The 72,089-nt window shown below is 39.6% G+C and overlaps 3 protein-coding genes and 1 non-coding gene across 4 annotated transcripts; 2 read left to right on the top strand and 2 right to left on the bottom strand.

The window, feature by feature from the left end:
* Positions 1 to 34,017: 34,017 nt before the first annotated feature.
* Positions 34,018 to 35,165, bottom strand: LOC128127388 (uncharacterized). Its single transcript, XM_052765870.1, has 3 exons — positions 34,901 to 35,165; positions 34,300 to 34,794; positions 34,018 to 34,226 (listed from the first exon to the last, which is right to left on the bottom strand). Exons 1-3 carry the CDS (start codon positions 35,163 to 35,165, stop codon positions 34,018 to 34,020), a joined length of 969 nt encoding a protein of 322 aa, XP_052621830.1.
* Positions 35,166 to 37,338: 2,173 nt separating this feature from the next.
* On the top strand, positions 37,339 to 39,614 carry LOC111890823 (uncharacterized). Its single transcript, XM_023886903.3, has one exon. It carries the CDS (start codon positions 37,568 to 37,570, stop codon positions 39,398 to 39,400), a length of 1,833 nt encoding a protein of 610 aa, XP_023742671.2. The 5' UTR covers positions 37,339 to 37,567; the 3' UTR covers positions 39,401 to 39,614.
* Positions 39,615 to 43,496: 3,882 nt separating this feature from the next.
* TRNAT-UGU (transfer RNA threonine (anticodon UGU)) lies at positions 43,497 to 43,568 on the top strand. Its single transcript has one exon. It is a non-coding gene; the product is annotated as a tRNA-Thr (tRNA).
* An 8,088-nt stretch (positions 43,569 to 51,656) lies between these two features.
* On the bottom strand, positions 51,657 to 53,549 carry LOC111890826 (D-amino-acid transaminase, chloroplastic). Its single transcript, XM_023886906.3, has 5 exons — positions 53,258 to 53,549; positions 53,110 to 53,165; positions 52,728 to 52,903; positions 51,980 to 52,653; positions 51,657 to 51,874 (listed from the first exon to the last, which is right to left on the bottom strand). Exons 1-5 carry the CDS (start codon positions 53,271 to 53,273, stop codon positions 51,777 to 51,779), a joined length of 1,020 nt encoding a protein of 339 aa, XP_023742674.1. The 5' UTR covers positions 53,274 to 53,549; the 3' UTR covers positions 51,657 to 51,776.
* Between the last annotated feature and the right edge of the window lie 18,540 nt (positions 53,550 to 72,089).

Consider the following 72,089-nt stretch of genomic DNA (forward strand, 5'->3'; position numbering starts at 1 on the left):
GAGTGTAATAAGACTGAAAGTAGTAAAGTATTTTTTGTTGATTACATTTATATGTTAAAACTAATACACAATGCCTTTGCTGGAACTGGTTCTACCTTTAACACTCGTTTTAAGAGTAAAGTGACGCAGGCTCTGCGCATTCCACATTCTTGGAATGGCACGCCCGTCCTGAGCTTCTAGGACATAAGCACCATTCTTATGGGCTTCCACAATTTTGTACGGTCCTACCCACGTGGCACTGAGTTTCCCTAATGGTTCAGCATGGCTAGACTCATTCTTTCTTGGCACCCATTGTAACACCCATAAAAATCAAGCCAATTTTAAACTTTAAAAATGATTTCCAAATTCAATAGTTATTACAAAACATGTTTCCAAAACATTTATATCAGACTATCCCAGAAACAAAATCATCAAAACGAGGAGCGGTACGATCACGTCTTTGCCTTGCCACGATCACCTGATGTACCTGAAACAATAACTGAAACTGTAAGCCCGAAAGCTTAGTGAGTTCCCCCAAAATACTGATACCCATACAATCCACATAACCATATTAGCAACATCATAACATAACTAACTGAACAACATGTAATGGGTCCACAACTTAGCAGACTGGATTTCCCTCTGGCCCACAGTGTGAGTCTGAATTGTTTCCGGCCCACAACTCACATCTGGCTTGCCAGCGAGCCTACAGTACGTGTCTCCCTTAGCCCGTAACTGGAATGCTCCCGGGTTTGTTGGATTACCGCATGAAGCAGTCTCACCTCAACCCATCCCACATAACATATCAACATATAATGACATAACTACTGATGCGGATAACATATAATAATACAGATAGTCCTACAGGCCTACCTAACTGGCATAACCACTAGCATGCAACGCTAACTCACATTCAACATCTAACACTACTAGGATCACATATCCAATGGGCCGGCCTTGGTGCCTTAGACCCCTTAGTATAGTGAGGATAACTCACCTCACAAATGTCGACTCGGTAGATAATCTCCAACTCTCGAATCACTGCCACAAACTTCATCACCTATTATCATAATATAACCATACTCGTAAGTTCCCAACCTTACAAGGTACCCCACAAGTCAACTAGTCAACCCATGGTCAAACTCAAAGTCAACAGTCAAGGTCAACAGTCCGTGTTGACCTTGACTCGCCGAGTATCCTCGACTACTCATCGAGTTCCTTGACTACTCGTCCACTCGCAGAGTCACCAGAATGACTCGTCGAGTTCTTAAGGTTCGCGATCGAAGCTCTAAGGCCACTCGTCAGGCTTTTCCTCCTTGAAACTCGACAAGTTCACATGCATCCATCAATTGGGGAAACCTTAAACGACTCGTCGAGTTGTTCATCCAACCCGTCGAGTCTACGACAATCTTCATCAGACTCTCCGAGTTGTTCATCCAACCCGTCGAGTTCGATGCCCATCTTCATATGACTCACCGAGTCAACTATGAGACTCGTCGAGTCCCTTCAGTCCTTTAACCATGCAGACACTCTTTAAGGCATGCCAAGGCCCCAAATTGCAGATCCAACTTCCTTAGGCTTGATGGCTAAAAAGGCTCTAAATGACACATTCAAGCTTACAAAGGGGCTTTACACTCAAAGGAGGCTTCATACGTGACCAAGCTCAAACTTTATGAACCTAAAACCCAAGACGGGTCCAGATCTGAAGTTACAACTTCAGATCTAGCTCATACACCACAATATCATCATACCCAAGCCAAAATAACCCTAAATCTCACCCAAAAGAGGTCTAGAAAGAAATGTGGTAAAGGTGGCAACTTGATACCATTAAATAATGCTAACAGAGGTAGATTTCTGATTCCCCACACTTTCCTTGCTTCTAGCCTCTTTCCCTCCAATCTCTTCTTTCCAAGGTTTCACTTTCCAAAGCTTAAAACACATAAGAATGAATCACCACACGGATTAGGGTTTTCTGGAGTCTAAAGGGGCTGTAAAGAGGCCAAAGGAGGTATATGATTCTTTAAATAGGGTGCAAAACCCCGGGATTTAGGGTTTCATCTGCCATCTCCTAGTCGTCGAGTCCCTTCTTGGACTTGGAGAGTAGGTCACTAAAACATATTGACCAACCCGCTGCTACTCGACGAGTAGGGCAACCAACTCGTCGAGTAGACCCAAAGACCAAAAAGATTCAACATAACTCAATACCTGAGACTCAGGGCGTTACACCCATTCTCCGACTTTGAAGTTCTTGACCCGAACTTGTTGGTTGTAATAGTTTTTAGTTCGTGATTTGTATAGTGCCTGGCGCACTTGTGCCGCCTCACGTATTTCATTGAGCATGTCCAGGTCCTGGCATCGCCCTTCTTTGTTGGCTGCTTCTTTGAAACTCCCTGTTCGCAAGGATCCTGCCACTATTTCCAGGGGGAGGACTACTTATGTCCTATAAGTTAGACTAAATGGGGTTTCTCCTGTGCTCGACCTTGTTGTGGTACAATATGACCATATCACGGTCGGGAGTTCATCCACCCAGGCGGAATTTGATCTGAGTAACCTTTTCTTCAAACCATTAACTATGGTTTTGTTTGATATCTCAGTATGTTCGTTGGCCTGAGAATGCGCCACTGATATGAACCAGTGATGGATTTTCTTGTCTTCGCACCACTCCTTGAAGAGGATTCCTTCAAATTATGTATCTTTGTCACTTATGAGGATCCTAGGAGTTCCAAAGTAGGCCGGTATGTTCTTGGTCATTAATTTTATCATCTGCTTGCCAGTGATGGTGGCCAGTGGTTCCACCTCTATCCATTTGGTAAAATAATCCACAACCACCAGCAAAAACTTCACGCCCCCCGGTGCCGGTGGAAAAGGTCCCACTATATCGATTCCACAGTGATGGAAAGGCCATGGGCTGGTGATGCTGGTTAATGCCATGACTGATTGGTTTTGGAAAGGAGAAAATGCTTGGCACTCTTTGAATTTCTTTGTTAGGGCTGCGATGTCATTGTACACGTTCAACCAATATTCTCCTAGGCAGAGTATTTTGCCTATGAGTGCGCGAGCGCCTTCGTGTGCAGCTACCTCCCCAGAATGGCTTTCTTTGAGGAACGCCCGCCCCTCCATTTTAGAGATGCATTTTGACTTTTCTCGCCTCCTCTGGCTCATCCGGAAGCATGCCATGGCACAAGTAGTTGACAAAGGGTTTGGTCCCTTCTGGGGGGGGGGGGGGGATATTGTATTGACCTTTTGGTTATCGATACTTCCTTCCGGTAGTACTTCAACCAACACTTTCTTAGTGAGATAGTCATACGAAGTAGAGGCCAGCTTGCTGAGAGCGTCTGCCCTTGCGTTTTTTCCCCGAGAGATTTGTTTTATTGAAAAACTTTTGAATGTGCTGGCTAAGCTACATATCACATCTAGGTATTTATGCATCATGGGGTCCTTTGTCGCATACGTTCCATTTATTTGGTTTGTGACAAGTAGTGAATCGTTGAGAGCCGCTAGTTGTTTCGTGCCAACCTCCTTAGCTAGCCTCAGACCTGCTAAGAGCGCATCGTACTCTGCCTCATTGTTTGATACTTGGAAGTCGAATTGCAGTGCGTAAGAGATTTCTTCACCCATGGGGATTTGTAGGATCAGGCCTGCGCCTAAACCTTCCTTGCTTGTTGTGCCATCAGTGTATAGTTTCTAGAGTTCTTTGCCAACTTTAGGCTCGAGTGGGTCGACGGAGATCATCGTTGGCACTCCCTTAATGGTATCTGGAATTTCAACCAGGAAGTTTGCATGGACCTGGGCCTTGATGCTAGTCCGGAGGTGATAATGAATATCATGCTTGCCTAATTCTATGGCCTACTTGGAGCAGGCGCCCAGACTTTTCCGGCCTCAGCATCACTTTCTTTATTAGATAAATAATCAGAACATCCACCTTATGGGCTTGAAAATACCTCCGTAGCCGTCTGACAACATATACAAGGGCGAGGACCAGTTTTTCTATGGCCGGGTAATTAACCCCTAGTCCTTGTAGTGCTGTAACGACCAAAAAATCAAGGGTAAAAATTTCAATTTTAATATAGATAAAACATTGATACCATTTATGCAAAACATTTCAAATCATCATTAAGTAAGACATTTATTAGAGTTCATCCCAAAATCATTCATTGCGGAAATCATAGGTATGTGCACTGCGTTCACTCCGAGCTCTTCGTTTCCAAATCGATGATACCTGAATCCAAAACTGTAAACCGTAAGTATAAAGCTTAGTGAGCCCCCCAGAGAATACCCCACACACAATCCACATAACACATACCATATTAGCTATAAAGGCTACCTATATCACATAATCCATGCATATAATAACCTATAAGAAGGCCATGGGCAACCCCGCATGGTCTTTACCTAGGACTGCCATGGGCTACCCCACATGGTCTTACATCCAATGCCATGGCCTACCCCACATGGTCTTCACCTAGGAATGCCATGGGCTATCCCACATTCTCTTACAACCAATGCCACGGGCTCCCCCCGGAGTCTTCCATGCAAGTATCACAAAGACAACTAGCATCACACATATCATATAATCACTAGCATGCCACATAGCATAAAGCTAACTATCATACCACATATCTCGAATACAGCTAGTGTACCACATAACATAAAATGGGCCGGCCTTGGTGCCTTAGATCCATTGGCATGGTGAGAAGACTCACCTCGAACGTAGAAGCTTCCTGAAGAAATCCTTAGCTGCTGTCCCACCAGCTACCCGAGCTGTCACTACCAATCAATATACCCAATTAGCAATTGGGTCCCATACCATAATCCTTAATCCATGCATGGGGTAAAATAACCATTTACCCCTGCCCAATATGATCCAAAACTAAGGGTCCAAACCCAAAACAAAAGCCCAACATTATAATGTCCATAAAACCATCAATGGGCCAATTTTCCAAATTGGGCCGAGACCTTTCCAATGGACCTTATACTAAAGCCCGATACTTTCCTTAGTCAATAATCCAGACCCAAATGGCCCACGAAGGCCGACAGCAACCTAGTCCAAGAATTGGCCCAAACCGAGGCCCATAATGCGAAGTTCATTTCTATATTGGGCCACAAGGCCCAATAGGCCCAACTATTCCATTATTGGCCCAAAGATGCATTTAGGCCAAACTATCAACAAATCCATGCCCAAAACCATTAGGGCCCAAAGGTCTAAAGTTCACTAAGGCGTACGCTTAGCGTACTGAGCAAATGGGTTGTACGCACAGCGTACTACATAGTACGCCCAACGTACAAACAACTCATGCACAACATCCATTATGTGCTTAATACTTGATCCAATAAGTCCAAATCACAGATCCGAACTATACTTAACGTGTAAACCCATAAAGTCACTGACTTGGTGACTTTGCATGCCCCAAACAAACCCAAACTCCAAAAATGGCATTCTACTTCCATAAAAGTGACCCTAACTCAAGCATGAACCCATTAAGGCCATCAAGATGGCAACTTTCTGCCTTAGGGACTTATTTAACACTGAGAGTGGCAACTCAAAGCCTAAGAATCAGATTTCAACCATAAAGTTCCATCCTTGGGACCAAAAGGATCTAACACCCAAAATGGTAGATCTACATGAAAGAGTTGACAAGGTTGAGACTTTATACCTCCAAAAGCTTGCAAAGTTGATGAAGGTTCTGGATCTAGAAGCTTGACTCCAACCATAGCTTGATCACCAAGTTCCTTCTTCTTCAAGGTCCAACATAAAAAGTGATAACCCAACTAGATCCACATGAGAAATCCACTAAGATCCAAACTTTATACTTTCTGGAGTTAGATCAATATGATTAGGGATTGGATCCACAAGCTTTAAGCCAAGCAATGCTTCCTCAAGGAAATCCTTCCATCATAAGCACAAAAACACACTAAATCACCAAAAAGCTCAAGAATCACTAAAATTGAGGTTAAGGGTCGATTTATAGGGTTTATAGGGATGGAGGTTGAAGATATTAGGGTTAGGTAATGAGATAAGGAGCTTAAATAGGGCCTAAGACCCTAAAATAGGGTTATGATGTGACTGGAGTACGCCCAACGTACTCAAAAGTACACCCAACGTACTGCCTTCTTCACTACTACTCCTAGCGTACTCCTTGTGTACGCTCAGCGTACTCGGCTAAGCCTGAAACTACTAAACTTCCGAAGGCCATAATTTCTTCGTTATAAATCCATTTTCGACAATCCTTATATCCACAGAAAGAGGTAACGAGAAGCCCAACACTTCTATCAACTCATATCTTCCTAAATACCTTCCGAACAAAAGTCCATTTTCCACAAAAATCTGAACTGCCATTTTACCAAAATACCCCTAGGCTCCAAAACGCAAACCGAACACCCGGATCACTTCTAATACATCACCCGTACCAAAAAAGGCTAGATCTTACCTTCCCAAGAGCCATAATACTTATAATGACCGACCTTCGAGCCACCACCTTAGACTAGGAGTCAATTCAGAACAGAGCGTTACAACTCTCCCCCACTTAAATTAGATTTTGTCCTCGAAATCATGCCTCATTGTCCCTGACATACTAGACAACCTGAGCAACACCACCACAAACCCGTGATTACCACAACCCACTCAAGGCAACTAAAACCAATCCTCATAATGCTCTAGAACACTGAGATGAACAAATTCCTTGCATCCCGATCACACCTGCCCCATCTGAAATCTGAAGTCTCGAGATGGTCTGTCTCCCTGACAGACTGCCCACAACGAATCATCATTGAACTAATTTCCCAAGAAACCAGTCTAGATAGAATACTTCCCACTCGCAATTCCTTGATGCTTCCTAAAGAACAATATCACCGACCAACCGCCACTACCGAATAACAAGAAATTCCACATACAGACCCCAACTCACTGAAGTAGCTCCTAGTCCTCCTGCTGCCACATGAATGATTTCCTGGAGAACACCCGGGGACCTCCCTGGTCCCAACCTATCTGCCAACTATCTGGAACACCCCACACATACCCGATTGATGAGCCACAAACACACTCAGCATCCCTTGCGACCTCTGACGGGCTGCCTCGTCCAACCATGATTGCCCTATCTTCTTCAACCAATTGATCCATCTGATCGAGATACGCTGACAAACCGTCGCCACCGAACCCAACACCAAAAAGGTGTGTACTACCAGAATAGATGTAGACTTACATCATACCCGGCCTCTGTCGACCCACTGTTTCCTGATTCCGACATTTTGTGGCTCTATTACGAATAGGGCCACCCGAAACACATCACAATGGCTTAAACTACCATCAAACCAATCAGTTCACCAACATGGAATTTTGCCGTCGATGCCCTTGGCATATAGATTCCCCACATCCCAATTTACTCAAACAAAATCCCACACGAATTCCGATTCGGGTTCCTATCCAGATCCAAATTGTCACTCCGGTCCTATCCAAAGATCCTTGAATCGGCATTTGCATAATGTACCATGACTTTCTGTCATCCTTTACTTGACCGATCAATAAATACCATTAGCCGATTCCCTGAGACTTCCAGTCTCGCACCCGGTCTAACTACCAGGTTCTTATGAGATCTGATAAAAGGGCTGCCCAATCGTAGCCCTACAGAAACATGCATTACTCGACCACAAAATCCTACGTCACAAGGTCCAATCCTTAGCTCAGCAGTCTCTACCGGTTCCATCCTAAATTCCCATAAACATTCGGGCTCGCCCCCGAATAACTGATCAGTCAATCACCTCTGGTCCTGATCCTAACTAAGCTGTGGCTCCCCCACAACCCTACGAACTAGCCTGCCCTAGTCCAAATCACCTGGAAGAATCCATGAACGCTATGGCACCCCGCAGTCTTACAACACTCTTTACTGCTAGTGAATGCTACGGCTCCCCCGCAGTCTTACAACACTTCCCACACTATCTGACCAACAGTGAATGCTACGGCTCCCCCGTAGTCTTATGTCACACCCCTGAACCAGACGGCGGAAACGTCTGAGGGCTCGCGTGACTTAAATTGAAATATCATCATAATGAATATACATGAAAAATAACATAAACATCACCATGCATTAATACATTACAAGTGACATTGTTCACATCAAGTACATTGTCTAAATATTACATATCCATAGCATAAATTGTTTGAGAGTTTCAAAACATAACATCCTAACACACTTGGTATTGTTCTTAAGTTTATCTGTTACCTGAGAATACAAGTTATTTTGAAAACGTCAACATATAGAATGTTAGTGAGTTCATAAGCAGGTTTGATATGAAAATGTTTTGTGTAGTTTATAAAACCTAGAAAATCCGATATTTTCTAAACGGCAATTGTTTATACAAAAAGTGTGAAGATCCATAGGTATATGCATGAATGATTTCAAAATGTGTATATATGAGAAGTTTTGCATTATAGTTATTGAAAGTACAAGTAAATAATGTTGATTTCCCCAAAAAAAAACCCGATGTTTTTCGATAAAATAGTATGATTGTTTCGTATTATTATATCGTCACAACGAATGAATATGATTTCCCTTGATTACTTAGATGGTATTGGATTTTTATGTGAGTCGTTATAACCATGCATGATAATGACTAGTTCGTCTATCTTGGCATTCTAGTGAACGCTAGAATTGATCTTAAGATTTTGTCACCCTAGACTGGCCGAGTCTAACTGTAGTGAACAGCTTAGGTGTGGGGGAGTCACCCCCGTATAGATCTATACACAAACTCTCGCTCTCCCTCTAAGATACTTTGATTATAACTACAGACTACGACCGACACTTATTGGTGTCACCCGTTAGTACTCACTTAATCCAAATGAATTTGATTAACCTTGATTAACGACCTGATTTTTGTTTACTTGAATAGAAGGTAAGCCTAACAGACGAGGAGAAGAGGACCACGAGATCCTACTAATCACGTATGATATTTAAGGCTGTCGAGTATACAAAGGACGCGTTGGCCTATTTCGCATATGATTTATTTGGACCGTACTATCAATGCTAATGGGCCACTGAGGCCCAATAGCACGTTAAAGCCATTGAGGGTCCCTTAAGCATGTATCTGGGCCACGGGAGGCCCAGTAAACATGTATTATTTATGTTAGGCCCAAAAGTCATGTTAATGGATCATGAAGGCCCAATAAGTATGATTAGAATCTCTCAAGCCCAACAACTTGAATGTTTACTTGTTTTTGTATAGTATAAATGTCGGTAATTTTGTTTGAACAGTTATTGAATCGCAAAGGCACAAAGTTTGTCGATTGTTTTATAACGATATTTAAATTTATGAAAATATATGTATATTTTTCATTCTAAATTCATAAGTTATAATTTGGTATTTTTGACCCAATATCTTAATAATAAAATAATTGACTCAAAAATATTTGTTTGACCTTTTCAGCCATTCTTTAATAAAAATGACAATTTTAGTCCCTTTTTATAAAAAAATGACATTTTAGGTCCTTAAACTATCTTTCTTGACATTTTGGCCCAAAGACTTATTTAAATAATGTTTTCAGCCCAATGTTTAGTTTTTGACAGTTTCAGCCCCTTTAGTAAATAGTTTTTCATTTATAATCCAAACTTTTCGCAACTTTTACAAATTTGACCCAAAATCCAAAAATTTCACATTTTTAATCCTTTCTGGCAAATAAGGTCATTTTATTTACTTTTCTACTCTCTGTTTTGAGAAATTTGCCATTTCAGCCCCGTAAAACCATTTTTTTTTGCAATTTTGGGCCTATGGGCCGAAAAGCCCAAAATTTTAGCCTAATAGGATACAATTAACATTTTTAGTCCTTTGAAAAGCATAATATTCATAAAAACTTCTGTTTTAACTATTTTGACACTTTTGATCCTTGTAAAAGCCGTAAATGACAACTTTTCCCCAACTTTTGTTTATTTGACTAAAATAGTCCAAAAATGAGTTTTATGTTGTAACATGCTTATTATAACCTTAGATGATAGTTTTTCTTAACTTGTTAAGTGTAATACATCCTAGATCACATATTTTTCCTCCTTGAACTATAGATCTTGAAATATCTTTCATTTTTGGCACATATTTACCACATAAACACAAGAAATCACACATAACATACAAATACACATAGATCTACACATTTTACTTGTATTCTCCCCCATAAACATGTGAAAACCAAAAATAGAGGGGTATAAACTCACCTTGGGTTTGTGGGTTCGGTTTTGAGGAGAAATGGAAGAAGTTTCGGCTTTAGTAATCCCTCCTTGAATAGATCTCAAACTTATGGAAGTTTTCTAAGAGTATGATCACAAAAATGCTTAGAATGAATGATCTTAGCATAAGAGTGAAGTTATACAACTTAGAGGTGTAAGGACTTACCAAGGAAAGATGAGTTTTTGGTGGAATTTTTCATGATCCACCTTAGATCTTCGAAAATTTGTGAAGGAGATGAAGCTTTTCTAGAGAGAGTGAGATTGAAAGAAGTTGATGAAATGTGTGTGTGTGTGTGTGTTGTGATCTTTGGCCGTGGGTGATAAAAAGAGAAGGAGAAGAGAGAGATGAGTGCATGGGAACATGAGATTTGTTTTAGATGTATGTTGGGTAATCCCATAATTAACCCCTAAACAACAATGAGGTGTTATGGGCATTTATTCATTACTCTCTTTTTTTTAACTTGGACTGAGAGGGGGCAAAGGAAAAGAATGGTTTGGGCCTTTTGTGATTGATTCCATAATATGAGGGCCAATTTGATGATTTTCGGCCCATTGGGCCTTTAGAGTAGTTCACAGACCAAATCTTGCATAAAAGAATGGATTTTATGGCCCATTAGGGCTTATTGGATTTGTTATGGCCCAATAAGGCCCATTTAGGCAAACTAATTCATTTTGGATTCCTTATGGCCCAAAATGTTAAGTTTTATGAAAGTGGGTCCAATTAGGGCCCATTTAAGGGTTCCAAGCCCAAAATAGTCAAGTTGGAAGTTTATTGGCCCAATAAGGCAATCCTAGTCCATATTGGACTTAAATCGGGATTTCTGTAACACCCTGCTTTTATATGTGTCATTGGTATTGGGCTTCTCGTTGCCCTCGCATGAATGTGAAGTAATTTGGGAGCGGGTTTAGATTAGAAGAGTTGAGGTGTTGTGAAGTTGAACGTTGTTCATAGCCCTTTTGTGTAATGAGAAGGAGATGGCCCCATGCATGCATGACATGCATGCATGATTTTGTCTTTGAAAGGTGGCTGGGTATGCCCAGCGTAAGCTGGACGTACGCCCAGTGTAAGAGTAGGAATGATGCGCGTTGGCCGGGTGAGTACGCCCCGCGTACTCACAGAAATCCCAAACCCTATTTTTAGGGTCAGCCACTATATAAGGAATAAGATGGTTCACCCCTCAGCCTCCTTACACTCATCTTCTACCTCAGAGAAACCCTAATCTCGTATTCCTTCCATATTTGAGTGTGCTTTACCTTGAGAAGCTTGTATTGGCAAAAGAAGGGCTTGAAGGAGAAAAGGGAAGTTGTCAAAGAAGAAGAAGAATGTGTGGAACTTGTGGATCTGAAGAAATACCACCCTTTGGAGCTGGTTTAAGGTATAAAGCTTCTTGCTTGACCCTCATATTGCATAGATCTATGTATTTTGAAGCTTTGTTATCATTCTTGTCCCAAAAGTCTTCATCTTGTTGCATAGTCCGATTTGGTCAAGTGTATCTGTCCTTTCAGACCTATGGAGAGGTCTTGAGTGATAAAAATGAGGTCCCAAGGGCTGTAGTTATTCCATGTATGAGTTATGTGGGTCTTAATGGGTTAAGACCTTGGATTAAGAGCTTAAGGACGTTCCCAGTGATAAAGCCTGAGACTTTATGATTTCTAATCATATTTGGCACATGGATCTGTAGTTTGGGCTTAAGAGCTTAAGCCATTAAGTTGTAAGAAGGACTTAATAATTTGGCAGTTACGCCCCGCGTAACTGTGTAGTACGCCCCGCGTAGCGGGCCGATGCCCTGCTTCCTTTGCGAGTCATTGTTGTACGCGCCGCATACCAAGGAGAGTACGCCCCGCGTACGCCTCCTGTGGACTTCCTTTTGGGCCTTTGTGTTGGGTCATTTGTGGGTTGTTGGTGTTTGGGCCAAGTCTGGAAATTATGAATAGAGTATTTTGGGTCCAATTAATATTATGAATATTGGATCTAGGCTCATTTGGTGAGGTGGGCCCAATTTGGTAAATTGGGCCAATGTTGGACTTTGTGTGATATTGGGACTTTTGGTCTTGGCCCGATAAGTGGAAGTATGTTGACCTAATGCTTATGCTCGTTATGTTGGTTAGTTTGGGATTTGCGGTGAGTTGGTGGTTCGAGAGTCTGCTTCTTCGGTTCAGAGTGTCGGCAATTGCGAGGTGAGTTATCCTCACTATATCGACAGGGTCTACGGCACCAAGGCCAGCCCTTTATCGGATTGAGATCCGGGTATTTGTTGTTATGTTGTTATTGCTATGTTTGCATCCTGGTAGTTAGGATGGTATGTGTTAGAGACCTAGGTGAGGTCGGTATCCTGTTCTATAGGGAGGTGCTATGCTAGTGACCGGTTAGGTCGGTGTTCCTGGTTAGAGGAGTTGATATGTTATGTGATATGCTTGATCAGTTTGTTGACTGTTATCTGTTACATGCCTGTATGTTATGTGCACATGGTTGTTTGGATTGGAGATGGGTTGAGGCGGGTCCTGCTTTGTGTTGTAGGCCAAGATACCCAGGGCGGACCGGTTGTCCCGAAGGCCCAGCGAGCGGTCCGGATAGGCTGTAGGCCCAAGAGGGCGGACCAGACGTGCCGAGGCTTGGAGAGTGGACCAGATAGACTGAAGGCCCGATGCGGGCGGACCAGTCACACTGTAGACTTAGAGAGTGGACTAGGTGGATTGAAGGCCCGGTGCGGGCGGACCAATCACACTACAGACTCGATGTACATGGCTAGACACGGAGGGTGGGCTGAAGGCCGATACGGCGGGCCAGTCACACAGTAGACCCGATATGCATGGCTGTTCTATGTTTGTTATGTTATGTGTGTTATTCATGTTATGGGCCGGAAGGCAATATGTTCTGGACCGGAAGGTTGTAGCCTGGAAGGGCGTATAGGTGGTTGGTATTTTGGGGGTATCTCACTAAGCTTTCGGGCTTACAGTTGTGGTTTTATGTTTTTCAGGTTCTTCAAGAGACCGTGGCAAGGCGAAGGCGTGATCGTACCGCTCCTCATGTTTTTGGTCGTGATGTGATTCTGGGAATACTTAAATAATTTTATTGAAAACCTTTTTGTAGTGATTTTAATGAAATCAGATTGTTTTTGAAAAATTAAAAATTGGTTGTATTTTTCGGTCGTTACAATTTCTATGGTTTCCAACCTTTTGTTGACTATTTGAGTGTTTGTACAGAGTGTTTGATGAAATTTTGTTGTCATTGAATAAGCATCATACATCCTTTCAAGTTTTAGTTACAATGTTATCCTTGTTAAGTGTTTACAAAGCATCAGAATTCCTAGTTGTGACATCATCCCCCCGTTAGATGAAATTTCATCCCGAAATTCTTTTTGAAGCTAGATTTGAGAATGCAAGAATAGGTGACGGTACTTTTGCTTCATCTGATCTTCATGTTCCCATGTGAACTCCGGCCCACGTTTCACGTTCCACCGAAGTTTCACAATCGGAATGTGACTTTGCTTAGTACGCTTCACTTCCCTGTCCATGATTTCAACTGGTTCTTCGACGAACAAGAGATTCTCGTTGATTTCGATTTCTTCCAATGGGATGACGAGAGTTTCATCGGATAAGCACTTCTTCAAATTTGAAACATGGAACACGAGGTGTACACTGCTGAGCTCGGTAGGTAGCTGCAGTCTATAAGCTACTGGACCGATTTGGGAAAGAATCTCGAAGGGTCCAATGTATCGTGGGTTTAGTTTTCCCAGTTTCCCAAAACGAATCACCCCTTTCCAGGGAGAGACCTTTAACAACACCCGATCCCCGACTTGAAATTCCAAGGGCTTTCGCCGTTTATCTGCGTAGCTCTTCTGTCGGTCTCGTGATGCTTGTAGTCGAGCTCTGATTTGAATTATCTTCTCAGTCGTTTCGCGTATGATTTTCGGTCTTGTTAATGAATTGCTTAGTGTCTGTTCTCTTGCTAGCTGAGTGTTACCTACCTCAGCCCAACACAATGATGATCTACATTTACGCCCATATAATGCTTCAAAAGGAGCAACTTTGAATCATGAGTGATAACTGTTGTTGTACGAAAATTCAATTAAAGGCAAGTGGGTATCCCACGATCTTCCAAAGTCTATCACACATGCGCGAAGCATATCTTCAAGTGTTTGAATGGTTCGCTCACTTTGACCATCCGTTTGTGGGTGGTAGGCAATGCTCATGTCAAGTTGTGTTCCCATAGCTTTCTGAAGCGATTGCCAAAAGCATGAAGTAAACCTACTATCTCTATCTGAGATGATAAATATTGGTACTCCATGGAGTCTCACGATTTCCTTGATATAGATTCTTGTCAATCGTTCCATCTTGTATGATTCCTTTATTGGCAGGAAATGAGCGGATTTTGTCAACCTGTCGACTATTACCCATATGGTATCCAATCCATCTGTAGTCTTGGGTAATTTTGTCACAAAGTCCATAGTAATTCTTTCCCATTTCCACTCGGGTATTACCGGTTGTTGTAATAGTCCCGAGGGCTTTTGATATTCTACATTCACTTTAGCGTAAGTGAGGCACTTGATAACGTAAGTGGCAGTTTCTGCCTTCATGTTAGGCCACCGATAATGTTGCTTGATATCCAAGTACATTTTAGTTGAACCCGGATGGATGGAGCATCGTGTCTTATGGGCTTCATTCATGACTACCTCTCTAAATCGCCCAAGTTTAGGGACCCAAATTCGGTTCATGAAATAATGTGCTCCGTCCTTCTTGACTTCGAAGTTCTTTTCCATTCCATGTAATGCTTCGCTTGTTTTGTTCTTTGTCTTCATGGCATCCAACTGGTCTGCTTTGATTTGCGAGGACAGATGGGATTGAATGGTTATTGAAATAGTCTTCACACGACGATTTGAGTATTCTTTCCGACTCAAGGCATCAGCTACCACGTTAGCCTTTCCTGGGTGGTACTTGATTTCGCACTCATAATCGTTTAACAGCTCAACCCATCTTCACTGCCTCATGTTTAACTCCTTTTCATTTAAAATGTGTTGGAGACTCTTGTGGTCAGTGAAAATGGTGCACTTTGTACCATAAAGGTAGTGCCTCCAAATCTTCAAGGCGAAGACCACAGCTCCCAATTCGAGATCATGGGTGGTATAATTTACCTCATGTGTCTTTAATAGTCGGGATGCATAATCTATCACCTTTCCACACTGCATGAGTACACAGCCTAAACCCTGCTTCGAAGCATCGCAGTAAACTCCGAAGTCCTATGTTCCCTCTGCTAACGATAGTACCGGTGCACTATGGAGAGCTCGCTTTAGAGTTCAGGAGGCAACCTCCTACTTCTCTGCCCATTCAAAGGGTACGCCCTTCTGTGTAAGCATGGTAAGTGGCTTGGCTGTTTTGGAGAAGTTATGAATGAATCTCCTGTAATAGCCTGCAAGACCTAAAAAATGAAGAATTTCAGTGGGTGTTGTCGGGACTGCCCATCCTTCAATGGCTTTGACCTTAGAAGGGTCCACATGTATCCCTTCTTGATTGACAACATGACCTAAAAAGTTCACGCTACGGACCCAAAACTCACACTTATAGAGTTTTGTGTATAACTTTTCGGTTCGTAGGGTTTCCAAAATTTGCCGAAGATGTCGGCCATGCTCCTCTTCGCTTTGAGAATAGAATAGGATATCGTTGATGAAAACAATGACAAAATTATCGAGGAATGGTCGGTAGATTCGATTAACCAGGTCCATGAATACGGCAGGGGCATTCGTTAGACCGAAGGGCATTACAACAAATTCATAATGTCCATAGCGAGTTCGGAAAGCGGTTTCGGGAATATCCTCTTCCCGGACTTTGAGTTGGTGGTATCTGGATCGCAGATCTATCTTAGAGAAGTAACTTGCTCCTTGGAGCTGGTTGAATAGATCGTCGATTCGCGGGAGTGGATAACGATTTTTGATAGTGAGCTTATTTAGTTCTCTGTAGTCAATACACATCCTAAAGGATCCGTCCTTTTTCTTAACGAAGAGAACCGGAGCTCCCCAAGGTGAGAAGCTAGGTCGGATGAATCCTTTGTTCAAAAGTTCGCTGAGTTGGCTGGATAGTTCTTGCATCTCCGCAGGAGCCAACCTATAGGGTGATTTGGCAATGGGTGTAGCTCCCTGCACAAGGTCAATTCGGAACTCGACTTGTCTTTCTGGGGGTATCCCCGGGAGATCTTCAGGAAAAACATCCGGGAAGTCGCAAGCCACTGGGATGTCTAAAATATTGACCACTTCCTTGGACTTATCCATTATATGAGCCAGAAATGCCAGTTCCTTCTTTTGTAGATGCTTCTGTGCCTTAATTCACGAGATAAGACGAAGGTTCGTACTGGGTTTGTCCCCGTATATAATTAGGGTTTCGTTGTTAGGGAGATGAAGGCGAACGACCTTCTCGTGACACATAATCTCAGCATGGTGGGGGCTTAACCAGTCCATGCCGATAATCACATCAAAACTCTTGATAGTTAAAGGCATCAAGTTTATTTGAAAGACGTGATGATTTAAGGTCAGGGTACATCCTACGTAGATTTCCCCAGTTGATTTTGTTTTCCCGTTAGCCATTTCCACTGTAAAGGTTTCATTAAGCTTCTGGGGTTGTTGTATTAGCAAGTGTTTGAATTTATTACTCACATAGCTTTGCTCTGCCCCGGTATCAAATAGGATGCATGCATATGTGTGGTTTAGGAGAAACATACTAGTGACAACAGCGGTATCCTGAACCGATTCTCCTTGACCCATGGTCAGCACTCTCCCTGCTCCTCCATTCCCAATATTGTTGACATTGGGGTAGTTTCGACGGAAAAGCCCAGTCTTTCCACATCCGTAAAAGGTGTGGCTTGCCCCAGCGTTGTTGCCGCTGTTGTTGTTGTTGTTGTTTTTGTTGTTGTTGTTGTTGTTGTTGTTGTTGCGGTTCTTGTTGTTGTTACTGTTGTTGTTGTTGTTGTTGTTGTTATTATTGTTGTTTCCTTGCTGCTGGTTCTGGGGAGGATAGGTCATGCAGTATTTTGCCGTGTGACCATTTCGATTGCAACTGGTACAATGCATCTCCCTGCATTCGCCATTGTGATGGAGATTGAACTTGTTGCACTTTGGGAGATTCTCGGAGTACTGCTTAAGGGCACTTGAGGTAGATGAGACTGGAGCATGTGGTGTGGAGGGAACTTGGGTGGTTACTGCATGAACTGTCGCTGTTTGTTGTTTCTTTGATGACTCTGGGCCCTGTCATCCCTTTCTCTTGTTATTCTTTCCTTTCTTGTTGTCACTCACCTTCTTGCCTTCAGTTTCCCTAGACTTCTCGCCCTTCGTGTTGTTGTGGTCGTACAACTTTTTGGCCAACCTCTTGGCATTGTCAAAGGTTTCAGGATTTGCAGTTATCATATTTCCTTGAATTGGGGAGGTTAACCCCCAGATAAATTGTTCGATTTTCTTTCCTTCCGAAGTAATCATGTTAGGGCACAACAAAGACAGTTCGCTAAACCTTGATATGTAAGCATCGATGTCGGAGTTTCGGATGGTGAGATTCCATAACTCTTGCTCCATTTTATGAATTTCGCCACGCGGGCAGTACTCGGCCATCAACATTTCTTTCAATTCTGCCCATGGCATGTAATTGGCTACGGGAAGAGTCATGGCCTCCACATGTCCATTCCACTAGGTGAGAGCTTGATCAACAAATGTGCATGCTACAAACTTCACTTTCACCTCTTCGGGGCATTCACATGTGTTCATCACCGATTCCGCCTTTTCAATCCATCTCTTTAGGGTTATCATTCCCCCTGTGCCATTAAAGGTTCGTGGCTTGGCGTTGGTGAAATCCTTGTAGGAGCATGTCTTGGTAGGCCCTGGTTCATTCCGTTGTTTAAGCTTCCAGTCCCTTACCCATTGCCTTCACCATTGTTCCCATTGTGGATCTGTGCCAGTGCCGCTGTGACTGCCACAGATACAACTGCTTGAAATGCAACTGAGTTGATTTATGGTGGTATTCGCTCGGGGTTTCCACAGGTGGGTCGCTGAGGCATCTTTCTGTCATGGAACGGAAAGCTGTTGAGTGCCTATAATTTTCGTGAGTTTGTGGTCCTATAAGCTAGGTGTATAGCATATACTTAGGTAGTTTTTACATATTGACATACAATCATGGAAACATAACACATAACAGATAACAACATCACAATAGATCACATATTATTTTTCACTAATAATATCCGTATTTTGATACATGAAAATTTGCTCGAAAGAACATACATAAAGGGTACAAAGTTCAGCAGCATAACGACTCCATGAGTAGTGTAATCACTTAAACATAGAGTCGATGGTACATAAGAGAACATAGTACTAGTAGGGTAAAGCTGGTCCTAACACACTAAGAAGCGCCCAACGGTGGCAACAAGATCATATAAGGAAGTGTTGTGCCACAGCTGGGCCATCTCAGTCATCTCTCCAATGGCTTCATGTCTTTCCTGTTCAGCCTGCACCGCTCGTGCTTCCATGGCGAATAGCTGTTGCCGTAGAGCGATAGCCTCAGCCTCCGGAGAACGATTCTCTATCGCAGGATTCCCTGGTAGGGCATGGTGGTTCTGCTGTGTCTCACCGATAGGTGGTGTGACGGAGGCCTCGTTTGTGCCTCTTTCTTCCTCCATGTCGTCACCGGTCCCATCAAACTCGTAGTCTGTGTCCGTGTACTCGCCAGGCCCAACGCCGTGTTCTCCCCCTGTTCTTCCTCGGGGTCATCCTTGGTCATTCCGTGGGCCACTAAGACCTGATGAAACTGAATGTCATGATGCTCCCCTTCCATGGTGACTGTGAGGAGGTATATAAATAAACTATTATTACTCATAAGGTTTATTATTTATATATTTAAAAGGTTAGGTTGATGCGCTCTTCTTGGTCACAAAGGGGTATGTTTTAAGTTTACCGACCATCGCGATTTCCCCAGGGCATGTGATAGTTGTATTTCGGAGGAAATGTAGTTGATCAGGATACATTCACCCCTTAATACAACTGTGAACAGTCCTGGCTTAACCGGGTTGTCAGGATCATTAGATTTGATTTGGTATTATGTTCTTTTTCCTAAGTCGCACAAGTAGAGGTGTTTTATTGTTATATTTTATTTGTTTTGTTCAGAGTTGTTTAGTCCCTCTTTTGGTTTATAGTTGCATACCAATATGTGGTTAGATATGCCAGTTCACTATAAACAGAGCTCTGATACCAACCTGTCACACCCCCGAACCAGACTACAGAAACGTCCGAGGGCTCGCGTGACTTAAATTGAAATATCATCACAATGAATATACATGAAACATAACATAAACATCACCATGCATTAATACATTACAACTGACATTGTTCACATCAAGTACATTATCTAAATATTACATATCCATAGCATAAATTGTTTGAGAGTTTCAAAACATAACATCCTAACACACTTGGTATTGTTCTTCAATTTATCTGTTACCTGAGAATACAAGTTATTTTGAAAACGTCAACATATAGAATGTTAGTGAGTTCATAAGCAAGTTTGATATGAAAATGTTTTGTGTAGTTTATAAAACCTAGAAAATCCGATATTTTCTAAAACGGCAATTGTTTATACAAAAAGTGTGAAGATCCATAGGTATATGCATGAATGATTTCAAAACGTGTATATATGAGAAGTTTTGCATTATAGTTATTGAAAGTACAAGTGAATAATGTTGATTTCCCCGAAAAACCCGATGTTTTTCGATAAAATAGTATGATTGTTTCGTATTATTATATCGTCACAACGAATGAATATGATTTCCCTTTATTACTTAGATGGTATTGGATTTTTATGTGAGTCGTTATAACCATGCATGATAATAACTAGTTCATCTGTCTTTTCATTCTAGTGAATGTCGAAATTGATCTTTAGATTTTATCACCCTAGACTGGTCAAGTCTAAATGTAGCGAATAGCTTAGGTATGTGGGAGTCACCCCCGTGTAAATCTATACACAAACTCTCGCTCTCCTTCCAGGAGACTTTGATTATAATTACAAACTACGACCGACACTTATTGGTGTCGTCCGTTATTACTCACTTAATCCAAATGAATTTGATTAACCTTGATTAACGAACTGATTTTTGTTTACTTGAATAGAAGTTAAGCCTAACAGACGAGGAGAAGCAGACCACGAGGTCCTACTAATCACGTATGATTGTTAAGGTTGTCGAGTATACGAAGGACGCATATTTAAGGCTGTCAATCCATCTCTTTAGGGTTATCATTCCCCCTGAAATAGATTTATTTACCTTTCTGCTTGGGCCGAAAACATGGGGTAGAAGATAAGAGTTTCTTAGTTTGGGCCATTATTTGCCTCATTTCGATATTTTAAGGCCCAATGAGTATTTCTCGGCCCATTGGGCCCTTAGAGTAGTTCATAACCCAATCTTGCATAAAAGAATGGATTTTATGGCCCATTAGGGCTTATTGGATTTTTTATGGCCCAATAAGGCCCATTTAGGTAAACTAATTCATTTTGGATTCCTTAGGGCCTAAAATGTGAAGTTTTATGAAAGTGGGTCCAATTAGGGCCCATTTATGGGTTCTAAGCCCAAAATAGTCAAGTTGGAAGTTTATTGGCCAAATAAGGAAATCCTAGTCCATATTGGACTTAAATCGGGATTTCTAGGGTTTCCAACCTTTTGTTGACTACTTGAGTGTTTGTATAGAGTGTTTGATGGAATTTTGTTGTCATTGAATAAGCATCATACATGATTTCAAGTTTTAGTTACAATGTTATCCTTGTTAAGTGTTTACAAAGCATCAAAATTCCTAGTTGTGACATCTTAAAACATTTTCCACACTACCCGACTGCTAGTGAATGCTATGGCTCCCCCATAGTCTTACAACACTTTTACCCTCACATTATCACTGACCATAGCCCTAATGCTCATCTATCAATCCAAACACATCTCAACGTTGAGCGCCCACGTGGTCTATCCTCCCAACTGAACTCAAACACTGACTGGAACTCTACCTGGTTCCCTCCCCCAAAGCCTGCTATATGACATCAGACGACACGATCCAAATGTTTAGGAGTTTTCCGAACTCCCATCCACGACATCCTATATTCAGTAAGCCCCTAAGGCTGACTTTCCTCCCCCAAAGGGGAATGTGAGACGCATCCTCGTCTTACACTCGATTCTATCCTAGATACCTGGACAGTTCTCCCCACTTAGATTAAACTAAGTCTGCTCGGCACACGAGAATTGAAGGATTCCTAATCCTCATTACGTTCCAATGTTCACATTGCTGACGACCGGTGCTTGCCAAAGCTAGAACACCATGAATAACCTTGCACAAAACAACACACTACTTGAAATGCAGATAACACTTCTTGTATCCCAACTATATCAATGACTTCAAATGCTTAAAAGCGACATCACACTCAGATCTCGGAGTCTAACGAACAGATAGTCCAACCAAAACCTCAGAGACAACTTTCTCTTTCCCCGGCAATCCCGATGGCTCCTCCCAAAACATAAATACTAAGGCTACTGAAAACTAGCCATACTCCCTCGTTCAAGCCCTTAAACCAACCCCGAGAATGGCTGGAGCAGGTACACTCACTGCTCCTCCCTGATCGCCAGACATTCGACCTCCTTGTCGTCCACACAACGAAAAAGTAATGGGCTTGCTCCCTATGGCCAATCCCTGATGATGTGGCCAAACTTGCTACACTTGTAGCGACTCGGATCACTAGAAATATTTCGATAATGACATCGAATCAATCACAGTTCACACGGAATTCGCTTCGCAAGATACATCCGCCCAAAGATCTCTCAAAGATTCCTTGACATGTCGAATGACATCTGACAACCCTTTCTAACCCAGACAATAGCAAACAACCAACCTGAGATCCAACTCATCACAATTACCCAAGCGTTACAAATACCCAGTATCCACCAGAAATGGCCGAAGATAGCATATCCACGAACATCTGGAGGGTTCTTGACCACCTCCTCCTGTGGTACCCCGACCACCCTTGGAACGAAACTTCATCGCGTAGTTTCTGTAAGCGTTGCACTGGAGTCGATCCTGTTGGCCTCTCAAATGCTGATCCAAACTCTTGGGTCTCCGCTCGAGACCCTCCAATAAATTCGCCTAACCTGAACCTCTCTCATGAGGTACTCCTAATCAATCTTCCGTCCTCGACGCTGAGATTCGTATCATTCAGCGTCTCGCACCCTAACACACTCACCAGCTCAATCGCCACGACTATACTGCAATAGCTGGAGCAATCTCTGCTCTAAACCGGGCTATAACTATCCCTGTGACTTGGTCTCCAAACCCAAATGTGAAATAGATCGCACAGTCAACCCTTGCCGCCTGATACGAAAGATCCGAGCCGAAATCGAAATCCTGGCAGTCCTTCCACTAACTGGCTCACCACCGGAGCTGGGACCAGACCCTGTCCCATCCCTGCGCGCTCATCCTCATTCTGCAAAGCGGCTAATCCTATGATCAAGGCATAACCAAGAACTCTCTTTCCCATAAGCTTCTCAGATTCTCCAAGACTCTCATCGAGTCGAGTATGGATCTTGTTCTTTCAGTTGTACGGGCCCAATAATACCTTCCATACCTATCCATACTTTCCTCAGCAATCCTCCTGAATCCTCTAAGTCGCTTACTCCACCGGTACACTAAATGTCTGTTAAACATCAAGACAATCTCTACCGTAGCACCTCCTAGGCTCCCCCTAGGTTCCCAACTTCACCGAACTGCCCCACTAATCTTACCAGAGCACATCCTAGGCTTTCCTAGGTTTCCAACCTCACTCTGCCATCAGCAGTCGGTGACTCCTGATGATGCCAGCCATCCACCTCCTGGATATCGTCATATCCACTTAGTAGCTGACTCTCATCACCCAAGAGTTCCACAAAGCACAAAGCAAGCAGCATTCAGGTAATCGGTAAATCTAACTAGCATACACTAGACAAGCCAGTCTATCCTCACATCCAATCCGCAAGCAGGTAACACTTGTCACTAATCTCATCCTAGGCTCTCCTTAGGGTAGTCTCCAACCTGCGAAGCTATCATTAGACTTTCAGTCCACGTACCACAACCCATGCTGTCCACATTCATCCATCCTCGCTGTTGGCTGCCTTTATGCATGCAAATTGTACACAGAACAGGAAACGAGTCCTAACCGTATACAATTTTCAAAACTTACACTTAATAGTTACCAATACCAATTATCATTCTAATTCCGGCATGACATCTAATATCCTCATGGCTACAAGCACCACATATCAGGCCAACCTATTGCTGACTACTCAACACTAGCATGCAAGTCTACCAGCTCATACAACATATAAAGGCATCTCTCCTAGCCATAACTAGCATACGATTCTCAGATTCATAAATGAAATCATAACAAATAACAATTGTGGGTATTCTGGGAAACTTACTTGAGCTCGGTTGATTGCATGCACCACACCCTTTCTTGTCTTAGAAAACCTTTTCCTTGAAACATTTTCTTTTGAAAATTTTGAAAGCTTTACATCTCCTCAGTTTGAGTCCAGACACATCTGAATGTATCCCTGAATCCCTCAAACCAAGGCTCTGATACCAACTTGTAACGACCCAAAAATCAAGGGTAAAAATTTCATTTTTAATATAGCTAAAACATTGATACCATTTATTCCAAACATTTCAAATCATCATTAAGTAAAACATTTATCAGAGTTCATCCCAAAACCATTCATTGCGGAAATCATAGGTATGTGCACTGCGATCACTCCGATCTCTTCGTTTCCAAATCGATGATACCTGAAACCAAAACTGTAAACCGTAAGCACAAAGCTTAGTGAGTCCCCCAGAGCATACCCCACACACAATCCACATAACACATACCATATTAGCTATAAAAGCTACATATATCACATAAACCATGCATACATAAACCTGTAAGAATTCCATGGGCTACCCCACATGGTCTTTACTTAGGACTGCCATGGGCTACCCCACATGGTCTTACATCCAAAAACATGGCCTACCCCACATGGTCTTCACCTAGGACTGCCATGGGCTACCCCACATGGTCTTACATCCAATGCCACGGGCTCCCCCGGGGTCTTCCATGCAAGGATTACAAAGACAACTAGCATCACACATATCATATAATTACTAGCATGCCACATAGCATAAAGCTAACTATCATATCACATATCTCGACTACAGCTAGTGTACCACATAACATAAAATGGGTCGGCCTTGGTGCCTTAGACCCATTGGCATGGTGAGAAGACTCACCTCGAACGTAGAAGCTTCCTGAAGAAATCCTTAGTTGCTGCCCCACTAGCTACCCGAGTTGTCATTACCAATCAATATACCCAATTAGCAATTCGGTCCCATACCATAATCCTTAATCCATGCATGGGGTAAAATAACCATTTTACCCCTGCCCAATATGATCCAAAACTAAGGGCCCAAACCCAAAACAAAAGCCCAACATTATAATGTCCATAAAACCCTCAGTGGCCCAACTTTCCAAATTGGGCCTAGACCTTTCCAATGGACCTTATACTAAAGCCCAGTACTTTCCTTAGTCAATAATCCTGACCTAAATGGCCCACGAAGGCCCACAGCAACCTAGTCCAAGAATTGGCCCAAACCGAGACCCATAATGCGAAATTCATTTCTATATTGGGCCATAAGGCCCAATAGGACCAACTATTCCATTATTGGCCCAAAGATGCATTTAGGCCCAACTATCAACAAATCCAGACCCAAAACCATTAGGGCCCAAAGGTCTGAAGTTCACTAAGGCCCAAGTCCTTTTGAGAACGTACGCCCAACATACCTCTTCTGTACGCTTAGCGTACTGAGCAAATAGGTTGTACACGCATCGTACTACATAGTATGCCCAACATACAAACAACTCATGCACAACATCCATTAAGTGCTTAATACTTGATCCAACAAGTCCAAATCATAGATATGAACTATACTTAACGTCTAAACCCATAAAGTCACTGACTCTGTGACTTTGCATGCCCCAAACAAACCCAAACTCCAAAAATGGCATTCTACTTCCATAAAAGTGACCCTAACTCAAGCATGAACCCATGAAGACCATCAAGATGACAACTTTCTGCCTTAGGGACTTATTTAACACTGAGAGCGGCAACTCAAAGCCTAAGAATCGGATTTCAATCATAAAGTTCCATCCTTGGGACCAAAAGGATCTAACACCCACAATGGTAGATCTACATGAAAGAGTTGACAAGGTTGAGAATTTATACCTCCAATAGCTTGCAAAGTTGATGAAGGTTCTGGATCTAGAAGCTTGACTCCAACCATAGCTTGATCGTCCAACATAACAAGTCATAACCCAACTAGATCCACTTGAGAAAGCCACCAAGATCCAAACATTATACTTTATGGAGTTAGATCAATATGATTAGGGATTGGATCCACAAGCTTCAAGTCAAGCAATGCTTCCTCAAGGAACTCCTTCTTCCACCATAAGCACAAAAACACACTAAATCACCAAAAAGCTCAAGAATCACTCTAATGGAGGCTAAGGGTCGATTTCTAGGGTTTAGAGGGATGGAGGCTGATGATATTAGGGTTAGATTATGAGATAAGGAGCTTAAATAGGGTCCAAGACCCTAAAATAGGGTTCTGATCTGACTGGAGTAAGCCCAACGTATATATGGTACGCCAAGTGTACTCTGGGGAACATTCGCGATCCTCCTGGTCAATATGCTCAACGTACTCACAAGTACGCCCAACGTACTGCCTTCTTCACTAGTACACCCTGCGTACTCCTTGTGTACGCCCAACGTACTCGGCTAAGCCTGAAACTACTAAACTTCCGAAGGGGATAACTTCTTCATTATAAATCCGTTTTCGACGATCCTTATATCCACAGAAAGGTAAAGGGAAGTCCTACACTTCTATCAACTCATATCTTCCTAAATACCTTCCGAAAAAGTCCATTTTCCACAAAAACCCAAACTGCCATTTTACCAAAATACCCTTGGCTCTAAAACACAAACCGAACACTCGGATCACTTCTATTACATCACCCGCACCCAAAAACGCTAGATCTTACCTTCCCAAGATCCATAATCCTTATAATGGCCGACCTTCGAGCCACCACCTCAGAATAGGAGTCAATTCGGAACAGAGTGTTACAAGTGCCCTACTAACAAAATGGACGGGAACCTACTTGCCCTCCCTCTCTACCGCTAACACAGAGGAGATAGCTTCTTCGGAAGCTTCTAGATACATCTGTAGTGTTTCCCCTAGTAGCGCGCAGGCGAGAACCGGTAGTTGGTGCAGGGCGTCCTTCAGATGTTGCAATGTCGCATCCGCTTAGTCTGTCCACTTGAATTGCTTTTTGTCTATGCACCCTCTAAGTGTTTGGTACAGGGGAGCGCTTTTTCTATGGATTTGGTGATGAATCTTCCTAATGCCGTCAATCTACCGTTGATCTCCTGTAAGCCCTTGAGGTTGTGGGGAGTTTTCGACTCGAGGAACTCTTGGATTTTGGTGGGATTGGGCAGAATTCCTTCCTTGGATATCTGGTACCCAAGGAATTGCCCTTCCTCTACTCCGAAAGTGCATTTAGATGGGTTTAACTTCATCTTCGCTTTTTCTGTCGTCTGGAAAGTTTCTTCCACATCGTAGAGTAATGCGTCTTCATTGCGGCTCTTAATTACCATGTCATCGACATAGACATCGATATTCCTACCAATTTGATTGGCGAATACTTTGTCCACGAGCCTTTGATAAGTAGCACCCGTGTTTTTGAGTCCAAACGACATTTTTTTGGTAGTAGAAGGTGCCCTTTTCGGTGTGGAAGGCAGTTTTTGCTTCATCATCTCATTTCATCTGTACTTGATGGTAGCCCGTGTACGTGCCAAGGAAACATTTGAGCTGAAAGCCTTTGAGCCATTGGACCTTCTGATCAATCTCCGATAGAGGATAACAGTCCTTTGGGTAGGCGTTGTTAAGGTCCGAGTAATCAATGCACATTCGCCATGACCCGTTGGCTTTCCTTACCATAACGGGATTTGCGATCCATGTTGGGAACATCACTTTCCTGAGGATTCTAGTGTTCACAAGATCGGCCACCTCTGCGTTTATTGCCTTGTTCCGTTCAGCCACTTGACCTCTTTTTTTTTCTGTTTAACCGGATTACTTCCGGACATGACATTAAGGCTGTGTTTGTTGGATTAGTGTCTAAGTCCATAACTATAATTGGTATGTACTTGACCCGACTCGGCATGGTCCATTTGGGTTGCATGACATCGAAACATTTGGATAGACCGTTTGTGAGGAGAGGACATTTGTGACATATTAATATATTATAAGTTCTAATATATTAATATGAAATCATGTTATTTAATTAGTATTGATCAAGAATAAATTTGGACTTAATTTAGTGATCAAAAAGAGACTAATTAAATATATGGGGACTGATTGTATTCATTCTTATATATGTGGGCTTATGATCCATGATTCCTTATGTTGGGTTTAACCCATGTGGTGACCCATGGATACTCTATGGAGGTTAAAACCCATGGAGCATAAGGAATGGGTAAAGTCATGGGTTACATGGTGTAACCCTAATGTGCACACTATATAAGGACCCCTTTAGCTCAAGAAATCGGCACTAGTGACACATATATGAGGGCTAGCCGATTTGAGCATGAAGTGTCTTCTTCTAATGGTTAGTCCATGTGTTGGTTATGTTGTGTGAACCATTTGAGGTGTCACACTTAGGGTACTAGGCTCTCAAGCTTCATGGAGTCAAGCTACATCAAGAGGTATGTATTCTAACTTGTTATATTACCCAAGTATCAAAAGATTGTATGCTAGATAGGGTAATACCTTGGAATATTCATATATACATGTATAATAGAGAAAACATAGATCCAAGGTATTTAGGGTTGCATGTACACTTAGGAGTGTTAGAATGCTCAAAACCCAACATTGTTCTATAACCTGTCGATCAACGCCTGTCAGATCTGTTGATTTCCAGGCGAAAACGGTGGAGTATTGCTTTAGGAGTGCTACCAGTCGTGCCTTGGTCTTGTCTGATAGGTGAGTTCCGATTCACACAAGCTGTTATGGATATTCCATGTTTATCTGGTGTTGCTCGGTGGAACATTCCTCCTTGGACTTCTTTGGTGTGCGTACAAGCTCTAAGGCGGCTATGATCTGGTGGAAATGTTGTGCCTTAGTGTTTGTGGCAAGGACCGTCGCTGATCCCTGGCGTGTGCTAAATTTAACGATGTCGTGGATCATCGATGGTACGAGGTGCAGTAAGGAGTTGCCAATCGTCCGAGTAGAATATTGTGTTCTGCTGGGTAGAGGATCACAGAGAATTTGATTGTTCTTGTGATTTGGTCCTTCTTGTCGTGACTGAAAAATGTTAAGGGCAGCTGAATAGTGCCCAATGGCCACAAGTTGTGCCCGGTGAATCCTACCAATGGTCCACCGGTTGGGGGCTGTAGCCCCTCCTTCCACGCATATGGTAGTTGCCGGAAACAATGCTCATAGAGTATATCGGAGCAACTACCGTTGTCAATGTATATTCGATAGACTTTCGTGTTGTGAATGAATCCATATATAAGGAGTGGGTCTTGTGAATCTTAGTTCGAGGGTCTGGGATCGCTGCTCGAGAGACTAATGTTGAGTAGGTTTCTCGAGAGTGCCTTAATCTCGTCTTCTATGTAGTGAGGTGTGTTCATCTTACGAGAGTTAGAGATGGTAAGTACCTTTTTGCCGTTATATGGATTTGTTTGCAACAGATCGAGAGGCGATATCGCCATCTGAGGCAGTGGAACATCGGACGACAGTTGCCAGAAACTGCTCTGGAGTACTAGCTCTGCTACGTTTGTCGTAATCGGCGGGACCTGTGCCATTAGCACCTATATTAGGGCATGTGTTCTACACTCATGATGATGGTCGTTTTTTAACGTCACTAGTATTTTGAACAGATCTTCTAATGTCATCCCAGATGCTGTTGGGTTTAGATCCCCCTTTTACAGAGAACCAACGTCGTTTATTGGCCGTATCACTCTGAGGATACGTCCGGATGGCGCCAAATGTTGTGACATGTTCAATAGGGGTTTGGATGTCGTATGATGGATCTGTCTTGGGAGTTTTCTTGAGAATACAACACAGAGAAGAGTCATTAAAGTACGTTCAGGTGTTCTCTTGGGACGTCGCTCCGACGATCAAGTTAGTTTTATGGGATAGGTAATTTTAGAGTAATATTCATGAGAGAGAAGATGGATCCCTTCCTTAAGGCGGAAGAGATCCTTTTATACATGCTTCTAACGAATCGTGGGGACCTCGTCCGATGAGCGTGAGATGTGGCCTCCTATGACTGGGAGGATCACGCCAATGTTAACTAACTGCCTGGTGACGTCAGTTATGGGCGTCACCTAAGCTTTCTGTCACGTCCTGATTGGGCGTGAGTGAATGAGAAGATCGTGGGGGATATTCGTCCCTCGTGGAGGGAAATGAACTACCACCCCAGCGCTAAACTGCCTTGGCTAAGACCGGGCCTTGGCCAAATTCGTGACGAATTAACATCTCGTTTATGATTTCCGTTACATTTAACGTTACCGGTCATGGTAACGTTAACACCAACCATTAAGATCCCATTTTTATGACTCAAGACCCTTCCTAGGGTCTAAAAGGACGAATTAATGGGCCAAGAACAGACCATGCTATAGAATCACTATTTTGGGACCAAAAAGTGACTTAAAAGTGCAAAAACCTAGATCACAAGATGGAGTGGTAAAGTTGCAAGCTTTATACCTTCTGGAGGATGCAATCAAGGTATAAATCATAGATCCAAGGTACTTCCCAACTCCAAGTTGTTCACACTTCACTCTTCACCTTCAAGAAGTCCTCTAAACACTCCAATAGGCTCCAAAAGGCACTCTTTCACTTAGGGTTAGCTTGGGGGTCATTCTCATAGAGGGTGGCTGAAAAGGAAAAGGACATGAGGTTATAATGATGTGTATATATGGCCATAAACCCTAAAAATTAAGATTTGCATGATCTTCATGTACGCCCACATATGAGGTGTATGCCCAGCTTACTAAGGCGTGCCCTAGTATAGCTTACACACGTACGCTCAACATACTCTAAATTCCTGAAATTACCAAAATGCCATTATGGGCCCTTTTGGCAAACAAAACTTATTCCACGGGTAAAAAATTTAATATTTTAAAATCGGGGTATTACAGCTTTGGTCGAAAATGATGGGGGCATGGGCAGAGATGTTGATTGTTACTTTTGTTTCTTACACACCATGCTCTTGCAAGGCCAAAACTTTATATTAAACAATGAGATATTGTTCTTTGATGATGTGTAAGTATTAAAGAATGCATAAGGCTTTATTTTATGGCCTTCTTCTTACTTTTGTTCATCATGGTTGTAAGTTTTCAAGGGAGAGGAGGTTGCTTATCAAGCTCCATGCTTCGTCTCCCATGCTTGTTTTCTGGGGAAATACTTTAGCGTATTTTAATGTAAAGCCCTTACCTTGTATGAGATATATAAGAGAGACACTTTGCATGAAAGTGAGTTAGCTTTTGGTCCTTACTATCCTCACAAAAAGCCGTAGCTTTTGGCTTCCTACTTCCTCTCATCTTTTGAAGTTAAGTGTGAAGAATTAGAGCTTTCCTTCTGTATCTTCCTTCGCTTATTTTGATAAGCACTTAAAGGCTCAAAGAACAAAGTATTACAAGAAGGAACTAACATTCCTCAATAATCTCAATGAATATATCAAGATCGAGTTGATAAGGAATAACCAGGTAAGATCATATCAGAGGTAGGATCCGTTTGGTATACATGGTATATTGTTTGGAGAATCCACTTTAAACACCTCACTAAATCTAGCATTGACATCACTCTCGTAAGTAGATTAAATCAGTATTATGATACAAAATCATTAATCAATCTTATTTATAGGTTCATAATAACAATATGAATGTAAATATACATTAAACTCGTCCCATTTGATAGTTGTTGACTGAGTTGGTTGGGAAATGTCCGTATGAGTATGAAATCCTGACTGAGTAAGAAACCATGTTGTTTGATTGTACATCTGACTGAATGTGTTGACTGATGAAAAACGACCATTTTACCCTGCTCACAATGGAAAACTAAGACAATAAAACAGTTTAAACAAAGAACACAAGATAATCAAACAACCCAAATTCAACGTACTGAATAAACAAAATTGTGTAAAAAAATCACATAACAATTGCAACTCTTATGAATCTTGATCTGATCATGATGAAAACTGCGAATTGAAAGGAAAATTATGATGGCAATAGCAACAATTTAGGGTTGATTCGAATTGTAATCAGTGTACCATTTGATTTAAAAAAAATTATATTTGTCTTGAAGTTTAACCTCTCCTTTGAACTTCGCAATTAGTGACTGAAATCCCACGAACCCATAGAAGTCGGAGAAAGTAAAGTAGAATCCCACAAATATTTGGGGAAATCGATTTGATTACCAATGATTTTTGAGGACGTTGATGGAAGAAGGAAGCGATGACAACGACAATGATGGGGGATTGTCGTGGCGCTGGCAACGGCAGAAGACAGAAGCGATGGGAAGAGGAGTGATTTGGCTCAAGACCGGAGGAGATGGACGAGGGGTAAGCTTGGGAAGTTTCTCAGTCAACAACTTTTTTAAAGGACTTGGTCAGATGGAAAAATAGCTGCTCAAACTTCTAAATGTGCAAATCAAACGGATGGAAAAATAGCCGGTCAGACTTCTAAATGTGCAAATCAAACAGGCTGGATCAAGACTGGGTCAGACAAAATGTCTAACTGAACTCAGTCACACATAAATCAAACAATAACTATGTTAAACTAAACTTATAAAGTTTTCTAACAAAAATTAGCATGAAAAACTTCGATACCAAACATTTCTAATTGTTGGCCTCTTAGATGCCTCTTATCCTTACTATATATATATATATATATATATATATATATATATATATATATATATATATATATATATATATATATATATATAGGGATAATGACTTGACTTGAGAGGGTAACATACTATTCCATTTTGTCACATTTGGTCACTAAACTTTTTTTCGTGCTCTAATAGCCATTTAACTTGTTCATTCGTGTAAATTTCACCCCTACGACTGATTATAGCCGGTTTCAATGGACTGGTCGATCCTACGTGTTAGTATGATCCTACGTGGCATGTAGGCTAATGTTATTAAAAGAGGGGTGTATGTGGTTCCTTGATTGTGCCCTAATACCCCCGATGGCTTCCTCCTACAGCTTCTCATCATCCCTCAATCGATCAAGCAAGAAATCAACTGCGCACGATACAAAAACTTGTGATTGTGGGTTCCCTACACGTATTCTAACATCAAAAACACCAAAGAATCCAGGGAGGAATTTCATGGTGTGCAATGAGGTAAACTATTTCACTTGAATCTTTTCCCTTTTCTGATTCTTTTTTCCTAAGTTGAAATCTCATTATGAGTTATTTGTGTTGAAGGGTAAATGCAAATATTGGAAATGGTTGGATGTAGAACCTGTAGAAATGCCTCTAATGGAAGTGGTGGAGGGAATGAAAGTTGAATTAGTAGCATTAAAGACCGAAGTAGAGAAGGTGAAGGAAGACATGGAACAAATGAAGAAGGAAAAGTACTCTGATGCCATTGCAATGAAGGAAAAAATATATAAGTTTACCATAGGATTTCTTTTTTTGATCATCGTGTATATGATGAAATGATGTGAATGATGTATTGAAAGATGTTGTTTGAATGGAATGAATGTATTATCTTAACTTCTTATTGGAATGGAATGAAGTAATTTTGACTGGAATGGAATCACAAAGTAGTAATTTTGACTGGAATGGAATCATAAAATAGTAATTTTGACTAGAATGGAATCACAAAGTAGTAATTTTGACTGGAATGGAATCATAAAGTAGTAATTTTGACTGGAATGAAGGCATATATGTACAATTAATAGCATTACACATCAAAGACTTCTTTCTAACTCCAGTCAAAAGCTTAGCTAATTCCAGTCAACATCTTAGCTAATATGACCATAATCTTTCATAATGCTCTATTAGACTTCCTTCAATTAATAACATTACACATCAAGATGTTTAAATAACTTGTAACAGACTAGAAAATAGGAATTGACGAAACTACCCTTGGTAGTCAAAACTGATTAACAATCATATTTCAATTAATAACATACACATCAAGATGTTTAAATAACTTGTAACAGACTAGAAAATAGGAATTAACGAAACTACCCTTGGTAGTCAAAACTGATTAACTGTCATATTTCAATTAATAACATTACACATCAAGATGTTTAAATAACTTGTAACAGACTAGAAAATAGGAATTGACAAAACTACCCTTGGTAGTCAAAACTGATTAACTGTCATATTATCTAACAATATAGGATTCCATTCTTTGACTGTAATGGAATCATTAAGACAACAATGCATAGAAATAATAAGAAACTAATTGAATACGGTGGTTGAATTCATTGCAAATACTCCATCAATATTCTAAATTAAATAAAGGGTGAGTAGTTGTCTGCATACACAAGGACAAAAGATTCCTTCTAGGGACCACAAAAGAAGGGCCACCATGTGCCCACAAACCCAAAAGAAAAGCATAAATAACACATAGTATTGTCTTTATATCACAACTTGATAACAAAAGATGTGCCCACCCACTACCTACACACCTACTTAATTAAGGACTGCAGGGTTCTCTGCACTGCTCCCAACCCCAGGTATGTTCCTCCTCAATGCCATTTGACAATCCTTTTAGAATATTTCCTCCGTCCAGTTCTACCAATTGGGGCCCTTCTTGGGACAGGCCTTGCAGCTGGTGGTGGTGGTGGTGGAGGTGGTTGGGCTGCTACTGGTGGTTGACTTGGTCCTGCTCCACTACCCCATGATGAACTTGGTGGTTGACTTGGTCCTGCTCCACTACCCCTGGATGAACTTGGTGCTGCAAAAAAAATTGAAGTCTCAAGATTACATATCAAAATGATGTATTATGTTCAGATAATTGGGACATTTACCTGATGTATTTGTTTGCTGCTTAGATGGACACTTTATCTTGTTATGACCTGGTTCCTTGCAAATACTACACTTTATCAGGGATCCCCTTCTTGTCACATAATGTCTAACTGGTCCACTCAACTCCCTTTCCACTGCATCCCTCTTCCTTTTCACTGATGGCCTACCAGGTAATCTTCTTCTTTTGGGAGGAAAAGGCTTTCGATAAGGAACTTCTTCCCACATATCACTACCATTGAGAGGGTTAATGATATAATTATAGCATTTTAGATAAGCCTCTTTACTGTATGATTGGGACATATATGTTTCTGCATCTTGATTCAAGGAAGAGATTGCAGCTACTCCATGTAAGCATGGTATCCCTGTAAGTTGCCATATTCTGCATGCACAAGTCTTTGCAATTAGATCCACTCCATATGCTGCATCATTGAACCTAACTTCATACTTTTGATAACCACAAGGAATAACCCCCCACAATCTGTATATGGCAATAATGACTACAAATTAATAACTAATAACACAAACTAATACTTGGATAGATGAATTGTAAAACTACATGTTACCTCTGTTTAACCTTCAAATCCTATATACGCTTCCTAATACTTGGACAGATATTCAAATCCCATTCAATTCTTTCTACTCTTTGACTGTATATCCTCTCCATCACAAATATCCTAGTCTCCTCTAGCATAGTGATGATTGGTTTCCTTCTAGCATGCCTAATAGCAGAATTGAAACTCTCACTCACCCCATTCTCAACTGCATCACAATCTCTGCCCTCTTTAAAAAATGCCTTAGACCAGGTAGTAGGATCTCTGTCTATAAGGTACTCATATGCTTGAGTATCTAAAGATTTGATCTTTTCCATTACATGTTTGAACTTCTATTCAGTACTAGCTCTAACAGCCCTCCAAAAAAGCTTCCTGAAATGTTGACCGATAAACCTTTTAGCAAAATTAGCCACAATGTGCCTGGCACATTGTCTGTGTTCAGCTTCTGGACACCTTTCTTTTACTGCTTCTACCAACCCCTATAAATAACAACAACAAAATTAGTGAAACATGCATAAAAACATATGTATAAATATGAACCAATGCTCACCTTGTGTCTATTAGAAAGAAGGGTAATGCATGCACCAAGACCACCATCAATATCATCCATGAGGAGATCTATGAACCACTTCCATGTGGCCTTGTTCTCAACTCCAACTACAGCCCATGCTATAGGGTAGATTTGGTTGTTTGCATCCCTCCCTACAGCTGCCAAAACTTCTCCCCTAACAATACCCTTTAGAAAGCAACCATCAAGGCCAATCACAGGCCTGCACCCTTCCTTCCAACCATCACTTATAGCTTTGAAGCAGACATAGTACTTAGAAAACAAAGTTGTGGAATCTGGCATGATGTCTACATCCATCCTCACAGTAGACCCAGGGTTTGTCCTCAAAATTTCATGACCATATGACCATAATCTCCCATAATGTTCAATTAGACTTCCTTCAATTTCTTGTAATGCAAATTTCTTTGCATTTCTGCATTGCCCCTCACTCACATTTATATTGAATGTTGTTGAGACTTTAGCTTTCATCTTCCTAACACTCATTTTTGGCTTCTCTATAATTTCACTCATAAACTGTTTTCCTAACCACTTATAAGTTACTATGGACCCAAACTTAAACACCCTGCTACAATTATGTTCACTAACTAAAGATTTTATCTGAAAAGTCCTCTCTTTACTCATCCAAGAGGCCCAAAGTCTAAATGGACAATTAGGTGACTTGTTTTTTTTGCAACACTTAACTAACAACCTTTGGGAGTCATTTTTTTCAAACCAGAGATCATATCCATTAGCAACTGCATAGTTGCTTAACATGTTTTTAAGCTCATCAGGGTTAGAAAATCGCATACCTAACAGTGGTTTCATCTGATTCCATGGTTGTCTATCATCATGTACAGGGTATCGAGGTTCAAGATATTCAACATCTTCATCTAATGTGTCTAGACAAAGTTTGTTTAAGAACCTGTCACCCTTGGTTTTGTTGGCTGGGAATGGATATTCAACATCATCTTCTTCATGGTCAACAGAATAAGTCTCCGAGAATACTGAGTCTTCATCCTCTTCACAGCTGTAGTCTTGATCTTCATTTTCCTCTTCCTTAATCCATTCGAAGATTGGTTCATTATAGTGGTCCACATACACATTCATTCTCCTCTCATTTGCGTAAGCCAAATCCAAAAATTCTTTGTAATCACCGTCATTCACCAGTGTATGAATTCCCTGACTTAAAGACTCTTGTGGAAGGCAGAAGTAAATGTCTTTGCTTCTAGTTCTGGTGAGCTTTTGAAGGAATTCCATGAACTCCTCGTACTCAAATGCACTGAAGTCAACATCTCCTACTGATTGTTTGTCGGGATCAAAGTATACTAATGGGTTGGGTGCAAACGTTCCATTATAGTGGAAATCCACTACAATGAAGTTTCGATCTATGGGACATTGAGATGAAGCCATTACAGAGACCGATTGAAGATTGAAGGAGAAAAAATCGGGGGTTAATGAGACTTGGTGCCCTAATCGAATTTAAGGACCAAACGAGACTTCACTCTTAACTTTAATGAGGATGGGAGGCAAAATCGGGGCCTACATGCCATCTCATTGGCCACCTAGGAAAAAAAAGCCACATCAGACCCATGCAATCGTTGAAACCGGCTATAATCAGTCGTAGGGGTGAAATTTACACGAATGAACAAGTTAAATGGCTATTAGAGCACGAAAAAAAGTTTAATGACCAAATGTGACAAAATGGAATAGTATGTTACCCGAATGAACAAGTTAAATGGCTATTGGAGCACGAAATTTACACGAATGAATAAGTTAAATGACTATTAAATGGAATATATATATATATATATATATATATATATATATATATATATATATATATATATATATATATATATATATATATATATATATATATATATATATATCATTTCCATTATATAGTAATACGTAATTTTTGGATAATAGGAAGCAAATAGAGTGGTAGTGTGGTACCGCATCACACCCACAGATGATATAGGCCCACGGAAACCAACTACGTCTCGTGTCTACATTTATTCATCGTTCTCTTCTCTCTGCTCTGCAACCCACCTAAAGAAAGCCGCAACACCTATCTATCACAATGACAGTTAATGGACTCCGGTAGACCACCACCACCATCGTTGTTAAATCTATCCAACACTTCGTCTACTTCACACATCTTCATCCTCTATGAAGATCTCATCCAGATCAATCCTCAGTCCAGCCAGGGCTGGGGCTGCTCGTGACCCACCGCCGCTTTCCCTCTCAAACTCCCACAGCCGTAGGCTCAGAAACAGTCGTAGCATCAAAGGCGGCGCGTCTCCCGCAATGTTCCCAGCCACCGGTAAAAAAAGAGGAAGCGGTTTTGAAAACCCAGAACCGTCTTCCCCTAAAGTTACCTGCATTGGTCAGGTTAGGGTGAAGAGCAAGAAAAAGCACGCAAAAAATCTGAGGAGTTTATCGAGACGACGGAGCGCCGGCGAAGTTAGTTTCAGGAGATTGGAGCATTCCGGTAATGGGTTTGGTAGTCAAAGTCAAAATCTTGGTTCTAATCAAGAGTGTTTACCATTGCAGAGGAATAATCAGAGATGGGTTCATTTACCATTGACGATTTGTGAAGGTTTAAGAGCTTTTGGGTCTGAGGTAAGCTGTTTGTTTCCTTGCCGGTCTTCGTGTTCTTCAACGACGGCGATGGAGAAAGAGGAAAAGATGGTTGGGGAAAACAGACAGGGGTCTTGTGGTGCGGGGTTTGCACGGTGGTTGGTGGCATTGCAGGAAGGAGATGGAAGTGGAAGAGATACCGGTGGTAGTGGTGGTGGTGGCGAGAGAGACGTTGAGTTAGTCGCCGGAGACGATGATGACGAGAATGAGGAAATTGATGAGATTGGTATTAAGAATTCAAGAAGACATGTGTTCCAAGACTTGGAGATTGTAAACGACAGCGTCTTGGGGACAATCGATGAAGCTAGGGTGAGCACTTGTGTACCACCTAAAAATGCTTTGTTATTGATGAGATGTAGATCTGATCCTATGAAGATGGAAGCTCTCACGAATCGATTCTGGGAACCAAATATGGAGAAAAACGAAGAGGAAGAAGAAGATGAAGATGAAGAATCTTTTAGGAATGAAGAGAAAATTGAAGAGAGCGTAATTCCTGAAAATCTTCAGCAGGAGGAAGAAGAAACACACATGGGTTTGATTGAAGTTAGTAATCAAGAACATGATCATTTACAAGCGAAAGCAATCGATCAAGAAAAAACGGAAAAGAATTTAGAACTGGAAATGGAAAAGAAAGTTCAAGAAGAAGAAGTGGAAACAAATCCCGACATGGAAACAAAACAGAGTATTGAAGAAGAAGAAGAAGAAGAAGAAGATAATCAAGAACAGAGCATAAAAACTAACGAAGAAGAAGAAGAAGAAGAAGAAGAAGGAAGTATGTATCTTTGGTCTTTATTTGAAGAAAATACAGATCAAAATCAAGAATATGAAGAAACAGAAGAAGAAGAAGAAGTACATTCTGAAATGGAGGATGCTCAAGAACAATTATCCGAAGATGAAGATATTGAAGAAACCGCAGCATGTGAGTCAAATTCAGAATTTGAAGAAGAAAACGAAGAGATAAACAAGAGCAAAAGTTTGCCTGAATGTTTGTTGCTAATGATGTATGAGCCGAAGCTATCAATGGAGGTATCAAAGGAAACATGGGTCTGCAGCACAGACTTCATCCGGCGACACTCCGGTAGAAAACCGCCGCCAGTGCCGCCGCCAATCAAACCAATCGCCGGTGAAGATGAATCAAAATGTCAGCCAGTTTTACAACAACCAGCTCGATCTTCATGTTCATCAATGGCGACAAAGTTTGACCAGAAGTTAGTCAACACAAATGGGTTCGAGCCATTGATTCTTACAAGATGCAAGTCCGAGCCAATGAAGCTAGCACCAGAATCTTGTTTCTGGAAAAACAAGCTCGAGCCACCACGCCGAGCTTCATTTGGCATTGACGTGGCTGGTTTTGGATTTTGAGCTTAAAAATATATAAAAAAAAAATAAAAAAAGAGTTTGATGGAGTGTTGTTAGATAATTAGATTCGTATTACTGTCATTGAGATAGATTCTTGGACATACTTGATTTTGTGTTTTTCATTGTACAATCACTCGATGCATGTTTACAAGCGGTTTATGCTGCATGTAATATTGTTTCTAGTGTTGAATATATATAAACATGTTTAAGTTTCTTATTGTGTTTTAAAGAATGGTCGGATATATGAACTACAAAGTTGATACTTCTGATATAAAATATGGAAGATAGTTTTTGTTTCAATCTTGCATCATGTGATGATCACTATACCAAATTGGGATGATGTGAGTTTAACCTTATTGATTAGGCTAATTTTGTTGGCAAAGATTCGGTCTTGATGCTTATTTCTAGTCAAATTGTCTTTTTCTAATCATGTTGTGGACCACTAAGCACAATTACTTTTTAAGGATTAAAGAATTGCTTGGCATGGTGTATTTTGTTAGGTTCCATAAATCATTGAAACAACCAAACACAAAAGGCTCAAACTTGCTTTATCTTGTGCTTTGTGTGTGTATGACTATGTGATGCATTCTAGTGGTAAAATGAACATGCACAAGGGGAGTCTCATGGTTAGAGATGAACAAGAATGAAGAATGCAATCAAAGGGAAGATACACAATAACCATTAAATTAATGTAAATGCTTCAAGGTCTATAATATGTTTTCATAAAGGGTGTTGCTAATAAGACACCCTTTGGATACCCTATTGACCACCTTTTAAAAAGTCAATCAATAATTAATTGTTTATAATCAGTTTTTTCGGAAAACAATGCAATTTCAGCCAATAAAAACATTTAAAAAATTAATTAGGGTGTCTATATTGCAATATAGGATGTCTTTTTAGCCAACCCTTTTATAAAACAACTATAGCTTGGCATGGAGTTAAAATGCTTTTAAAAGTGTCTAAAATTTGAACAAAGGCATCATAGATTTATATATCCCACGGAGCAAAAGTGAAAAGGAGCATGAAATACATAAAAAGTAGCCCAACCCCACCACACACGCACATACATAGTAAAAGCAAAAAGGGTAGAATTGGTTGTGGAATTAAAGTAAGATTTTGGTGGTAGATTGGTTCTAACAGAAATGATCTTTAATCTTTCTTTACTATGAGGTCATGTTCAAGATAGACAAGCAAAGGATCACTCAAAAGGAACACCTCAACCCCTATTTAACACACCATCAAATGCGAAATCATGCAAAAGAATCATTGGTTGGCAAATGTTTACTTGAATTCTCTAATAGAACTAAGATACTCTTATAAACCAGGAGAACCATCCTTTGCATTAAATCAGTTTTCGGTGTAAATGATTTTCTTACATCTCGAAAAAATGTTATAACGAAAAAAAAACCTTAATTAAACCGAATAAAGTCTGGTTGAATCGGTTTTGGTCTATCTGGTTTTGGTTTATTCGAATCGATTTAATGGTTAAACTGAATAAGATTTCATTTGGAAATAAAAAAACTTGCTAATTAATCTATGAAAAAAATGTTAATTTATAAAAAATAAAAATAAAAATAAAACATATATTTAATTGCTTATTCAGTTTAACCAAAATATAGAAGATTTAACCAAAAGTAAATCTGATAATGTCATCATTATTCGGTTAAGCGAATCAAATCACATGAAAACCAAATAATTAAAACATGGTTCGGTTAGGTTTGGTTATTCGATTTTGGTTTTTTTTTTTTCACACCACTAAAAATGAAACGTAATCGTTGTCATATGATCACCGAAACGTAATCGTTGGGAGGCTTGACAATGAAAGGGACAGTAGCAGGTTAAACACAACTAGTTAAGGGCATACCTACGCTATCTCATAGGTGTCGATGGACACCCTTTGTTTTGAAATTTTATTTATAGATTATATTACAATTTTCAATTGAACACCGTTCTTTTATAAAAAGACCAACGTCGGATTATAGGAAAAGTGAGGTATTCGTGTCATGTTTCAATAGATTTACATGGAAAAGGAAAAGTGATCGAATAACCAGGAGATGAAAATATTTAACCACTCTAACTATACGACAAATAGATAGCAAAACCACTTTACATTTTCTAGACTATGAAATTAAGGCCATACATTATGACTGTTACTTACCATAATTAAAATAAAATTTGCATACGTTTCATCAATCAATTCTACACCAAATTAAAAAGATCAACTGTTATTGAGGCGGCTATCTTAGAAAACCCAACCTAACCTAAAGTAGCAATAATACATCGATCTCCTGGAGACAGGGAGAAACAAAGAATTTTGACCAAAGACTGGAATATAACGTGGGATAGATAATACTAGTATCATATATACAATAAATTATTGGTTAATGCTTCCATCATGGAATTGTCTATTAAATTTTAGAAGTAAAATTTATATGTCATCTTTATATTGTTTTCCAACATAATTAGGTGAGAGGTATAATTTACTAATATATCTTTAGAATAAACATATGCAAGTTGTCAAAAAATTCACAGTGGAAACATTTTGCACAAAGAAAAAGCACTTTCCCACGAAATTTCATTGAAAATGTCAAAAGACCCACCTTTCATTTACCAAATTCTATGTTAAATTCGTCTCTTTCACAGTTTTACTTCACCCCTTACATACTTTCAAAGAAACACAAAGAACAAGAGAAAAGCAAGAAAAAAGAATATGGGGTGGACATGGAAGGAATCACACTTAGACTTATTCGTGGTGCCATTAGGGTTACTAATCATGTGTATCTATCATCTAATCCTTCTCTACAGATACCATATCATTCCCGAAACCACAACAATCGGGTTTGAAAACCATAATAAAAGTGCATGGGTTGAGAAAATGCTTCAGGTACATATACTTGACATATAATTAGGAACCCATCTTTCTTTTCCTCAGCTACATCTAACCTAACCATGGTTAATTAATTAATAATTATCTTGATGCATGCAGATTGAAACTAGAGATAGAGGGTTTGCTATATCGGTCCTTAGTAGTAACTTAAACGGAGCAATCTCTTTGGCTTCAATTTCTCTAGTTTTATGCTCGCTTATCGGAGCTCTACTTGGAGGTTCTTCCACAAACTTCTTCACAAACCATTTTATCTATGGGGATAAAAGGCACACCACTAGGTCAATAAAGTACATCTCCATGATAACTTTCTTCTTGTTAGCATTTGCATGTTTTGTACAAACCACACGACATTTTGTGCATGCTAGTTTCCTCGTTAGCATGCCTAAAGGTGATGTTCCTATGAAATATATCCAAAAGGCATTGATACGAGGAAGTATCTTTTGGCTTGTTGGATTGCGTGTGCTCTATATTGCAGGGACTTTGGTTTTATGGATCTTTGGTCCAATTCCAATGCTTGTTTCATCGGTGGTTTTAGTTGTACTTTGGCATTTTTTGGATACTAATAAAGATGAAATGATTCGGTATCAATCCAACCATAATGGTGGCAACTTTTTGAGGAATAATAATATCGGGAGCTTTTGACTATGGTGGAAGGTCAAAGAGAGAAGAAACAATCCCGCTAGAGTCTCAAGGTTTCATGTAGGCAATGAAGATGAGTTTCACTTGGGTCCTATATATCCTATTTGTTAGTTAATTTGGTTGATAAATATTTCTGTATCTTTTAAGATGAATAATGTTCCTAAGTGTAATGTGTGTATAAAAAGGATTTGGCAATGAAATTACAACATAAAACACCAAACAAGCAACCAAAGTAATTATGATTTGACTAACCCAGATTGTCAAATTAAGAGGCTGTGAATGAAGACTAGATAGAAATTATATTTCCTAAAGCAGCCATTGGGTTAAAAATGTCCATATTTACCATGAGGTGAATAGTGAATGTATCATATTGTGACTAAAATTCAGTGTTTAGAAATTAAACATAATTAATTTTAAAAGATTAAAGTTATTAAACTTCAATTATTGCCTAAGAATCACATAGCCACATAAAATTATAATCGGCACAAAGTTCTTTGATAACTATATTAGACCGATATAATAATGTTGTGGAGCCCTCGTTGTATTTTTAAACATGAGAAATTCAACAAAATCGCCCCTATAGCTCAGTGGTAGAGCGCCAGTCTTGTAAACTGGAGGTCTGTAGTTCGATCCTGCATGGGGGCATTGTATTTTTTTTTTCATTTTTTTTCATTTTTTTTTCATTTTTTTTTCATTTTTTTTTCATTCTTGGCTTTACTATATACTACTTTTTAACACGAAAAACAAAATATACGTATAATATCATATCAATTGCATTTCAAATGCAAAAGAGCGTTAAAACTTCATTAATCTTAACAAGATCAGAATCTGAACAAATTCATGGACTATTGTAGAGCATAAGGTGCACTTTTGCACTTTTGCATCTGAACAAATTCACCAAACTCCAAAGAATAATCAATCATCCACAATCACAAAAGCATTTAATCATAATTCAGAAAAGCTTCAAATAAAATACAGTATATTTTGGTCATTTTTGTTGTTTAACGAGTATATTTTGACAATTTTTGTGGTCTAAATAATATGGTTTCACAACCCAATAATTAACAGACGGGTGTGAGGTTTTCAATCTATTTAATTAAGTTGATTAACCCATTTTAATCCATTTCATTAAATGTTGGGTTAGATTGAAATTTCCAACCTAATTTCAATTTCTCAACTCTATTTAAAAATTATGTTATATTTATGTTTATTTTATATTTATTAAATATCAATATATCTAATATAAAACATTTCTAATGTTATTTGAACACTTAATTTGTGTTTGTGGTTGGATTTTTTATTAAACTTCAACTTGAAGTTCATAATTTTTTCTAATTTTATTTGAATAATGAGTAGACTATGTAACATTTAATTTGGTGTAAAACTTTATTATTTATTTATAAATTTTTTAATGGATGAACCTGTTTATTAAATTGGTTGGGTTAGGGAAATCAATGTTTTAAAACCCGGGTTTTTAGTTGACCCGGTGTGATGACCGGTTCACGGGTCAATTGGTCCAACCGTTTGAACCGCCGGGTCAACCCGATTTATGATCTTTTTCTATTTTCATATATTTTAATTTCCTGCATAATGCATAGACATATAAAACCAATAATTTGATGTCCACAAAGTTTAAACATTGAAAAAACATATCAAAACATCTTATAGATCAATATAAACACAATAAACAACCACATATAGTATAAATAACAAAACAAAACATAGTTTTAGACAGATTCAAATGCGCCACGACCAAACCAGATCATGGATCTTGAGAAATTGGAGTATTATAAGCATCGATCTCGTGGTCACTTAGTAATTGAAATTCACTATCAACTTCATGATCAACATGGTCACCTTGTGATTGAGAAGCCGGTTCGACACAAACGGTTCGATCCGGTCTGTATTTGTATCCAAGCCCTATTAAAACGGGTCAATCCGGTTTTAACCTGTTCAACACAAACGGTTCGACCGAGGTTTAGGGGAAACCCATCCGGTTCGATTCAGTATATATTTTTACAAAAACCCGTTCTCTATTGACCCATATTCTACCCCGAGTCACGATCCAACCGGTCGAACCGGGTTTTAAAACATCAGGGGACATATATGTGCCAACCTAATTATTAAAATGTTGGGTTGGATTCAAAATTTTCAAACATTTTCCTTAAACATGCTAAATTGAAATGAACCCGTTTAATAATAAAATGTCAACATGATACCCATCGTCACCTTTGGCCCTAGCAAGTTAAATGGTAATAAAAGAATTTTTTTATCAAAATTTATTGACGTTAGTCGAAATTTTTACTAAAACTACTAAACTTTTGACAAAATCTCACATTATAACCAATTTAGCATGTTATAGAAGGTTAATGTACTCGATGTAGAACAAATCGTAAAATTTGGATGACTCATTAATGAAATCCGAACGCAATGGTTTAACCACAAAAAAATAGCTTAAAATTACTGACTTTTATGTAATTTGCTTATAGTTTTTTTCAACTTGCTTGTAAATTACGAGCTCTATACATCGAGCCTTTTCATAATTATAGTAATACTAGTTGTAAAACCCGTATATTATACGGGTTGATTAAAACAAAATGTTAAATAGAAACGATTAAATGAAAAGTTTATTTGAATTTAAAATTTGAAATAAATAAAAATTATGAGAAAAAAAACATGCAAAAAATAAATAAATTAAAATTATTGTTTAGTTATCAGACCCGTATACTAAACACGTTAATTATAACAAAATGTTAAACACAAATGTTTAAACTGTAAATTTATTTGAAATTGAAATTGAAATTTAAAATTTAAAATTTGAAATTAATATCATTAAGGTAGGTTTAATTTATGGAAACTAATTAATAATATATTAGAAATGGAAAATGAAACAAATGACAAGTGGAAAATAAATATATCTCTAAATTATTACAAAATGACATGTGGCAAATTGAATGAGAGAAAGACATGTGGCAAAATCATTCTTATTTATTAGGGTAGATTTTATTTATTTACATCAATGTTTTAAAAACCGGTTTTTTAGTTGAACCGGTATGATGACCGGTTCCCGGTTCGACCGCCGAGTGAACCGGTTTCTATATTTTTTATATATTTTTTTTATATTTTCCTACACATACATATATATAGAAATTATGAATTTGATGTTTATAAGTTCAAACATTAAAAATACACATAAAAATAAGTTGTCGATGAATCCAAATACATTAAAATAACACATAACCATAAGTTTTAGTGTTTTTACATCAATCCATATACGTCAAAAAGAAAATAAAGTATAATACCGAAACGAAATATGGTTTTTGATGAATACAAACACATCAAAAAAATTTATAAGATTTACCATATGTTTTTATTTATAGAAAACTAAATAGATTTGAAAAAAATCATCAAAGTTTATTATGTAAATGGTTTTTTTTCATGTGTTTTTATTCGGTTTAACCGGTTCAACCGATTTTTTCTAAAAACCGGCCGGTTCAATCCGGTTCAGAAATCAATGTAAAACCGGTGATAGTTGAACTGCTCCCTCTCCCGGTTCCGGTCCAACCGGTTCGACCGGCCGGTTCAAACCGGTTTTTAAAACATTGATTTACATACCTTTTTCACTTTGGTAGTTTGGTAGGTAAGTTTGTAAACGAACTAAAAATTCAGCGAATTGTATATGAACTCTTCGACAAAAAGTTCTTTTATATGTATTTATTTAATAAATAAACAAACATTAACAATATTTTTTTTCGCTTAGTTAAACAAACTGACATAAACAATTGTCTCATTAGTTGGTTTATATTCGTAAACGTTTGTTTATGTTTGTATTGTTTACGTTCGATTATTATATTACATTATATAGAAAACTATACAACCAATGAGAGTTACGGTGAAAGTGGAGCTTATAAAATGGCTTAATTTTTACTAAGTTCTTGATTTAGCAAAAATATCAAAAGTAACATATCATAACCGTTAAAGTTTAAAGTTCTTGATCAACATATCAAAAATATCAAAAGTACACAAATATGATCGGCATATCATAACCGTTTAAAGTTCTTGATTTGGATGTTTATGTTCAACATATCATGGCTAATTAAGGTTCTTGATTTAGACGTTCATATTCATTATATGCATGATATTTGTTTATGTTCAATGATATTTGTTTATGTTCATTTGTTTTTGATTGTTTATGTCCGTTCACTATCTTAACAAGCATAAACAAATGAACACAAACAATGTAACTTGTGAAACGAATGAACACATACAAAAAAATTGTTCATTTATCTGTTCATGTTCATTCGTTTATTCAGTTAATTTGAACATACGGACATGAATAGGCTTTTATATGTTGGGTTAATCGGATTTATGAGTGCATGAGTATTTTGGGAAAACCCTTTTTATTTTAGGTATTTGATTTAAATAAGGAGTTGTCAACTTACTTAACAAGTATTACATATTGGTTTAGTGAATGCTTTCATTAGTAAAAATAAGGACATATGTTCGTTAGTTTAGATTGAGATTTATAGCAATAAAATCCTTTGTTTGGTCTTGGGCATCAAAGTATTACCAGTTTAATACCTTACACCGGTTTTACGTTGATTTTTGAACCGGATTAAACCGGCCGGTTTTTAGAAAAACCCGGTTGAACCGACCAAAATAAACCGGTTAAACCGAATAAAACAAATGGACAAGAACCATTTGTATAATAAACTTTGGTGATTTTTTTCAAATATATTTAGTTTTGTCTAAATAAAAACATATGGTAAATGTTTTAAAGTTTTTTGACGTGTTTGTATTCATCTAAAATTATATTTTCTTTCGGTATTATACTTTATTTTCTTTTTGACATATATGTATTAATGTAAAACACTAAAACTTATGGTTATGTGTTATTTTAATGTATTTGGATTGATCTACAACTTATTTATATGTATATTTTTAATGTTTTAACTTGTATACATCAAATTCTTGATTTATCCCCTAATCTAATAAATAAGTAGATTTTTGCCACGTGTCACTCCCTATCCTATGCCCCCAAAAACTATTTTTCCCGCTTAAATGTGTAAGTGAACTTCCAAAATTGCCCATTTGGTTCAATTCAATTCACAGCGGAGAAAAATCAGGAAGAAATCCAGGAGTGTCAATTTACCTTCTTTCCAGCTCTACTTTTCTTCCTTCATTATACGTATGTAATCCCTTTGAATTAGGAATCCAAATTTAGAAAATATGATATTATCCCCCAATAAATCAACAATTAATCATCTACCTATTTGAATTGATATATTTTAGGCAATAAATCAACGAAGTATATTTGAATTTTCATTGGAGAATTAAACTCACTTTCATGTTTACCAGAGACCATAAATCGTGGGAAATGATTCATCCCAATCTGTTTCTTGCTCTATATATCGATTCTCACATTGAATCAGGGCCATTCCTGGAAGGTCTGATTTAGGTAAGAATCCTCTTCTTGAATCCCTTTTATCTATCTTTGTCTCTCTCTCATACACACACGCAAACACACCTGATGTTCTTGATGCGTTCACATTAAATCGATTACGCACCTTCACATTATCATGTATTTGTTATCATATAAAATCCACCGCATTCTCTCTCTTTTTTTTTTTTTTTTTTTTCATTTGAAACATATTTTATGATCCATTCTATTGTATCCCTGCCTACTTAATGGTTATGGCAGATTTAGAGATACCAACATCCGATAGCACCCAGTAGCCATGAGAAGTAGATGATGAGAGTAGGCTTGGAGAAATAGCGAGGATATGAACATAAGATAACGATGGCGACACGATAAGATCAATGACGGATGATGGTAGCATTTTTCTTTCATATAAATTTTCTCTAAATGCCAAAGCTCTAATTACTGTCAAATTTATTCACTTAAATTTGAAAATCTCATCTATCAGTTAATTTCATTTGGATTCGAATCGATTCAAGTTTGCGGCCTAATATGGAACCTTTCTATTCTGTCATTTGTTTTCCTTAGGTTTGATTTTGATTTTCTGTCTTTTTGTTTTCTGATTTCACATGTTTAATTGTTCTTAGGTTCTCATTTTTTTTTGAGTTTTATTAAAGGTATACATAAAAACATTAAAAAATATCTAAGTTTCTGATTTCACAGTCATTTAAGCTTAAACACCATTTATGAGCATTAACTATGAAATCATTGATTAGTTTTTGCCAAAAAGATAGACGAATTCCCAATGATGACTGAATTAGCAATATACAGATATAGGATGGCAAGTGTAATGATGTAGACCTTATCGAACTCATGAACTTTTATTGTCTTTATTATATTTATGTGGTTTTTGTGATATAATTATCCATTTGACGCAGGATGGAAAGGGTAATGGTGTAACCTTAGCCTTGATAAGGGAAAGGTTCTACTTATTTTTAATTTTCCTCTAAGTGGTTTGAATTCTTCATTATTCTTTCTTCTAATATTCTTGAAATATAATCAAATTCATAGTAGATTGTTATTATGGATTTGAAGTAAGTTGCAATAATTAACGCTTTTATGGTTACTATTTATAAGTTGGACATGTACATAATCAAAAAGTTAAAGATGGTTAACAATGTTTTAGAGGTATGGGTATAAATGGAATATTGAAGGTTAAATTGGGGACATTAGCATAATCGAAAAGCATCAGGTGGACTAAGGTGTCTAACTTGGGGATAGGGCCATAATTGGAAAGTCCAAGGAAAAGCTCAATTTGGAGAATAGTCAAAGTGTACTCATAGATGATTCAAGATGTTTGAGAAAACCCTTGACAAGTTATGTCTATTTGCGGTTTTGAAATCTCATTTGTCTGATTTCTCATGTTTTCACAATCTGGTGTCTGTCTTTGTTTACAAATATAATGTTTATTTTGGGAAAAATGTTATTTAGCTTTTATCTGTTGTCAGTTTTTGATTAATTAAAATGCTTTTGATTATCAATTTCGCTGTCCTACACTTGATCGACCATAAATATGGTATTTTTTTAGTTTCTTTTGATTAATATAATTTAATTGATTTACTAACTACCATTAGTTGTTAATGTGGTATATTTGCTTATGAAACTGGGGATAACAAAACTTTCTTCCATGGTTTCAGCATGATCCAAAACTTCAAGACGAAAAATTGAAATTTCTTATTATTCCTTTGATACGTTGTATTTTCCTAATTTTAAAATTCATTTAACAAGTTCGTATTATGTTCAAATGATTTCTAAATAAAAACTGCTTTGTATCATTATGCCAAATTGATAATGTTTTCATGCATCAAGTTTGTATTACATATTTATTCATCAATCATGGGATTTTGTTTCTCTTTCAATAATGTAATTTGGTATATCTTTCAATTATATGAGTTATATACTGAATCATAACTTATTCAATAAAGTCTTTGTATATATGTAAAAGTATTACTTCAAAAACCATTTAATGTTCACAAGTTGATACTAATTTTTTAATAAACTCGTGTGATACACGAGTCTCACACCTAATTTATATATGTATGTGTAGGAAAATATGAAAATTATATAAACCGGTTGACCCGACGGTCGAACCGATTAAACTGGTTGAACCGGAAACTAGTCACCATATCGGTTCAACTAAAATCGGTTTTTAAAACATTGGCATCGATTTCTCTTGATCGGGCTTGTTCTAAGATAAAAAGAGACTAACCGGAGGCGCGGAATAAACGGACGGGAAGACATCAAAGCGGGTGACTTTGATTAGGTTCGTTTTGCGGGTGACGGAAGATAGTAAAGGTGGTCGTGACCTTGTCTTGTTGTTCGTTGGAAAAGTGCTCTTGGAACAAGCTTAATTAAAGAGGTCGGGGTGGTGAAAAGAGATAATAGGATGTTGATTGGTTGAAATCAGAAGGCAGAAAAATCAAAGGGATTGCATAGTTTTTGATCGGTTTGTTCTTGATAAGGGGATATCGACGTAGATGCGTGAAAAGCGGATGAGAAGGATTCGTCAAAGCAGGTAGCTTTGGATTTAGTTCGTTTGGTAGATAGAAGGAAAACGCTAGAGCGGGTGGCTTTGTTTTCTTAGTAGGTGGAGATGCCTCTTTGAAGAACGGTAATCGAAACAAAGGAAGAGATTGGAAAAACAACACGGTGTGGACATTATGGCGGTGGAAGTTCAAATCGGATGACTTTGGATCTGGCCGGGGAGAAGTTGTGAATTCGGGAAAAGTCTAGATGGTAATAAACGTATCCAACGGGATGTCATGGTACATGTTATGTGTGTTGTAAACAATCAAAAGGGTACAGATGACTTTGGACGTGACCGAGGTAGCGGTCGGGTGTCCGGGAAAAGTCGGAATGATTCGGGAAGATGGTGATTCAATATTGTTGTGAACGAGAGGTATGACCAATCTGGTTAAAAGGGTGATTGTTGGGTTAATCGGATTTATGAGTGCAGGGGTATTCTGGGAAAACCCTTTTTATTTTAAGTATTTGATTTAGATTAGAAAGTTGTCAACTTGCTTAACAAGTATTACGTATTGGTTTAGTTAATGTTATCATTAGTATAAATAAAGACATGTATTCGTTAGTTTGGATAGAGATTTATAGCAATAAAATCATTTGTTTGGTCTTGGGCATCAAGATATTACCCGTTTAATACCTTACATTATATGTGTTCTTTCAGTTGGTTTACAACACTATCTGTATAACTCATAACTCAGGTTTATGACAAAAGTTTAATATAGTGAAGATAATTTGAGGTTTTTGGTTTGTTGAATTAATGTTCACAAACCTAAACTTTTATTCAATTCGTGATTTCCATAACACACTCTAGAAAACAAAGGATACAAACATCCAATTCTTTGACACTTTTTTTACACATAAGGAACTTTTAACCTATGTGTCTCAGGACCAGCCACCATATCCTCCCAAACCAAATCCGATAAAGCCATTGTCAATTCCCCAACCTTCCCTATAAACACCATAAAAAGTAAAAACCAACATCATTAAACAATTCTTTTTCAAAATCGGAGATTGAAAAAGAGTTTTTTATTATTTAAAATAGTTAAAAAGTTACCATTTCCAATAGGAGTTTCATCCCACTCAATAATCGGCAACACAGGCAATGTGCTTCCAACATACATCATCTCAGCAGCTCTTTTAGCTTCTTCAACAGTTATATTCCCTGTTTTCACACTCTTCAATCTCCCATTTTCAACCAACTTAGGAGCCAATTCAAGAAGCCTTTTAGCAGTACACCCACTTAAAATCTTCTCAAAGAAAGGCAAAATAAGCTCATTATCATGTGTTACAAAAGCCACATTCACATTAGGTCCCTCTGCAACATACCCTTCATCATCTACCCAAATTGACGCAAATGCCCCTTTCTCTTCTGCTTCAAGTTTCGAGAGAACATTCGGGAGGTAATTCACGTTTTTGCTTGTGGCAAATAAGGGTACTTTCATCGGGATTGTGGAAGTGATGACTTTAACGCCTTGTTTACATTGAGAAAACTCTTCGTCTATTACAACTGCATAGAATGCAGATGTTGGGCAACCTGAAGGAGAAAGTAGGAAATCGCCTGGACCTGCACTTAACCAGTATCGTAAAGTTCCTTTCTTGCAGTTTGATGCTGATGTTAGTTGGATGAGAATGGTGCGAAGGGTTGATTTTGGGAATGGTGATGAAATCTTGGCTCTTGATGCTGATACAAGGATTCGATCTATATGAGCATCCAGTTCGTAGAGGTATCTGTGAAATGGATTGGAATTCAACTTTAAAATCGATCAGAATTGTGTAAAATTTTGATGAAATTAAGGACTTACCCATCGAGAATAATGGCAGTGTCAAAAACACCATGTCCTCGATGTACCATATGATCGTCAATTGGGATGACCATCATCGCTGGATCGAGAATAATCCCGCCATAAACACTTGAATACATTGCAGGATATGGTGGCTTCTCGACTGAATTCCATTTCTGATGCAACTTTTCAAGCAGCTGATCATCAAAAGATTAATGTGAGATATTGTTTCGAAACAAAATTCAACTTCAATGATGGTGCTTTTCTAGATGCAGAATTGGCATAAGAAACGTGTGTTTGACTGTTTTCTAGTGTTATTGATAAACTTTTTGTGAAATTTTGAGATGATCGGGAATTCGGGATACGAAAACAGAGAGGTGGGGTTGGGTTTTACGGAATATACCTCCGTCGATGATGAGAAAACATGAACTTTAGAATCTTCAGCACTCTCGATCTCAACTGCGATTTATCAATCAGCAAACATATCAAACAACCTATCATGAATTACTATACAATCATAAAAAACCATGACCCTAACTGATGAAACTTACCTGAATTGGTAGCCATTTGAAGAAAGGTGAAAGGAGGAGGGGTTTAACAGGGGCGATCGAGTGAGTGAGTGAGTGAGTGAGTGGGAGATGAGGGTATTTATAGAGAAGAAGGTGGGTTGTTCACCATGAGAGAAGAGAGGAGATAAAAAAGGGTACTCTCGCAGATGTAAAGAAGAGGAATCCATGGTTGTCTTACATGGAAATGGTGGTTGTGGATTTGGGGAAGAAGGGTTTAAAGGTAAAGACGAAAGCGGGTGGCACTGGCCTACCCTCTGTTTGATTCTCTCATCTCTCATGGTGTTTCGAGTCATCCACTTTTTGGTTTACAAAAGCAAATTTAACACGAAATATATTTTTATGGATAATATTTTAAATTTTGTCATTTTTGTTAATATATTTTTATCATTCGAAAAATAATACTATAGTTTATGTGCACAAAAGGATAAAGTTTTTGTTGGTATTTCTTTTAGAAATCCTGTTTCAAAAAACATATTTGAGAATCTATAATATAAATATAAGTGTATTTTGGTATATGTTAACCCGAATTTTACTAATGTGATTTCCTCTTGTATATGTCAATCCAAATAAAGATTAATCTATTTATTGATCTGTGTATGCGTTTATGCGATTTACAGAGGAGAACCAAAGAAAAAAAAAATTAAAGCAAAAACAAAACTTTACTGTACGTGTTTAAATGGGCAAAACTCATTTTACCTATATTTAGGTCCTTATACTACAATATACATGTCACTTTTAACCCTAAACTTATTTATGTATAACTCTAGATTTATTTTAATGTAACGTTGTCCTTATACTACAATATACATATCACTTTTAACCCTAAACTTATTTATGTATAACCCTAGATTTATTTAATAGTCACATTTTACTACAACCTCCTCCTGAAAGTCAAGCTTTTATAACAAACTCGAAACAACTTTGGATAGTTGATGTAACAGTCCAAAATTTCAAGTAAAAATTTTCATTTAAATACTAACAATCCATATTTAATGATTAGAAATTCCCATCATCCAATGTTTCCAAAGATCCAATACATCAACATATTAATTAGAAAGATCAAAGTGTCCATAATAACTAGTAGAGAAAAATGTTGGAGAGTGCACGCTGCGTCATCAAACCGGACCCTTGCCCTTAGAGCTAGAAGTACCTGAATTATCCAGCAAAACTGTAAGCACACGTTTAGTGAGTTTCCTCAAACACATGAAACATATAATCACATAATGCGACACACACATACATACAAGTTTGCCATGGACTCCCTCCATGGTCTTCATTTGGAATGTCATGGGCTAACCCATGGTCTTATATCCCCGAGCCATAGGCTCCTACCATGGTCTTTCCAAGTTCCATGGGCTCCTCCCATGGTCTTCACATAATTCACATATAAATCACTATCAACCATTACATATTCCATGACTAAACATTTCATAACAATTAATGGGTCGACATTGGTGCCTTCAACCCATGAGTGTGGTGAGAAGACTCACCTCGAATACTAAACGATAGCTGACTAGATCCCGACCCAATATCATCTCTACTCAACCCTTAAACAGAAACAATTCCTTAAGTACAACTCAAAATGCCCCAAAACCACTTATAAGTCAAACATGGCCAAACATTCAAAAGGTCAAGAAAGTCAACTCAACCTGGCCGCCACGTCGTGGTATCATTGTACCACGTCGTGGTGCCGGATACGATAAAGCAGTCGCGAACCAACCCATCACCACATCATGGTGGCCTTGCCACATCGTGGTTACATGGTTTTCAACAGCTTCATGCATTCAGCCATTTAATTCAATTCCAAAAGGTCTCCAACTCAGATCTGGTCCAAAATAGGGTCTAAATGGATAAGGTTTCCAACTTTATCCAATAGAACCCTCCAAAATGTATAGATCTTGACTTTTAAGATCCAAAACACTTCATGGCTTCACCAATACTCGTCTAATCCATTGGGTTACTTGACCAAAAGCTACAAGAGAGTCTCTGTAACATCCGGATTCCCAGGTATTTTATTTTAACATTTTATTTGAATTAAAGAGAGGGACTCGATGAGTTGATGCCTAGACTCATCGAGTAGGATCACGATTCGCTGACGGGATTAATGAATGGACTCGACGAGTCGGCTTGGTGACACGACGAGTCTGTGCTGGCGGCAGAAACCCTAAATCTTTGGGCCTGTGCCCTATTTAAAGGCCTTTATGGCCTTTATTTGCGGCCACTAAACCCCTGAGAAACCCTAGAGAGTAGAGAGAAAGCTTGTAGAGCAAGAGGAGGGCTAATTCATCATTCTTTGGTGTGTTTTAGCAAAGGGGAGGAAGGATTTCGAGCTAGGCTGACTTGTGGGACTCAAATCTTCCATCATTTCGTTCAAAGCTGCTGTGGGAGGTAAGGATTCATGTCTATCTTCATTTGAGTAATAGAGTTCATGAATCTAGGGTTTCTTCTCTTCACTTTTGGTAAGAGATCTAGTGTGTGTGATGTCCCCTTGTGACAATATTATCAGATCTGGACCTTGAGAGGTCCAGAGAGTCCTTATTCTTCAGCTTTATGCAATCCTTTATGAGTTTTGGGGCCTAGGTTATCATATAAAGGGTTATTTTGGCATATAGAGATGATAGTGTGATGCATGGACCTAAAGTTCGAACCCTTACGTGACTTTTGAGTGGTAGAAGGTTAGATCTACTAGTTAGAGAAGCAGATCTGACCTTAGAAGGTCGTTTGAGTGTTGCCATGGAAGGAACTCGCCGAGTCCATAAGGGGACGTAACACCCATAAAATTTATGCCAAATTTAAACTTTTAATACTAACAAAAGAGTCAAATAGTAATTGTTTTTACAAAACATTCCAATTCATTTATCATCAGAGTGTCCCAAAATAGATCATGAGGATGAGGAGCGGTACGGTCACGCCTTCACCTTCCCTCGCTCTCCTGAAATACCTAAAACAATAAACTGAAAACTGTAAGCCCGAGGGCTTAGTGAGCTACCCCCAAAATACCAATACCACACTGGCAGAACCATAGCCATAACGATCAATCAAACAACATACATACTGGGCCATCGGCTGGATTGGTCCGCCTTACTGGGCGTACAGTCTATCCGAATCTATCCCGAGCCTTCGGTATGATTGGTCCGCCGCATGGGCCTACAGTCTCCCCGGACTGCTCAGAGGGTGTGTTGGCTTTCAGCACAAAGCATGATCGCCTCAACCCAACCAACAAGCAGCTAACCATGTACGCATACTATCATATACTGGCATGTACACATAACAAACATATCTATCTCATTGGCCATCACTCAAAGATTTAACTCAGAGCTAAAGTATTGACCTAACAGGTCATTAACCAACCAATCCTCACAGATCATAAAAGCATAACATGCTATCTATCCTGATTCCGATCCTATATATCAGAATCTTATGCAGCATACCATAGCTACCGATCTCTAGTATAACAACCATCCTAACAGTATAAATTCCAGCAAAGCAATAACATAACACCCATCCTAAACCAGGATGAGATCTAACATGGAAATAACAAAGCAACCATCCTAACCCCGGGATGTAATTCATAAAGGGCCGGCCTTGGTGCCGTAGACCCTAAAGATATAGTGAGGATAACTCACCTCGCAAATGTCGATAGAAATGCAAACTCCAACTATCAGATCACTTGACACCGGCTCCACCACCTATAACCATAACACAATATACTCATAAGTTCTTACCCTTATGAGACACACCATAACCTCTTAGAACTTCCTAATGAAGTTTAGAGTCCTCAGTTAAGGTCAACAACCCATATTGAACTCTCTACTCGCCGAGTGCACTCGGCCACTCGCTGAGTTCATGGAGCACATTCCAACTCGCTGAGCCACCGGAGTGACTCATCGAGTTCCTTCGAATCCTGATCGATCCTTAAGGGCCACCCACCGAGTTTCCCTCCTAGAACTCAACGGGTACACACGCAAGTCTATCCAAGGGAAAAGTCATCCGACTCGCCGAGTTGTTCTTTAACTCATCGAGTTTTATGGCGATCTTCATCGGACTCGCCGAGTTGTTCATCCAACTCGCCGAGCTCAATGACCATCTTCATGGGACTCGCCGAGTCACCCTTTGTAACGCCCGTAGATCCGGGCTAGTCAATTTAGAGGCAATAGGGGTCGAAAACGACTTTTCGACAAAAGATTATTTAGAATAAATAATCTTAACCAAGTTTTAGAGTATGTTACAAGGTTTCCGTACATATAAAGAACGCCGAAATCCGAGTTATAACGAAGAAGTTATGACCCGTTGAAGTTTCGCGACGGAACCGACACGATACCGGGAAGCATAAATAGTGAATTTACGATAGAGCGAGATTTAGCCTTAGTGGTCTAAATGAAAGTTGTAGAATATGTTAAACTAAGAACATCGATAAAAAGAAAGCCCAAATCTGACTTCGTATGAAGAACTTATGATTTTTCGAAGTTTCGGACTAGCAGTGTACAGCCCGAAATTCGAATATTAGATCGAGCGGTTTTTAGCCGACACGACCTAAACGAGAATCGAAGATCTCGTTGAGAGTAGCATAACGAGAAAAAGATGGGCGAAAATGGATGTCGAATGAAGAAGTTATGAGGATTTAACGGACCAATCCTGTCCCGGCCCGTTAATAATATAAAATTTAAAATCGAGCCAAAATTAGCTGACGAAGTCTAAAAGAAAGTTGTAGAGTACGTTCCCACCTTCGCGTGGATATAAAGAACGTCAAAAACGGAGATCATATGCGAAAGATACGAATTTTTAAAGTTTGTAGTGAAAATTGCGAAGTCTAATGCAAAAAATGATGACGTGGCATGTTCTAGGCCGTTCCTTGTTGCCCACGACTTGCTTTGGATGGATGACAGCTGGCTCGCTACGCAGCGCATACAAGAAAGGAACGCCCCGCGTTCAGAATCGCTTGGCTTTGGAAGATCCACGTAGCCTCGCAGTACGCCCCGCGTCCGAAGAGGTTACGCCCCACATAGGTCCGATCTGATCCATCCGATGGGTGCGAGACAGCTGGGTCTGAGCTGGTGATCCTATCCGAGGAGTACGCCCAGCGTAAATCCGAGCTTCGGTCCCTATAAATACCATGCGAATTCTTCCGGATTTTTCACACATTTTCACTTCTCTCTCTAAACTACTTTCTCTCTCTAACCCTTTTGGAGTCCCCTAAGCCCTAGTTAAACCCTTAGCACCCTAGGGAAGCCCCGAGGCTCCCGGAGTCCCGAGAAAAAAGAGTTTTTCAGTTTCGAAACGCTGCTCCAATTAAGTTCCGGTTTTCGATAAAATTCGCTGTAAGTGTGCTACGCTTACACAATTTTTAATATAGCTTTCAAATAATTATAGGAATGTTATTAGGTCCTTAAAATAATTATTTGGGCTATTATTATGAGTTATATTGAGCGTTATTAACGCTTAATAATTGTTGGGTAGTAGATTTATTTTGTATTGCGTCATTGGGCTCGGTTAATAGTCCAAGTTTTGTACTCTGGTTTGAGCCTGTCCAACCGTGAGCTGATAGGGTTTAGTATATAATAATGTGCTTGCATGCATATTAGGTTAACGATTTAGAACGATTGATAGAATTACGATAGATCACAGATTACTTTCTTCGTCGTTCTTGTAAACCCTAATCCTCTACAGTAGAAGTTCTTTATCGAGCTCTTCTGAGGATTGTTTATTAATCATTCAACATCTTTGATCCATTATTGTGTTCTTGCTGTTTACTCATTTATTTCTTTACGTGTTTTATAGATCTAATCGATCTTCAAGTTTGTTTTTGAATTATCAATTGGTATCAGAGCAGGAGGCTGTGTAATCGATACACTTCTTTTCTGTGAAAAAGGTTTCGATTAGGGTTATTCCGCATTTATTGATATTTATTGAGCCGTCATCTCATAATTGACGTATCTCAATATTTATTGTTTTGCCCTAATTTGATATATTACAAGTCTGATCTTTGAACAGGTTTTTCGATCAATTATGGACGAGTCGCAATCCAATCCTATTAATATTTCAAACAGCATTGGATCAACAACGAAGATTCCCATCCTGTACACCCATGATTATGAAGTCTGGGCGCATCACTTTGAAGATTATGTTATAGGATCTGAGGATAATGGATACCTCATCTGGGAAGCAATCGTTTCTGGACCCTTTTCTCATTCAGCAACTTCAAGGATTATTAAAACTCAAAAGGAGTATAGTGATCTTCTGAAAGATGTTAAAGATATTGCACAAGATGAAAAAGATAAATTTCAGTGCAATATCAAAGCGTTAAGATTGATCAGATTCGCCCTTCAGTCCGATACTTTCAGGCTGGTGAGCTCATGCACGACGGCAAAAGAGATATGGGACAGGCTACGTGAATTGTACTCTACAGACGAAGATCTTGAACACTCCATTCAAACCTTACTCTTGTCTGAGTTTGGTGAATTCAAGCAAGGAGCCGAAGAAACTGTGACCCAAATGTTCGATCGCTTTAATCATCTTCTTAGCAAGATGATCAAACACGACATCGAAAGAAAGCTTATTGAGCTGAAGGTTACGTTTTTGAACGGTCTCAGATCAGAGTGGAGAGCAGTTGTGTCCACAGTTAAAGCCCACGAGCAATTTAAATCATATTCTTTGGCGAAACTGGTGGGCATTCTAAAATCTCAAGAAAAGATCGTGCTACAGGAGAAAAGTGTGGTTTCAAGCCTAGGTTCGTTAGCCCTCCTGTCCAAAAGTAAAGCTGTGATGGATGAAGTAGACCTCAACTTGGAGGACTATGACCTCACTTCTGAGGACTTTTCTATGATGGTGTCGAACCCCAAGAGGTTCATCAAAAAGAGATTCCCCTCTAACAAGAACCGAAACTGGCAGGGGAGTTATAGCTCAGAAAAGGTCAAAGAAGAACCGAAGGCTGAAGAATCAAAGAAGGAACCGAAGGCTGAAGGAGATTCCGGAGTAAGCTGCTATTATTGTGGAGGAAAGAACCACTATGCAAAGGATTGTGTCCTCAAAAAGATGATTGAGAATTGGAGGAGGAACAGAATGGAATTTAGGACGAGGTGGAGAAGAATTGGAAGAATTAGAAGAATTAGATGAGTTAGAATGAGAAGGCTTAGATTGAGATGACTTCTTGGCTGGAGACTCTAGGTGACCCTTTTGCTTTTGATCATCAGTGGGACCGACCCTAGAGTTTTGATCTCTTTTGATTTCAGAACCGAACCTTTGCCTTCGGTTGATGTAGTTCTCTGAACCGAACTTCTGCTTTCGGTTGGAGTCATTCTCAGAACCGAACCTTTGCTTTCGGTTGGAATCATTCTCCGAACCGAACCTTTGCTTTCGGTTGATGTTATTCTCTTGCGATTCAACAAGATTTTTCTCGGACTTTAAGTTCCTATCTTGATGTGAGAAATAGGCATTCTGAGATTGCCAAAACTGTTTTCTTTCAGAGAGATTCTTCCTGTATCTCTGATTCCTTTGCCGTTTTTGATTTCTCATCTGCTTCGGTTGATGATGGATATTGGCTTTCGATTTCTGGTTTTCTTTGGCTAGTTCACTCTGAACTGATGAAGTTTCACTAGAAGGAGTGTCTTCTTTTGTAGGAATTCGTTTTTCTTGAGGAACATCTTTTGTACCACTAGTACTTGGCACATCGAAGCTATCAGGTTTATTTAAGGGTTCTGGCACATATCTTCCTTTGCTTTTCCAAGAGGTCCTTTCAGACAAACCAACTGTTTCATCAGTGTTATCAATTGGAGCTGACCAGAAAAACTCGTCGCAGCCATCAGCATTGTCCTCATTTACAAGAGCTGTGAGTTCAACAGTCTGATGTTCGGTTACACCTGTGACCTTGTATACCTGATTTGGAGTGGTTCTAACTTTTTGATATACTACGGCCTTCTCTGCAAGAATCGGGGACTTTTGTTGGGACATACTAGCGAACTCCATTGAATTTTCTGAAATTAGATTCTTGTGGTTTTCAGGTTCGCTTTTTACAAATTCTGAACAGTCAACCGTGTCCTCTACAGAAATTTCACTCATATTGTCGTCCTCATTAAGCTCAGATGCATTTTCAACATCAATTTTATTTTCTGAGCTCAAGTTGGCGTTTAAAGAGTCAAATTTTTGTATGGTTTCGGTTCTCAGTTTCAGTTTATCATTTTCATCCAAAAGGTTTTTAAGCATGTCCTTATGGTCCTTGGATTTAATGAAAGATTCGATTTTGTCCAGTCCATACATGTACGTCGGATTAACATCCTCAGATGAAATAACACTCTCACAATTATACGCTTCAGCATCAATTTCATCCTCCTTAAACTCAAGGAAGGGTAAAATCATGCGATGAATCTTTTGTCCTATTTCACAATCCAAATGAAGCTGAGTAATATTAGTGTAAAGACGTTTGACAATCAAACAAAAAACATTTCGCTGTTTCAAAAGCTTTAAATTGTCTCTCTGCAAATAAATGTTTTCATCTTTTATTTTGATTAATTCCGACTCCTTCTGTTCGATCCACATCCGTCGTTCCTCACTCTTCGAAGACACCCTGCTTAATTGGTTAGTTAGGTTAGAATTGGTGACTCGAGTTTGAGTTAGACTACTATCTAGATGAGAGATTCTTGAATTAACACTTTTTAATTCTTTTTCATATGAGCATTGTGGGGCTTTAAATGAGACAAAAACTGATTGTACCTTCTTGATCAGCTCATCAAGCTCGTTGAACTGCATGCTGAGCGGTTTGGCTGTAAAGCACAAGTTTTGTTGCTCCTTCGCGTCATCATTCCCACCATCAGTGTTGTATCCCCTCATCTGAGATACGTCGGATACCATCAAGCATCTTCCTCCACTGCTTTCTTCTTTCACCACATAAGCCTTTCCATGAGAAGGCTTCCTCACTTCATCATCTTCAGAGTCTGTTGACCAAACCTCCACGCCACCGAACTCATCATCAGCTACCGAACCCTGCACAATTAGAGCATTCATAGAAGGATTAGCGGTAGATTTCTTCTTCCTAATTTCATCTACCTTTTTCTGCAGCAAAGCTTCTTCATCCTTTTCCTCATCCTTCTCTGCCATCTTTTTGAGAAGTTCATGGAGCTCCTTCTCTGCCATCTTTTCCTCATCCTTCTCTGCCAAGTCACAGTCTCGATCGCTAATCTATTCGAGAAGTTCATGGAGCTCTTTGATGAACCAGAGAAAGCCACTCTCTCAGAAGCAGGCGCAGCAGACAACAAGGTAGATCATATGAAGCAAATTGTCGAAGATGCTGCAAGAAGAATGAATGAAGGAGGATCAAGTTCTGACGATTCTCCACCACACAATGCTTCAGTCGAGGGGGAGGATCAACCATCGTCACCTCAGCCGACGTCACATGTTGAGGGGGAGCCAAGGTCTCCAACTGCTCCCGAAAGCACTTCACCAACCGAAAGTGCCTCACCATCCGAAGGTGCATCATCGCCCGAACGCTCCACACCACAAGAAACCTCTGAAGCTCAAGATTCGCAAGGCATTCCTGAAAGCTCATCTATCGAGGGGGAGCAAGCTGATATGTCTTACGACTATGAAAGCCAGTCCGAACCAGAAGAAATGATAAACGCTGAATTAGATCCAACCTTTGATCCAAACTACCCTCCTCTCACCAAATGGACCAGAGATCATCCTGTATCTCAAGTTGTTGGTGATGTATTTGAAAAAGTTCTGACTCGATCGCAACTCAAGGCAAAACAGACTTCCTTGTTTTCAAAAGTCGAATTCTGCATGTTTAACTCATTCATATCAAAAGTTGAACCAAAGACAGTTAACACTGCTCTTGATCACTCTGATTGGGTTCAAGCTATGCAAGACGAACTGAATGAATTTGAAAGGAACAAAGTCTGGCGCCTTATTCCAAATCCTCCAGATGCCTCGGTTGTTGGTCTTAAATGGGTCTTTAGGAACAAAATGGATAAGGAAGGAAACGTAATTCGAAACAAAGCTCGTCTGGTCGTGAAAGGATACTGTCAGGAGGAAGGAATTGATTATGAAGAGACTTTCGCTCCTGTAGCTAGGCTGGAATCCGTAAGAATATTTCTAGCCTATGCTGCCCACAAAAACTTTGAGGTCTACCAAATGGACGTCAAGTGTGCATTTCTCAATGGAGAACTCGAAGAAACTGTGTATGTGGAGCAACCTCCTGGATTCGTGAACGAAAAGTATCCTAATCATTGTTACATTTTGGATAAAGCCGTGTATGGACTGAAACAAGCTCCGAGAGCCTGGTATGAAACGCTGACTAAATTCTTAAAGATGTCCAAATTCAAACAAGGTTCGGTTGACCCAACCTTCTTTCGCAAGAAGGAAGGTAACCACCTTATGATCGTTCAAATTTATGTCGATGATATCATCTTTGGCTCAACGAATCCTAGCCTAACAGCTGAATTCAGAAAGCTGATGGAGACTAAATTTGAAATGAGCTCAATGGGTCCTATTAACTTTTTCCTTGGTTTAAATATTAGACAGGGACCCGAAGACATCTTTATTAATCAGGAAGCTTACACGAAGACTCTCCTAGCAAAATTTGGCATGATGGGAGATTCCAAAGTCAAAGTTCCAATGGCGTTCGGCACCAAGCTCACCCCATCCTTGGACAAACCGACTGTTGATATAACGCTTTATCGTCAGATGATAGGCTCACTGATGTATCTCACTGCTAGCAGGCCTGACATAATGTTTTCTGTTTGTTACTGTGCTAGATTTCAGGCAAACCCACGTGAACCTCACATGCTTGCAGTGAAGAACATTCTACGATATCTCAAGCGAACTACCTCTTTAGGTCTATGGTATCCTTCCAACTCAGGCTTCTTCGTTCAAGCCTACTCATATGCAGACCTTGGAGGTTGTGGACTCGACAGGAAAAGCACTACTGGTGGCTGCCAATTCCTTGACGGGAAGTTGGTTAGCTGGCAGTCAAAGAAACAAACGTGCGTGTCTTTGTCTACAGCTGAAGCAGAATACATTGCAGCTGCATCCTGTACCTCTCAAGTGATTTGGATCCAGAGTCAACTTCGAGACTATGGACTCAATATGAAAAAGATCCCACTATATTGTGACTCTGAAAGTGCAATTAGGATCTGTTATAACCAAGTGCAACACTCCAAAACCAAACACATAGCATTGAGGTATCACTTCATCAAAGATCATGTGGAAGACGGAAACGTTGAAGTACATTTTGTTAGGACCACTGATCAACTGGCTGATGTCTTTACCAAAGCTCTTCCTGAAGCGTCATTCAACAAAATACTACAAGGGCTAGGTATGATGGAATCAGAGTCAGCACCACAAACTACCTCTCAACCTCAAACATCAGAAGCGAAATAGACCGAACGTTCGGGTTCGGTTGAATCATCTGCACTCACTCTTTATTTCAAAGGTAGTTTTCTTGGTTGTAAATTTCATGTACAAAGTTGTTTATCCTTTTGTCAAAAGTATTTCCTTTTTGAAAGTCTAAATTCCTTGGTTTTCAAAATTTTTCAAAACCGAAATCAGCAGAAGGTTCGGGTTCGGGTTCGGTTTTTCAAAAATTTTCAAAACCGAAATCAATCGAAGGTTCGGGTTCGGTTTTTCAAAATTTTTCAAAACCGAAATCAACCAAAGGTTCGGGTTCGGTTTTTCAAATTTTTTTCAAAACCGAAACCAACCGAACGCTCGGGTTCGGTTTTTCAAAATTTTTCAAAACCGAAACCAACCGAACGCTCGGGTTCGGTTTTTCAAAATTTTTCAAAACCGAAACCAACCGAACGCTCGGGTTCGGTTCCAAAGTTTTTTTTCCAATGTTTTTCTTTTCTTTTCCAAAGTTTTTTTTTACTCTTTTTATTTTCTTTCTGAGTCTTATTTTTTTCTTTTACTTTCTTATTTTTATTTATTTATTTATATCAAAACTCCAAAAATATTTTTTTATTTGCTTTTTGTCTTTCATTTTATTTGTGTGTTCGTTCGTTTATGGGGAAATTGTTGAATTAGTTAAGTGTCCCTAGAAGCATGCTGCTGTATGTGCCCAAAGCCTCATCAGATTCTGAATAATAGCCTTAATGACTTGGTATACACAAACCTTGTCTTCCCAATTAGGCTACTACTCTCTTATTCTAATCGTGAGCTACCTAACTCTATTCTCACATTAGATAAGAGTTTTCTGCTTGGTCCTTCTTTTCACAGCAGAGGTACTTTCCTTTCTTACACCATCTCCATTACATTTCTCCATTAAATTCGTTTCCTTAACGTAACCCTTGAGACTCTCAGAAATTGCCACTGAGGTTTATGGTTACTCAAAAACTATGTTTATGATCTTAGTTTCGTGCCACTACGAGCTGAGTGAAACCCAAAATTCAATACCAAATCTGAATTGACAGTGAACAATTAATTTGCTCAAGTTTTAACTAATGAATTGACGGATGTATCTTCATGAAATCTCAAATTTTTACTTTGTGTGATTCCTATGAAATTGTTAAACACCATAACATTTCTTCCCTTGGGATCCAGTTTTTAATTTTTTTGTTGAGATTTTATATTTTCCAAGCCACTTTCAAATCATTTCCTATTTACTTGTTCAACAGACTACACCGGTCTCACAAGTACTTTGTTCACTTTCTATCTTATTTCAAGCTTAGGACTGTTGAATCAAAGCCAAAGCCACCCTAAGAAGCCTAATTAAAAGAAGCCTTTCAACACTTCTTAATAAGTGTTTGATCGTTATTCAACGGGAAACCACACTAACACTTTAAGGTCTCTCTTGACTTTGAAGGAAGAGATTCGTGCCCGGGATCATTTGTTTCGTGTCTTTATTGACATCACACTTATTCCCAAAAAGATTCGCTTTATTTCTTTTCTTTTACACTCTTAGCACGAAAATCTTTGATTTTCCAAAATTCTGGTACTAATAATTACAGGCTGTTTCATTGAATTGGTGGTTGATTATAAATTGTGGTCAAAATTAATCCACGTGGGTGTTTTATTCAAAAGATGCCGTTACACTTTAATGGGATAAGATGAAGAGTTGCTGACTCAGGAGGGAGGTTAAGTGATTTGATTTCAAACGGCGGAATAGGGAACGCGTGCGAATTTGAAGCATCTATCTTTAACTGACGTCGCAGACGCGTGTGAGAATTGAAACGGTTCCTCTCTGGCACAGAAAGGCGCGTGTGAAAATGAAACGGTTCATCAGAAACGGCGCTTGTTGGGCGGCGTGTTCTTCGGAATCTGACATTCTCTCTCGTGCGTGATCATTGATTCCACAACTGTCACGCATCAGTCATTCCGAAAAACCCTTGGTATTTCGATGGAAGATTTAGGCAGATTTTTCTCTCTCCTTAAACCCACTATAAAAAGCGACATCCTCTCCCATTTACCTCTTTACTGCATCAAAATTCCCAAGAGAGCAAAAATTCCCTGAAACCTAATTGTTCATTATCTTCTTCCCATCTTCAACAATGGCAGATTCATCCTCCGTTCACGCTACTTCTCACATCCTTCCCATTCGCCCTCAACAGTGTCTCGTAATCGATTTAACCCCTCAAGCATATGACTCCTACATGTTCCCAATCATCGAGTGCTTGAAGTACTCGCCAATAGCACCTGCACTTTCGAGGGTGGAATCAGTGCCCATGGAGCTCTTATCGCATATTTATGCGACTGCACACTATGATAAAGTGGTTGATAGGATCTTCTTCGAGGTTTCTAATCATAAAGCCTCTATTTCCAAGCAACGATTTGGGTCACTGCTAGGGTTTGAAGCTGACCCTTCAAGGGTTAATCCGGAGACAATTCCGCTGGGGCACCTCTTCAATATGTTCTACAATATGGGGTACACGGAGGCGCTCACCTCTGTCGCAAAATTCAAAAAGTCTTGCTTACCGCCACAGTGGAACGAAATGTTCACTGTGCTTTTCAAGGGTCTCTCAGAAAGGAGCTCAGGTTCAGATGGCTCAAGTCGACTCTTCCTGTCCATTCTATACGGAGTTTACAACGGCGTCAACGTCGACTATGGGTTGGTTCTCTGGCAACAACTCATCCAAAGTCTATCTTCTTCTTCACGACATTATGAGGTGTCGTATGCAAGGTTTTGGACCCTTATTACTAAGTGGGCGATGGATAAGCACAATGTCCCCACTGTTGCCGGCGCACCGATGTCTTCGATTGGTACATTCCATACCACGAAGATTATCGTCTCAGATGCATCGAAATTCCCTTTCAATGGTTCCATCCCGGAAACCATGTATGTTGATGTCCCAGCTGACAGCAGGATAATCCGGACCTACAAGGAGTTCAAGCAGTCTGGTCCGAGGGATCTCATGCCGGAGATGCTCAAGTCCATTCATGATGCCGATAAGCCTGCTTCGACAGGCAAAAAGGCAGATAAAGGCAAACAGGTGGCCAAAGGGGCTAAAGGCCCTTCTCCTAAAAAGAGGAAAGCTACTAAAGCTGCTCAGTCCCCGCAGCAGAAGAGGCGAAAGACTCAACCAAAGCGAAGGCTCATTATCGCTTCCTCTTCAAGTGAGTCGAAGGGAGAGAGTTCGGATTCTGACGACTCTCCAAGAGGCAACACACCTCCAAGGGGCAACACACCACCCAGATCACCTACCCCCGATATGCAAATCCATACCTCTCCACTTCCCTCTCCCACTCAAACAATTCCTACTTCCATTCCCACCATAAACCCCTCTACCAACATTCCTAAAACCTCTTTCCCTATACCACCACCCATTTTCACCGATGCAACAACAACATCTACTACAAAGGTTACAACCAACGTACCTGATACAGGGGTTCATACCGATGCAACCGAACCACCGCCAGCAACCGAAACCAACCACACAACCGAAACCCAACAACCATCTGAACCTACCACCACTCAACAACCACCCGAACCTACCCCCACTCACACTCAACCTGAACCTACTCATACCTCAACACCACCAGCTTCACCACCACCACCATCTCCTGGTCATGCCTCTGATGGAGATAACCCTTTCCTTGGCGGGGAGAACATGACATTTGATTCGGTCTACTACAGTCCGTTTCAGGTGCAAAGCGACTTGCTCATTGCTTCCTCCTCCAATTCTCAATCATCTCTTTCTGAAGCTGCTCTTCAGAAGATTGTTGATGCCTTCTCCAGAGCTCAACATGATTCGGTCGCTTCTGCCACCGCCGCCATAGATGCCTCGACGAAAGCTTGTGAGGCTGCGACCGAAAAAGTCGATAAACTATTCTCTGACGCCTCTACCCTGTTACAATCTTTGCAGGAGAGTGCCATTGCTACCAAGACAACGTTGGAACCAATTGTTCAACAGTTGGCCACGTTTGTCTCCACGGAGTTGAAGTCATTTGCCGCACTTCGTCAATCTTTGACTGACGACAACTCTGCCCTTCGTTCCTCTATCGATGAGCGCCTCTCTAAACTCCAAGAGGATCTAGCCGCTGAAAACTCGTTGATGGACGTTCTAGCAAGGAAGACCACTGCCCTAAAGGTCAAGAGTGCTCAACTTTCAAATTCTCAACAACAGATTGATGCTCTTCGATCCGAACGGGAGGTAATCAGGACGTGTGTTTCGGATGTACACTCAGCTATATCCAACATCCTTGAAGCGCACGATCCGATACCGAACCATTCTGTGAGGCGAACCCTTGCAGAGAAACTCGCTCCTGCCCTGGATCTGCTCAGTAAAATTGAAGGGCTACCCAGTTTCGTGTCCACTCCGAAACAAGGGGGAGAAAAGGAGTCCGGATCGCAACCTCCTCATTCCTCAAAAGCTGCTCACACAACCGAACCTCCTCCTACAGGCCAAGCCTCTAGTTCGGGTGTGAAGGACAAAGGCAAGAAACTTGCAGAGGATGAAGAGGAAGATGATCAAGAAACTATTGCCGACTTGCTGAAACGTAAAAGTCGTCGCAATACTGAAGATGATAATATTCGTGTGGCGAGAGAAGCTAAAGAAGCTGAGCGCAAACAGAAAGAAGCCCACGACCTACTCGAGATCAGGAAGACTCTTTTCCCTGCTTGGACTCTTGAGAGGATGATAAAGGAGGCAATCGATACTCCGAGTATCTTATGGATTGAACCGGTAATCTCCTTTGACTGTTACAACTCTGTCAACTCTCAGTTCGACATGCCCTTAACCCGAAAGGCGTTCATCTTTCACGCCTTCGCCAACGTTGCTGAGTTCCCTCATCCTCATCTGGAGGTTGATCGGGAATTGATCGAGTTCTATCTGAAGGCTGCTCAACCCCAGTACCAAACCTGGAGCGCTCAGAAGATCATCAACGTTCGGGTTCTGAAGCCATATACTGTAGGGAGATTTATCAACGTTCGGTTCAAAGTGCTCAGAGGGTCTGCAAAAACCGAACATGCCATCTCTTTAGCAGATCTACCGAACCTCAACCCCCATGACTGGATCGTTCTACACAACATCCTCTTGACTAATGAAGCCGAATATGGTCCGATCATTGACCATCTCAAAAGGATGTTGGTGTGCTATATCATGGAGGTAGCCCTGATGGATCAGGAGATTGCATCTGTCTTCAAGAAGAAACTGAAGATCTCTCCTGTTGGCTCGGCCAGTGATCTAAACCAGATGAAGATGGGAAAGATTGACCCAAGGCGAAACTCGGTCATGTTCACTAGGGGTGAAGGACAGAAATGTCTCTTTGCCTTAGCGGATAAACATCTTTATACCACTGCTTGTCTTGAGCATGTGCTGGGGATCATCCATAGGTGCAAAGAAAATACAGCGGATGATATCAAATACTTTGATGACATGATTCAGTGGTACATCCGATTCAGACAGACAATCCTCGCCCTTATCTCATGTCCGTTTGAGACTGTAAAGAAGAAGGCTTCAGCTGCTGGCCCAAGTAAGAAGACAAAGTGATCTCGCTCCAATTAACGCAAAGGGGGAGATTGTTGGGTAGCAGATTTATTTTGTATTGCGTCATTGGGCTCGGTTAATAGTCCAAGTTTTGTACTCCGTTTTGGGCCTGTCCAACCGTGAGCTAATAGGGTTTAGTATATAATAATGTGCTTGCATGCATATTAGGTTAACGATTTAGAACGATTGATAGAATTACGATAGATCACAGATTACTTTCTTCATCGTTCTTGTAAACCCTAATCCTCTACAGTAGAAGTTCTTTATCGAGCTCTTCTGAGGATTGTTTATTAATCATTCGACATCTTTGATCCATTATTGTGTTCTTGCTATTTACTCGTTTATTTCTTTACCTGTTTTATAGATCTAATCGATCTTCAAGTTTGTTTTTGAATTATCAATAATAGTCAGACTAATTAATTTGTCGCGGTTATCATTAAACTAAACCCTAGTGGTATCGATACTAGGTTTTATCGAAGGAATATCGTTTTGAGAGTATCGAAGCGCTGTCCGAGTGCTGAGTCACCACCTACTCAGGTGAGTGCATAGTCCCTTTCATCTTACACATAGATATGAAGTATTTTAATATAAATTATGTGCTATGTGTGCATATTGTTTGAATACTTGTTGTCTATGCTGGATGAATGATTTATACATGTTTTAAATGATTTAAACTGTATATTTATTTTATATCTACAAATATGTTGGGATAAAACATGGGTAGATGAAGTAGTTTGTGAGTGATGAAATAAAATAATGAGAGATAGGTGACGATAGGAAGGTGATGATAATTAGGTGAGGATAGATAGGTGATTATGAATCGGTGATGTAGGATACTACAACCTGATGGGTTTTAGCCATAAGAACTTTCCTATGTGCGCATGCAAAACCCTAATGCTTGGATCTAGGCTTTCTAATAAACATGCATTGAATCCAAGTCTTCTAATGACTAATTAGGTTAAATAACAACATTGAAACAGATCTAGAATCATACCTTTGAGTTCCTTGTTGATCTTGAGGTCTTGGAGCTTCTAGAGTCACAAATGTCACTCCTCTAATGGCTTACAAACACCAAGGCAAGAAGAATGATTTAGGAGAGAGGAGAGGGGAGGAATTTCGACCAGAGGTTCCTTACTTTAGGTTAAGTTTCGAATTCCCCATGCCATAGGGTCTATTTATACTTGTAGACTCCTTAAGGGTTACAACCTAAACCCTAATTGGATAATCTTCTCTTAAGGCTATCCAAATCCATTCCATAGATATCTATATGGACGATTTTAGCTATCCTACAACCCTTAGAATTCGTCCAAAGCATATCCCAATGGATTTACAGTCTAAAGTTTAACTATCAAACAATTGACAGTTTATACCCCTTTATTTAATTAATCTCTTTAAGTCACCAAATTAATTCTATGACTTATAATAATCAAATAACAAATATATTATTCATTATATTATTCTCATAATATATTAATAATATTTACTCTCTCTTAATAAATCATCCTATCAAGTTGCTATGGTGAAGGCAACCCAAAAGGACCATGCACAACCGGGTCAAGTACTTGCCCAATATAGTTGCAGCCTTAGACACTATTCCAATAGTCTCCCACTTGGATAAGTCTAGTAACTATACAAGTACAATTCGGTTTGCAATCGTAGCTCTCAAAGACGCTGTCAACTCTGATCTAATCAATCTTGTCCTTTAGATAAGGGAACGTACAGTCCTCTGTTAGATATCATGCTGACAATCCTATGGAATGGTTAGTCAAGCATTTAGGTTTCTCGATCTCTGATTTATTTGACATAGAACTTAATCGAACACATCAATTCAGTTCTGACCGGGCCCGGCACATAAGTCAAATCAAATCATCGAGCGGCTGAGATATCGCTTTTACCTTCTTAGA

This window comes from Lactuca sativa, chromosome 7 (assembly GCF_002870075.4).
Source record: "Lactuca sativa cultivar Salinas chromosome 7, Lsat_Salinas_v11, whole genome shotgun sequence".
Lineage (NCBI taxonomy): Eukaryota > Viridiplantae > Streptophyta > Magnoliopsida > Asterales > Asteraceae > Lactuca > Lactuca sativa.

Bases quoted from the DNA above. Each gene is read 5' to 3' on its own strand.
- LOC111890823 (XM_023886903.3), top strand. From the start codon at position 37,568: ATGAAGATCTCATCCAGATCAATCCTCAGTCCAGCCAGGGCTGGGGCT.
- LOC111890826 (XM_023886906.3), bottom strand. The intron at 52,904-53,109 runs GTATATTCCGTA...TTTGATGATCAG, and splicing joins TTTTCTCATCATCGACGGAG to CTGCTTGAAAAGTTGCATCA. The intron at 51,875-51,979 runs GTAACTTTTTAA...TGGTGTTTATAG, and splicing joins TGAAACTCCTATTGGAAATG to GGAAGGTTGGGGAATTGACA.
- LOC128127388 (XM_052765870.1), bottom strand. From the start codon at position 35,165: ATGGAAAAGATCAAATCTTTAGATACTCAAGCATATGAGTACCTTATA. The intron at 34,795-34,900 runs GTATTAGGAAGC...ATTAATTTGTAG, and splicing joins GGATTTGAATATCTGTCCAA to TCATTATTGCCATATACAGA. The intron at 34,227-34,299 runs GTAAATGTCCCA...TTTTTTTTGCAG, and splicing joins GCAGCAAACAAATACATCAG to CACCAAGTTCATCCAGGGGT.